The 72,089-nt window shown below is 41.2% G+C and overlaps 3 protein-coding genes and 1 non-coding gene across 4 annotated transcripts in view; all 4 read left to right on the top strand.

The window, feature by feature from the left end:
• The first annotated feature begins 283 nt into the window (after positions 1-283).
• Positions 284-424, top strand: LOC116360676 (U4 spliceosomal RNA). Its single transcript, XR_004207052.1, has one exon. It is a non-coding gene; the product is annotated as a U4 spliceosomal RNA (small nuclear RNA).
• A 4,424-nt stretch (positions 425-4,848) lies between these two features.
• On the top strand, positions 4,849-28,682 carry LOC109876841 (N-acylneuraminate cytidylyltransferase-like). Its single transcript, XM_031815453.1, has 8 exons — positions 4,849-5,631; positions 6,520-6,662; positions 7,266-7,421; positions 8,031-8,164; positions 9,467-9,561; positions 9,918-10,089; positions 13,314-13,479; positions 27,431-28,682. Exons 1-8 carry the CDS (start codon positions 5,411-5,413, stop codon positions 27,643-27,645), a joined length of 1,302 nt encoding a protein of 433 aa, XP_031671313.1. The 5' UTR covers positions 4,849-5,410; the 3' UTR covers positions 27,646-28,682.
• Positions 28,683-32,756: 4,074 nt separating this feature from the next.
• On the top strand, positions 32,757-49,988 carry LOC109877423 (N-acylneuraminate cytidylyltransferase). The gene is made up of 8 exons (XM_031815452.1): positions 32,757-33,335; positions 35,611-35,753; positions 36,638-36,793; positions 39,522-39,652; positions 40,028-40,122; positions 40,853-41,024; positions 43,571-43,736; positions 49,093-49,988. Exons 1-8 carry the CDS (start codon positions 33,115-33,117, stop codon positions 49,305-49,307), a joined length of 1,299 nt encoding a protein of 432 aa, XP_031671312.1. The 5' UTR covers positions 32,757-33,114; the 3' UTR covers positions 49,308-49,988.
• A 21,389-nt stretch (positions 49,989-71,377) lies between these two features.
• LOC116360584 (zinc finger protein 420-like) overlaps positions 71,378-72,089 on the top strand; it is an 8,760-nt gene continuing 8,048 nt past the window's right edge. The window contains exon 1 of the mRNA XM_031815444.1: positions 71,378-71,544. Coding sequence (XP_031671304.1) covers positions 71,517-71,544 — 28 coding nt within the window. The 5' untranslated portion in view covers positions 71,378-71,516. The remainder of the gene's footprint in view (positions 71,545-72,089) is intronic.

Raw genomic sequence — 72,089 nt, 5'->3', positions numbered from 1 at the left:
TCAATGGGGCAGGGACGTCCTAAGGATCTGAAAAGCACGAACCCATGAGAATGGTATGTTTCACATCCCATCATGCATTGCGGTGTGCTGTAGCTACATTATTATTTTTTAAATACAAACTATGCACACCTCGGGTTATTGAAACGTTTTGAACACATTTCAGTCATAATATATTACTATTGCACACAAATTAGCACCACACTGTACCGCGACGTTATTATGAACCGTCTCCGTGAATTGTAATTTCTGTGGTGGCTACCTTGCCTTTTTCAAGATTTAAATCAGCTTTGCGCAGTGGCAGTATCGTAGCCTATGAGGTCTATCCGAGGCGCGATTATTGCTAGTTGAAAACTTTACCCAATACCCCGCCGTGACGACTTGAAACATAGTCGGCATTGGCAATTTTTGACGGTCTCTAAGGAGACTGATATTCTTGTTGATATTAAAGAAGTTAGGAGACATTTCGCAGTAGTGGTCATCTCTGTCTTGAGTTTTTTGAATGTGCCGTTATTTGCAGATGTATAAATAATTGCGTATTTGCAAAATGAGATTAGTGTTATCTCTGTACTTGCATGCAAATACGAATTGAACGTTTGAATTACATGCAGCGTGTAGGTCTAGCATCCCAGTCATGCTACATACATCAGTGATTTGTATCTAGTGGGAGTGCGAGTTTGTAGACAGTTTGTCCATTAGCGAACTCTGCCTCCGACTTTGGAACTAGTTCAAACTGGTATGTTTTCCCATTGATCATATTGTCTGTTTTTCCCCCGCTGTTTACCGGTAGTTGGTTTTATGTTACTACTACTACTATAGATGTACATGTAATTTTCTCAAATATACTTAAGTATCAAAAGTACAACTACAAATCATTTCAAATTACTTATATTATGCAAACCAGATAGCGCCATTTTTTGTATTTACGGAAAGCCAGGTGCACATTCCCAACGCTCAGACATATTTTACAAATGAAGCATGTGTGTTTAGAGAGTCCGCCAGATCAGAGGCAATAGGGTTGACCAGGGATGTTCTCTTTAATAAGCACGTGAATTTGACAATTTTCCTGTCCTGCTAAGCGTTCAAAATGTAACGAGTACTTTTGGGTGTTAAGGAATATATATGTATGGAGTAAAAAGCACAATATTTTCTTATGGAATGTAGTAAAGTAAAAGTAGGCCAAAATATAAATTTTTTATTTATTTATTTATTTTACCTTTATTTAACCAGGTAGGCAAGTTGAGAACAAGTTCTCATTTACAATTGCGACCTGGCCAAGATAAAGCAAAGCAGTTCGACAGATAAAACGACACAGAGTTACACATGGAGTAAAAACAAACATACAGTCAATAATGCAGTATAAACAAGTCTATATACAATGTGAGCAAATGAGGTGAGAAGGGAGGTAAAGGCAAAAAAGGCCATGATGGCAAAGTAAATACAATATAGCAAGTAAAATACTGGAATGGTAGTTTTGCAATGGAAGAATGTGCAAAGTAGAAATAAAAAAATAATGGGGTGCAAAGGAGCAAAATAAATAAATAAATAAAAATTAAATACAGTTGGGAAAGAGGTAGTTGTTTGGGCTAAATTTTAGGTGGGCTATGTACAGGTGCAGTAATCTGTGAGCTGCTCTGACAGTTGGTGCTTAAAGCTAGTGAGGGAGATAAGTGTTTCCAGTTTCAGAGATTTTTGTAGTTCGTTCCAGTCATTGGCAGCAGAGAACTGGAAGGAGAGGCGGCCAAAGAAAGAATTGGTCTTGGGGGTGACTAGAGAGATATACCTGCTGGAGCGTGTGCTACAGGTGGGAGATGCTATGGTGACCAGCGAGCTGAGATAAGGGGGGACTTTACCTAGCAGGGTCTTGTAGATGACATGGAGCCAGTGGGTTTGGCGACGAGTATGAAGCGAGGGCCAGCCAACGAGAGCGTACAGGTCGCAATGGTGGGTAGTATATGGGGCTTTGGTGATAAAACGGATTGCACTGTGATAGACTGCATCCAATTTGTTGAGTAGGGTATTGGAGGCTATTTTGTAAATGACATCGCCAAAGTCGAGGATTGGTAGGATGGTCAGTTTTACAAGGGTATGTTTGGCAGCATGAGTGAAGGATGCTTTGTTGCGAAATAGGAAGCCAATTCTAGATTTAACTTTGGATTGGAGATGTTTGATATGGGTCTGGAAGGAGAGTTTACAGTCTAACCAGACACCTAAGTATTTGTAGTTGTCCACGTATTCTAAGTCAGAGCCGTCCAGAGTAGTGATGTTGGACAGGCGGGTAGGTGCAGGTAGCGATCGGTTGAAGAGCATGCATTTAGTTTTACTTGTATTTAAGAGCAATTGGAGGCCACGGAAGGAGAGTTGTATGGCATTGAAGCTTGCCTGGAGGGTTGTTAACACAGTGTCCAAAGAAGGGCCGGAAGTATACAGAATGGTGTCGTCTGCGTAGAGGTGGATCAGGGACTCACCAGCAGCAAGAGCGACCTCATTGATGTATACAGAGAAGAGAGTCGGTCCAAGAATTGAACCCTGTGGCACCCCCATAGAGACTGCCAGAGGTCCGGACAGCAGACCCTCCGACTTGACACACTGAACTCTATCAGAGAAGTAGTTGGTGAACCAGGCGAGGCAATCATTTGAGAAACCAAGGCTGTCGAGTCTGCCGATGAGGATATGGTGATTGACAGAGTCGAAAGCCTTGGCCAGATCAATGAATACGGCTGCACAGTAATGTTTCTTATCGATGGCGGTTAAGATATCGTTTAGGACCTTGAGCGTGGCTGAGGTGCACCCATGACCAGCTCTGAAACCAGATTGCATAGCAGAGAAGGTATGGTGAGATTCGAAATGGTCGGTAATCTGTTTGTTGACTTGGCTTTCGAAGACCTTAGAAAGGCACGGTAGGATAGATATAGGTCTGTAGCAGTTTGGGTCAAGAGTGTCCCCCCCTTTGAAGAGGGGGATGACCGCAGCTGCTTTCCAATCTTTGGGAATCTCAGACGACACGAAAGAGAGGTTGAACAGGCTAGTAATAGGGGTGGCAACAATTTCGGCAGATAATTTTAGAAAGAAAGGGTCCAGATTGTCTAGCCCGGCTGATTTGTAGGGGTCCAGATTTTGCAGCTCTTTCAGAACATCAGCTGAATGGATTTGGGAGAAGGAGAAATGGGGAAGGTACAGACCCCCCAAAACTACTTAAGTAGTACTTTAAAGTTTTTTGAATGTATTCTACGGTGGTAGATTAAAACACTGTAGAATAATGAACTAGATATTTCACCGGATGTATAAAACTTAATGTGAAGCATCCGTTTGGCGTTTCCACTCACTACCAAATATGGTGATGCGAGGAAGCTCAGTGCCCTGCAGTGGGTGTAGAATGATTTTTGCCGAAATTCTGCACATTTACTAATCGATGAAGCTAGTGATGGGGAAACGAAGCTTCCTGAAGCATTGAGCATTTCCATACAATTGTGGCGAAAATAGGTTAATTACACGAGGCTTTGATCAACATAGTGTACACTAGTGGCACCTGCTGGTCAAAATAAGCCTTTCCCTATTCTACCGAAACGAATACCAAACCAATCAGGTGGTTATTCGACAAACTTGAAAATAAAAGAGAGCCGCACACTCTAGGAGCTCAGATGCAAAAATTTAATTACCAACGTTTCGACGGTGATTATTCGACAAAACACATCTTTGGAGTTCATTGATAAAACTGACCATCCTACCAATCCTCGACTTTGGCGATGTCATTTACAAAATAGCCTCCAATACCCTACTCAACAAATTGGATGCAGTCTATCACAGTGCAATCCGTTTTATCACCAAAGCCCCATATACTACCCACCATTGCGACCTGTACGCTCTCGTTGGCTGGCCCTCGCTTCATACTCGTCGCCAAACCCACTGGCTCCATGTCATCTACAAGACCCTGCTAGGTAAAGTCCCCCCTTATCTCAGCTCGCTGGTCACCATAGCATCTCCCACCTGTAGCACACGCTCCAGCAGGTATATCTCTCTAGTCACCCCCAAAACCAATTCTTCCTTTGGCCGCCTCTCCTTCCAGTTCTCTGCTGCCAATGACTGGAACGAACTACAAAAATCTCTGAAACTGGAAACACTTATCTCCCTCACTAGCTTTAAGCACCAACTGTCAGAGCAGCTCACAGATTACTGCACCTGTACATAGCCCACCTATAATTTAGCCCAAACAACTACCTCTTTCCCAACTGTATTTAATTTTAATTTATTTATTTATTTTGCTCCTTTGCACCCCATTATTTATTTTTTATTTCTACTTTGCACATTCTTCCATTGCAAAACTACCATTCCAGTATTTTACTTGCTATATTGTATTTACTTTGCCATCATGGCCTTTTTTGCCTTTACCTCCCTTCTCACCTCATTTGCTCACATTGTATATAGACTTGTTTATACTTCATTATTGACTGTATGTTTGTTTTTACTCCATGTGTAACTCTGTGTCGTTTTATCTGTCGAACTGCTTTGCTTTATCTTGGCCAGGTCGCAATTGTAAATGAGAACTTGTTCTCAACTTGCCTACCTGGTTAAATAAATGTAAAATAAATAATAAATAAATAAAAATTGATAACGTGTTTCCGATAAAGCGATACAATATCGGCACACTGCTTAACGATTTTGATGCATGACTCCGAGCTCCCGGTATCAGATGTATCATCTTATCGCCATACATTTTTATGTTTCCAAAACTACAATCAGTAAAATAGTAGACTTTACCCTTTGCCAACGTTTCTAAAAAATAAAAGTTATTTCGGAGTGCAAGGGAGAATTGAGTTATTGCACACGCGCACTGCACAGAGTCGTTCCAGCTAGAAGTAGTACATACTTTACCGTAAGTACTGCTGTTTGGTTGGCTAGCGCAATTGAATTGTTGTCTATGATGAGTACATTTACATTATTTTGTGCAATATTGAAACCTGGAGTTCTGTGATTGAGAAAATAGACATTGGACATGCGTATACCATTTTGCACCTTAGGTATCCTCGTGTCGATAATATTGATAGCCATAATAGTTTTTAACGCATTGACCTCAATCATTACGGTACAATTCTATGGTGACGTTCTTTCTGATTTCGTAGCCACAATGAAATATCATAATACGCCACTTTTTCTGTTTCTAAATGTAATATTTGTAGGATTAATAGGCCGTCCTTCAGTGTATGCTACTGACATTGTAGTCAGTAGTATATATTGTAACCTAAATAACTAGCTAGCTACAGTGAGCTAGAACACAAGACGTAGCTAGCTAGATTCATCAGCCGACTGCTACACATAGCTATCGCAAACGTTACTGGTTAGTTAGCTTGCTAAGTTACAGTGATACCGCCACGTCTTCTTAACCTCCCACTGGGCTACTGAGTGACCCTTTACAATGGCTGCTACAAGAAAACGAACGCGAAGAGGCATCGAAGATGTGAGCGACAGAAAAGCAAAGGTTATTAAATCCAGCGGTGAGAAGAGACACATCGCAGCCCTTATCCTGGCGAGGGGAGGCAGTAAGGGGATCCCCCTGAAGAATATCAAAATGCTCGCCGGTGTCCCCCTCATCGGATGGGTTCTGAGAGCTGCAGTGGACTCCAAACAGTTTGACAGGTAATTCAGTTCAATCTAATAGTCAAATGTCTTTCAATCTAACTACTGTATACAGAGTTGCTTTGATAGAAGCTTGGTAGACTAGCTACATTACAACCCACATACAAAAATGCTAGTATACTATGATATTAATACCATAGTATTCACTGTAGTGTATTATTTACAGTTAACTATAGTATACATATTGTAGTAAAATAACTAGTATATACTATAGTATCATGTAGTGTTTTGCGGACTGTAGTATTTACTATAGTGTTTTTATATCTTTGACATAGAAGTGGAGGTTTTCTCTCCTTACTAGATACATACTAAAATACATTTCCCATAACCTGTAGGTAGATAGGACTGGGGTGTGAACAGATAGGTCAGCACTTTACTCTTTTCTAACTGTAGGGAACACAATACGTGGGCTGTACTTGGCATGTGGGTTTCTCACTTATGGGGTTATGGTGGAGGAGAATGGGCAGGGTATATGCAAATTACTGTAGGATTTACTATTGTTAAAAAGGGTAGTGTTTTTGGGGACATTACTGTAGCATTTACTAGTGTTTTTTGCAGATACTACTGTAGTATTTATTATAGTATTCTACAGTATACTACAACATTCTCTACTAAGTACTACACATGAGCAAGGGATATACTACAGTTTATTACAGAATTTAATTTCAAGTACTGTAGTATTCTATACTAAACTAGTATTTTTAAATGTGAGAAAGCATGTTGACATTCTTGTTTTGGGTGCATGGATAATATTGTTATTTGAAAGTTAGTGTACAGTCTCTGAATGAACTCCCTGGTTTGGGCTTGGCCACACAAGACTGGATTACACTGATGTAGCCTACTTGTTACAAAGCCTGAGGAATCAACTTGTTCCGTTCTTTCTCCCAGTGTGTGGGTATCAACTGACCATGACGACATTGAGAAGGTAGCCAAGGCATGGGGAGCTCAGGTTCACCGCAGGAGCCCAGAGGTGTCCAAAGACTCCTCCAGCTCTCTTGACACCATCCAGGAATTCGCCCGATTAAACCCAGGTAGGGGGTGAATGTCAAGTGTATTTCCTTGATTCCTCATGTCCTCTCTCTTTGTCTCCTTTTCAAAACTCATTTCTGGAGGAGATCTGAGTGGAGGATCTGAGGTTCCTCCACTTAGATCTAATGCGTTTTGAGATCAGATCTTCTGCTCCAATGTGCTGTGAGAAGGAGACAAGGAGGGAGGCGAGAGGAAGATTCTCTGTGGCAACAGTGTCAACGTTGGTTATATTTTATTGTGACAGAACCACACCCTTTGTGACACTTCAACTATCTTTGTAATGACTGTTTGGCAGCGCTTTGTTATAGATGTCAGCTGTTAATGTAATATATGCTAAACTTGTTTAACCACTAGCTTGACTAAGGCTCTGGGACGGCAGAGCATCTCCGAGTAGGAATACTGATCTAGGATCATGTCCCCCCCGTCCATGTAGTCTTATTCATTGTGATCTATGAGGCAACATTTGGGTTTATCCCAATAAAGTGGGACCCACTCCATAGCTTCAATTGACAACAGTGGCAGCATATATAAAATTATTCAAATCTCATACTGTTTCTCATATTCTTCTGGTATCTCATAGTCTGCTGTGTGTTGTCCTCCTCCAGAGGTGGATGTGATCTGTCACATCCAGGCCACGTCTCCCTGCCTGCACCCCTTCCACCTGAAGGAGGCCCTGGAGATGATCACCAAGCAGGGCTTCACGTCCGTCTTCTCCGTGGTCCGACGACACCACTTCCGCTGGCAGGAGGTGAAGAAAGGAGGTACAGGACAGCCATGTGTTATGTTTAGGACCTTACACTTATTATCAGTTAACTGGAGAGGTTCCAACCAACTTAATGTTCAGGTCTGTCAGGAGGTGAAGAAAGGAGGTACAGGACAGCCATGTGTTATGGTTAGGACCTTACAGTTAGACATGGTTTCCAGGATACAGATTAACCCTAATGCTGGATTAAAAAGCAAGATCAATGGAGAATCTCCATAGAAAATGATTTGTAGTCCAGGATTAGGCTTAATCTCTGTGGGGGAAAAACACCCCTAGGCTACTTTATAATTCCATCCCTCTAGAGTTGTGTGTATAAGGTAGTTGTTGTGGAATTGTTAGATTACTTGTTAGATATTACTCCACTGCCGGAACTAGAAGCACAAGCATTTCACTACACTCGCATTAACATCTGCTAACCATGTGTATGTGACCAATACAATTTGATTTGAAGTAGGGTCAGGAGTTTTTCCTGTCCACGTGACTGTATCACAATAGAGAGATGGGGGTGTGATTAAACAAGTGAGTTTGTCTCCTGACCAGGTTATAACCAGAAACCAGACTATTTCCTATCAACTCATAATGATGATGTGTTCTCTCTCCTGTTCAGGTAGTGTAGCCACCCAGCCTCTCAACCTGGATCCATCCAACAGGCCCCGGAGACAGGACTGGGATGGAGAGCTGTGTGAGAACGGATCTTTCTATTTTTCCACCAGAGCCCTTATAGAGGAAGGTGTTTTGCAGGTAACTTTCACCAGGCCCCTAAAGGGACCCATATTCACAAAGCGCCTCAGGAAGGAGTGCTGGTCTCGGATCAGTTTTCCCTTTTCGATTGAAGGAATAGTGAGGAGACCATCTGAACTTCAACTTCTTTAATACCATGATGTACGCAGGACAATACACACAGGGATGATAATGAGAGAATTATAAACCTGTTTATTTAATATAATAACTTATGCCATTTAGCAGATATGTCATTCTATCCACAGCGACGTAGTCATGCTTGGTATGGGTGGTCCCAGGAGTAGAACCCACTACCCTGTCGTTACAAGCACCATGTCCTACCAACTGAGCTGCCGAGGACCACAGGAGAGTTCCTCCTTTAATTGTCACACAATACTGCTACTTGATTGGTTAATATACACTGTGGGTAGGCTGTATGTAAAATATAAGTGGCGTTTGTACATACAGGAGAAGATGAATCATATCTAGAAAAGGTATTATAAAAACAGTGGTCTAGTAATAGGCAGGGTAAACCATGGGGTTTGTCGAATAAGTCCCAAACTAGTGTTCAGCTGCTTGATGAGGAACGAGTGTTCTACATGATCTTCAACACCAGTCTGTAGGCTCTGGAAGTATATGTGAAGGGATACATTCTCTGTAAGCAAATTGCATTTGAGTAATTGGTCGTCAGGTTTATATTGCAGTCTGGCCAGTCCAGCCAGCTCTTCTGTCTCGACATACATGTTGCTTTGGCCACTAAGGGTTTTCACTATTCTGCTGTTTTTAAAGTTTAAACAAGGATCGGTTCTTAAGGCCTCATCAGCCTGGTTATTAGTTGGTCATAGGTCACAATCAATAGTTATTCAATTCATTTTTGCAGGTTCAGCATAGGAGAGCCTGTAGTGTGTGTGTGTGTGTGTGTGTGTCTAGTCCATCCAACCTTAATCCTTGTGTGTGTGTGTGTGTGTGTGTAAGATAAATTCCTCTTCATTAGTTTATTAGTAACATTCCCCAACAATAACACTCTGTATGCAGTAGTGGCTATGAGATCAACAAATATCCACTTCTAACACAACCACAATGACTAAGATGATGTGGACAGGCAGGACCTGATCCTAGATACAGACCCAGATGTTTATCTCTGCTGCTGCTGACAAAGCATATTTCCTTCCTGGGATCAATAACGTATTTATTCATTCAGCCTGACTAGAAACAACATACACACTGAGAGATGGACTGATCTGTGATACTACTAGATATTCTATTGTGAACTGGTGTTTTGAATGCTAATAGAAATACACTTTGTGTTGTTGTCTTTCTCAGGGGGGGAAGTGGGCTTACTATGAGATGCTGCCAGAGTACAGTGTGGATATTGATGTGGATATCGACTGGCCCGTGGCAGAACAGAGAGTACTGAGGTAGTCTGAAATCAATGACCTAGAATTTCATGTTCCCTCTCTGTTGAAGTCATTCACTCCGAACCACCTCTGTCTGTCTGTCTGTCTCTGTCTCTCTCTCTGTCTCTGTCTCCCTCTCTGTCTCTCTCTCTGTCTGTCTCTCTCTCTGTCTGTCTCTGTCTCTCTCTGTCTGTCTCTCTCTCTGTCTGTCTCCCTGTCTGTCTCTGTCTCCCTGTCTGTCTCTCTCTCTGAAAGTGTTTATTTGAATGCATTTTAAATATAATTAGATTTTGTGGTAAAGCAACACAATGAATAATGCTGTAACACAGAGGAGTGGTTGTCCAAATGTTGTCCCTGTGTGTGTTGTTCCTGTCCAGGTTTGGTTACTTTGGCCTGGACAAGCCTGAGGTGGTGCGTCTGCTGCTGTGTAACGTCTCCGGCTGTCTGACTGACGGCCGCGTCCTCATCTCTGTCTCTGGAGAGGAGATGGTCTCAGTCAACACCAGAGATACTATGGGTATCCGCATGCTGCAGAGAGAGGGGGTGGAGGTACAGATACAGAACATGTAGAACAAACACACTGCAGAGAGAGGGGGTGGAGGTACAGATACAGAACATATAGAACACACACACTGTAGAGAGAGGGAGTGGAGGTACAGATACAGAACATGTAGAACACACACACTGTAGAGAGAGGGGGTGGAGGTACAGATACAGAACATATAGAACACACACACTGTAGAGAGAGGGAGTGGAGGTACAGATACAGAACATGTAGAACACACACACTGCAGAGAGAGGGAGTGGAGGTACAGATACTGTACATATAGAACATATAGAACACACACACTGCAGAGAGAGGGAGTGGAGGTACAGATACAGAACATATAGAACACACACACTGCAGAGAGAGGGAGTGGAGGTACAGATACAGAACATATAGAACACACACACTGCAGAGAGAGGGAGTGGAGGTACAGATACTGTACATATAGAACATATAGAACACACACACTGCAGAGAGAGGGAGTGGAGGTACAGATACAGAACATATAGAACACACACTACAGAGAGAGGGAGTGGAGGTACAGATACAGAACATATAGAACACACACACTGCAGAGAGAGGGAGTGGAGGTACAGATATAGAACATATAGAACACACACTACAGAGAGAGGGAGTGGAGGTACAGATACTGTACATATAGAACACACACACTGCAGAGAGAGGGAGTGGAGATGCAAAGATAATGCGATGAATACTGGTGATTCATTCATTGTGTTTTAAAAGATCACATATGATCACACAACAATTGAATGGTTTATTTCATAAATTTGACATTGCAAAGTATCAATGGCAACCAATGCTGAATTGTTTGACACATTTCACATAAATACACTATGCACAATGAGAAAAAAACAACTTTAAAATGCATATACAGTGCCTTGCGAAAGTATTCGGCCCCCTTGAACTTTGCGACCTTTTGCCACATTTCAGGCTTCAAACATAAAGATATAAAACTGTATTTTTTTGTGAAGAATCAACAACAAGTGGGACACAATCATGAAGTGAACGACATTTATTGGATATTTCAAACTTTTTTAACAAATCAAAAACTGAAAAATTGGGCGTGCAAAATTATTCAGCCCCTTTACTTTCAGTGCAGCAAACTCTCTCCAGAAGTTCAGTGAGGATCTCTGAATGATCCAATGTTGACCTAAATGACTAATGATGATAAATACAATCCACCTGTGTGTAATCAAGTCTCCGTATAAATGCACCTGCACTGTGATAGTCTCAGAGGTCCGTTAAAAGCGCAGAGAGCATCATGAAGAACAAGGAACACACCAGGCAGGTCCGAGATACTGTTGTGAAGAAGTTTAAAGCCAGATTTGGATACAAAAAGATTTCCCAAGCTTTAAACATCCCAAGGAGCACTGTGCAAGCGATAATATTGAAATGGAAGGAGTATCAGACCACTGCAAATCTACCAAGACCTGGCCGTCCCTCTAAACTTTCTGCTCATACAAGGAGAAGACTGATCAGAGATGCAGCCAAGAGGCCCGTGATCACTCTGGATGAACTGCAGAGATCTACAGCTGAGTTGGGAGACTCTGTCCATAGGACAACAATCAGTCGTATATTGCACAAATCTGGCCCTTTATGGAAGAGTGGCAAGAAGAAAGCCATTTCTTAAAGATATCCATAAAAAGTGTTGTTTAAAGTTTGCCACAAGCCACCTGGGAGACACACCAAACATGTGGAAGAAGGTGCTCTGGTCAGATGAAACCAAAATTGAACTTTTTGGCAACAATGCAAAATGTTATGTTTGGCGTAAAAGCAACACAGCCCATCACCCTGAACACAACATCCCCACTGTCAAACATGGTGGTGGCAGCATCATGGTTTGGGCCTGCTTTTCTTCAGCAGGGACAGGGAAGATGGTTAAAATTGATGGGAAGATGGATGGAGCCAAATACAGGACCATTCTGGAAGAAAACCTGATGGAGTCTGCAAAAGACCTGAGACTGGGACGGAGATTTGTCTTCCAACAAGATTTTTCAGTTTTTGATTTGTTAAAAAAGTTTGAAATATCCAATAAATGTCGTTCCACTTCATGATTGTGTCCCACTTGTTATTGATTCTTCACAAAAAAATACAGTTTTATATCTTTATGTTTGAAGCCTGAAATGTGGCAAAAGGTCGCAAAGTTCAAGTGGCTCGAATACTTTCGCAAGGCACTGTATTTTGGAAAACCATCAGTTCTAAGGGTAAGACAGAGGTGGTAGTCCGTAGCTCACTGGTTGAGCAGCCTAGTCATGTATGAGTCTGGTTGAGCAGCCTAGTCATGTATGAGTCTGGTTGAGCAGCCTAGTCATGTATGAGTCTGGTTGAGCAGCCTAGTCATGTATGAGTCTGGTTGAGCAGCCTAGTCATGTATGAGTCTGGTTGAGCAGCCTAGTCATGTATGAGTCTGGTTGAGCAGCCTAGTCATGAATGCTTTCTGAATGCCTGTAAATCCACTCCACCTACTACTGGTTTAATAACCAAAAGAAAACCAATCTAATTCAAGGTGTCTTGTCATAGCTGACATCATTCTTTCTGGGCAGTGACAGTTAACCTCTCTTAACATGTTCAACTTGAAGCAGCATTAAGCTACTATAAAATAAACAAAAAACAATCCTATCATTTTACATTTTAGTCATTTAGCTGACAATCAACCAGAGCGACTTACATGAGCAAGTAGGGTTAAGTGACTTGGTCAAGGGCACATTGACAGATTTTTCACCTAGTAATCTCGGGTTCGGTTACTGGCCCAACGATGTAACCCGCTAGGCTACCCGGTGTCCCTCGTTTGGCTTTGTGGCAGTATTAAGGATACAGGAAGTTAGGTGAAACCAGTTGTGTTTGCTTTGCTAAGCTCTTACCAGAACAGGATGTTTCACACTGGCTGCTCCTGCTCCTAGATTTAGGCCACAGTTTATCACTGAAACCTCCGCCCATTAAACACACACTTAGGATACTATTTACTCCGTCATGTGACTTTATTAGTTTGAGTTTCATCACACCCTCTAAGAGAACACTTCTCAAATGACATCCTTCTATACATTATTGGCCCAACCGTGCTGTGATGGCCAGGCTGTTTTCTTCTCCCACTGTCCTTTCCAACACGCTTCCTGAAACTATGGTGGATGTGTAACCAGCCAATCCCAGAACAGATCGGTTTGTCTCAGTATGAAAATGTTTTCTACTATTATTGTCTTTCTTCCAGGTGATCTTGATCTCGTCCGGTGAGGACCCTGTGACCAAGGCCCTGGCTGACAATCTATCCCAGAGGACAGGCTGCGAGGTCAGGCAGCTGGGCAAGGACATCCAGGGTGAGGTCAAAGCCATGATGGATGACAAGGATCTGGACTGGAAGGAGGTCGCCTATATGGGTAAACTCACTGTTATTTTCAATTAACAATTTACTACTACTACTGCTATTACTACTGCTACTACTGCTACTACGACTACTACTGCTACTACGACTACTACTAGTAGTTAGTTATATAGCACAGTTTGAAAGATAGTGGAATCTCAAGGTTCTTAACCTTCTAATTTGAGTAATAGTTGTGCGTTCATGTCAATCAAACGTATGAAGATCTTTATTTGGAGCCCTTCTGAGATGGAAAGGTAGAACAGGCTACATATCTCTCAGGAATGTGACCGTAGCAGGGGTGTTTGATAACCACGTATCAATGAAACTCTCAGACAGTAAATGTCAACAGCAAAGTTTGAGCCAGTTGAACCTGATTGTGTTTGTCATGGTGACCACACTGTTATGGAACAGTATCTCCTCATTCCGTGTTTCACTCCTCCTTATTTCTCTCTCTATCTTCTCAACCCTTCATCTCTCTCCTCTCATCCCTCTGTTCTCTCTTGCCAGGAAGTGATTGTAAGTTCTTCACTCATAAATAACTGTCTGATTAAATAGAGTATCTATTAGTAAGGGGAGACAGGGGGAAACTGTCTGATTAAATAGAGTATCTATTAGTAAGGAGAGACAGGGGGAAACTGTCTGATTAAATAGAGTATATATTAGTAAGGAGAGACAGGGAGAAACTGTCTGATTAAATAGAGTATCTATTAGTAAGGGGAGACAGGGAGAAACTGTCTGATTAAATAGAGTATCTATTAGTAAGGAGAGACAGGGAGAAACTGTCTGATTAAATAGAGTATCTATTAGTAAGGGGAGACAGGGGGAAACTGTCTGATTAAATAGAGTATCTATTAGTAAGGGGAGACAGGGGGAAACTGTCTGATTAAATAGAGTATCTATTAGTAAGGGGAGACAGGGGGAAACTGTCTGATTAAATAGAGTATCTATTAGTAAGGGGAGACAGGGGGAAACTGTCTGATTAAATAGAGTATCTATTAGTAAGGGGAGACAGGGGGAAACTGTCTGATTAAATAGAGTATCTATTAGTAAGGAGAGACAGGGAGAAACTGTCTGATTAAATAGAGTATCTATTAGTAAGGGGAGACAGGGAGAAACTGTCTGATTAAATAGAGTATCTATTAGTAAGGGGAGACAGGGAGAAACTATCTAGTAAGGGGAGACAGGGAGAAACTGTCTGATTAAATAGAGTATCTATTAGTAAGGGGAGACAGGGAGAAACTGTCTGATTAAATAGAGTATCTATTAGTAAGGGGAGACAGGGAGAAACTGTCTGATTAAATAGAGTATCTATTAGTAAGGGGAGACAGGGAGAAACTGTCTGATTAAATAGAGTATCTATTAGTAAGGAGAGACAGGGGGAAACTGTCTGATTAAATAGAGTATCTATTAGTAAGGAGAGACAGGGGGAAACTGTCTGATTAAATAGAGTATCTATTAGTAAGGGGAGACAGGGGGAAACTGTCTGATTAAATAGAGTATCTATTAGTAAGGGGAGACAGGGGGAAACTGTCTGATTAAATAGAGTATCTATTAGTAAGGGGAGACAGGGGGAAACTGTCTGATTAAATAGAGTATCTATTAGTAAGGGGAGACAGGGGGAAACTGTCTGATTAAATAGAGTATCTATTAGTAAGGGGAGACAGGGGGAAACTGTCTGATTAAATAGAGTATCTATTAGTAAGGAGAGACAGGGAGAAACTGTCTGATTAAATAGAGTATCTATTAGTAAGGGGAGACAGGGGGAAACTGTCTGATTAAATAGAGTATCTATTAGTAAGGGGAGACAGGGAGAAACTGTCTGATTAAATAGAGTATCTATTAGTAAGGGGAGACAGGGAGAAACTATCTAGTAAGGGGAGACAGGGAGAAACTGTCTGATTAAATAGAGTATCTATTAGTAAGGGGAGACAGGGAGAAACTGTCTGATTAAATAGAGTATCTATTAGTAAGGGGAGACAGGGAGAAACTGTCTGATTAAATAGAGTATCTATTAGTAAGGGGAGACAGGGAGAAACTGTCTGATTAAATAGAGTATCTATTAGTAAGGAGAGACAGGGGGAAACTGTCTGATTAAATAGAGTATCTATTAGTAAGGAGAGACAGGGGGAAACTGTCTGATTAAATAGAGTATCTATTAGTAAGGGGAGACAGGGGGAAACTGTCTGATTAAATAGAGTATCTATTAGTAAGGGGAGACAGGGGGAAACTGTCTGATTAAATAGAGTATCTATTAGTAAGGGGAGACAGGGGGAAACTGTCTGATTAAATAGAGTATCTATTAGTAAGGGGAGACAGGGGGAAACTGTCTGATTAAATAGAGTATCTATTAGTAAGGGGAGACAGGGGGAAACTGTCTGATTAAATAGAGTATCTATTAGTAAGGGGAGACAGGGGGAAACTGTCTGATTAAATAGAGTATCTATTAGTAAGGGGAGACAGGGGGAAACTGTCTGATTAAATAGAGTATCTATTAGTAAGGGGAGACAGGGGGAAACTGTCTGATTAAATAGAGTATCTATTAGTAAGGAGAGACAGGGAGAAACTGTCTGATTAAATAGAGTATCTATTAGTAAGGGGAGACAGGGGGAAACTGTCTGATTAAATAGAGTATCTATTAGTAAGGAGAGACAGGGAGAAACTGTCTGATTAAATAGAGTATCTATTAGTAAGGGGAGACAGGGGGAAACTGTCTGATTAAATAGAGTATCTATTAGTAAGGGGAGACAGGGGGAAACTGTCTGATTAAATAGAGTATCTATTAGTAAGGGGAGACAGGGAGAAACTGTCTGATTAAATAGAGTATCTATTAGTAAGGGGAGACAGGGGGAAACTGTCTGATTAAATAGAGTATCTATTAGTAAGGGGAGACAGGGGGAAACTGTCTGATTAAATAGAGTATCTATTAGTAAGGGGAGACAGGGGGAAACTGTCTGATTAAATAGAGTATCTATTAGTAAGGAGAGACAGGGGGAAACTGTCTGATTAAATAGAGTATCTATTAGTAAGGGGAGACAGGGGGAAACTGTCTGATTAAATAGAGTATCTATTAGTAAGGGGAGACAGGGAGAAACTGTCTGATTAAATAGAGTATCTATTAGTAAGGGGAGACAGGGGGAAACTGTCTGATTAAATAGAGTATCTATTAGTAAGGGGAGACAGGGAGAAACTGTCTGATTAAATAGAGTATCTATTAGTAAGGGGAGACAGGGAGAAACTGTCTGATTAAATAGAGTATCTATTAGTAAGGGGAGACAGGGGGAAACTGTCTGATTAAATAGAGTATCTATTAGTAAGGGGAGACAGGGGGAAACTGTCTGATTAAATAGAGTATCTATTAGTAAGGGGAGACAGGGGGAAACTGTCTGATTAAATAGAGTATCTATTAGTAAGGAGAGACAGGGGGAAACTGTCTGATTAAATAGAGTATCTATTAGTAAGGGGAGACAGGGGGAAACTGTCTGATTAAATAGAGTATCTATTAGTAAGGGGAGACAGGGGGAAACTGTCTGATTAAATAGAGTATCTATTAGTAAGGAGAGACAGGGGGAAACTGTCTGATTAAATAGAGTATCTATTAGTAAGGAGAGACAGGGGGAAACTGTCTGATTAAATAGAGTATCTATTAGTAAGGGGAGACAGGGGGAAACTGTCTGATTAAATAGAGTATCTATTAGTAAGGGGAGACAGGGGGAAACTGTCTGATTAAATAGAGTATCTATTAGTAAGGGGAGACAGGGAGAAACTGTCTGATTAAATAGAGTATCTATTAGTAAGGGGAGACAGGGGGAAACTGTCTGATTAAATAGAGTATCTATTAGTAAGGAGAGACAGGGAGAAACTGTCTGATTAAATAGAGTATCTATTAGTAAGGGGAGACAGGGGGAAACTGTCTGATTAAATAGAGTATCTATTAGTAAGGGGAGACAGGGGGAAACTGTCTGATTAAATAGAGTATCTATTAGTAAGGGGAGACAGGGAGAAACTGTCTGATTAAATAGAGTATCTATTAGTAAGGAGAGACAGGGAGAAACTGTCTGATTAAATAGAGTATCTATTAGTAAGGGGAGACAGGGGGAAACTGTCTGATTAAATAGAGTATCTATTAGTAAGGGGAGACAGGGAGAAACTGTCTGATTAAATAGAGTATCTATTAGTAAGGGGAGACAGGGGGAAACTGTCTGATTAAATAGAGTATCTATTAGTAAGGGGAGACAGGGGGAAACTGTCTGATTAAATAGAGTATCTATTAGTAAGGAGAGACAGGGGTAAACTGTCTGATTAAATAGAGTATCTATTAGTAAGGGGAGACAGGGGGAAACTGTCTGATTAAATAGAGTATCTATTAGTAAGGGGAGACAGGGAGAAACTGTCTGATTAAATAGAGTATATATTAGTAAGGGGAGACAGGGAGAAACTGTCTGATTAAATAGAGTATATATTAGTAAGGGGAGACAGGGGGAAACTGTCTGATTAAATAGAGTATCTATTAGTAAGGGGAGACAGGGGGAAACTGTCTGATTAAATAGAGTATATATTAGTAAGGGGAGACAGGGAGAAACTGTCTGATTAAATAGAGTATCTATTAGTAAGGGGAGACAGGGGGAAACTGTCTGATTAAATAGAGTATATATTAGTAAGGGGAGACAGGGGGAAACTGTCTGATTAAATAGAGTATCTATTAGTAAGGGGAGACAGGGGGAAACTGTCTGATTAAATAGAGTATCTATTAGTAAGGGGAGACAGGGGGAAACTGTCTGATTAAATAGAGTATATATTAGTAAGGGGAGACAGGGAGAAACTGTCTGATTAAATAGAGTATCTATTAGTAAGGGGAGACAGGGAGAAACTGTCTGATTAAATAGAGTATCTATTAGTAAGGGGAGACAGGGGGAAACTGTCTGATTAAATAGAGTATCTATTAGTAAGGAGAGACAGGGGGAAACTGTCTGATTAAATAGAGTATCTATTAGTAAGGGGAGACAGGGGGAAACTGTCTGATTAAATAGAGTATCTATTAGTAAGGGGAGACAGGGGGAAACTGTCTGATTAAATAGAGTATCTATTAGTAAGGGGAGACAGGGGGAAACTGTCTGATTAAATAGAGTATCTATTAGTAAGGGGAGACAGGGGGAAACTGTCTGATTAAATAGAGTATCTATTAGTAAGGAGAGACAGGGAGAAACTGTCTGATTAAATAGAGTATCTATTAGTAAGGGGAGACAGGGAGAAACTGTCTGATTAAATAGAGTATCTATTAGTAAGGGGAGACAGGGGGAAACTGTCTGATTAAATAGAGTATCTATTAGTAAGGGGAGACAGGGAGAAACTGTCTGATTAAATAGAGTATCTATTAGTAAGGGGAGACAGGGGGAAACTGTCTGATTAAATAGAGTATCTATTAGTAAGGGGAGACAGGGAGAAACTGTCTGATTAAATAGAGTATCTATTAGTAAGGGGAGACAGGGGGAAACTGTCTGATTAAATAGAGTATCTATTAGTAAGGGGAGACAGGGAGAAACTGTCTGATTAAATAGAGTATCTATTAGTAAGGGGAGACAGGGAGAAACTGTCTGATTAAATAGAGTATCTATTAGTAAGGGGAGACAGGGAGAAACTGTCTGATTAAATAGAGTATCTATTAGTAAGGGGAGACAGGGAGAAACTGTCTGATTAAATAGAGTATCTATTAGTAAGGGGAGACAGGGGGAAACTGTCTGATTAAATAGAGTATCTATTAGTAAGGGGAGACAGGGAGAAACTGTCTGATTAAATAGAGTATCTATTAGTAAGGGGAGACAGGGGGAAACTGTCTGATTAAATAGAGTATCTATTAGTAAGGGGAGACAGGGGGAAACTGTCTGATTAAATAGAGTATCTATTAGTAAGGGGAGACAGGGAGAAACTGTCTGATTAAATAGAGTATCTATTAGTAAGGAGAGACAGGGAGAAACTGTCTGATTAAATAGAGTATCTATTAGTAAGGGGAGACAGGGAGAAACTGTCTGATTAAATAGAGTATCTATTAGTAAGGGGAGACAGGGGGAAACTGTCTGATTAAATAGAGTATCTATTAGTAAGGAGAGACAGGGAGAAACTATCTGATTAAATAGAGTATCTATTAGTAAGGGGAGACAGGGAGAAACTGTCTGATTAAATAGAGTATCTATTAGTAAGGGGAGACAGGGAGAAACTGTCTGATTAAATAGAGTATCTATTAGTAAGGGGAGACAGGGGGAAACTGTCTGATTAAATAGAGTATCTATTAGTAAGGGGAGACAGGGGGAAACTGTCTGATTAAATAGAGTATCTATTAGTAAGGGGAGACAGGGAGAAACTGTCTGATTAAATAGAGTATCTATTAGTAAGGGGAGACAGGGGGAAACTGTCTGATTAAATAGAGTATCTATTAGTAAGGGGAGACAGGGAGAAACTGTCTGATTAAATAGAGTATCTATTAGTAAGGGGAGACAGGGGGAAACTGTCTGATTAAATAGAGTATCTATTAGTAAGGGGAGACAGGGGGAAACTGTCTGATTAAATAGAGTATCTATTAGTAAGGGGAGACAGGGGGAAACTGTCTGATTAAATAGAGTATCTATTAGTAAGGGGAGACAGGGGGAAACTGTCTGATTAAATAGAGTATCTATTAGTAAGGGGAGACAGGGGGAAACTGTCTGATTAAATAGAGTATCTATTAGTAAGGGGAGACAGGGGGAAACTGTCTGATTAAATAGAGTATCTATTAGTAAGGGGAGACAGGGGGAAACTGTCTGATTAAATAGAGTATCTATTAGTAAGGAGAGACAGGGAGAAACTGTCTGATTAAATAGAGTATCTATTAGTAAGGGGAGACAGGGAGAAACTGTCTGATTAAATAGAGTATCTATTAGTAAGGGGAGACAGGGAGAAACTGTCTGATTAAATAGAGTATCTATTAGTAAGGGGAGACAGGGGGAAACTGTCTGATTAAATAGAGTATCTATTAGTAAGGGGAGACAGGGAGAAAACTGTCTGATTAAATAGAGTATCTATTAGTAAGGAGAGACAGGGAGAAACTGTCTGATTAAATAGAGTATCTATTAGTAAGGGGAGACAGGGGGAAACTGTCTGATTAAATAGAGTATCTATTAGTAAGGGGAGACAGGGGGAAACTGTCTGATTAAATAGAGTATCTATTAGTAAGGGGAGACAGGGGGAAACTGTCTGATTAAATAGAGTATCTATTAGTAAGGGGAGACAGGGGGAAACTGTCTGATTAAATAGAGTATCTATTAGTAAGGAGAGACAGGGAGAAACTGTCTGATTAAATAGAGTATCTATTAGTAAGGGGAGACAGGGGGAAACTGTCTGATTAAATAGAGTATCTATTAGTAAGGGGAGACAGGGGGAAACTGTCTGATTAAATAGAGTATATATTAGTAAGGGGAGACAGGGGGAAACTGTCTGATTAAATAGAGTATCTATTAGTAAGGGGAGACAGGGAGAAACTGTCTGATTAAATAGAGTATCTATTAGTAAGGGGAGACAGGGAGAAACTGTCTGATTAAATAGAGTATCTATTAGTAAGGGGAGACAGGGGGAAACTGTCTGATTAAATAGAGTATCTATTAGTAAGGAGAGACAGGGGGAAACTGTCTGATTAAATAGAGTATCTATTAGTAAGGAGAGACAGGGGGAAACTGTCTGATTAAATAGAGTATCTATTAGTAAGGGGAGACAGGGGGAAACTGTCTGATTAAATAGAGTATCTATTAGTAAGGGGAGACAGGGGGAAACTGTCTGATTAAATAGAGTATCTATTAGTAAGGGGAGACAGGGGGAAACTGTCTGATTAAATAGAGTATCTATTAGTAAGGGGAGACAGGGAGAAACTGTCTGATTAAATAGAGTATCTATTAGTAAGGGGAGACAGGGGGAAACTGTCTGATTAAATAGAGTATCTATTAGTAAGGAGAGACAGGGGGAAACTGTCTGATTAAATAGAGTATCTATTAGTAAGGAGAGACAGGGAGAAACTGTCTGATTAAATAGAGTATCTATTAGTAAGGAGAGACAGGGGGAAACTGTCTGATTAAATAGAGTATCTATTAGTAAGGAGAGACAGGGGGAAACTGTCTGATTAAATAGAGTATCTATTAGTAAGGGGAGACAGGGGGGAAACTGTCTGATTAAATAGAGTATCTATTAGTAAGGGGAGACAGGGGGAAACTGTCTGATTAAATAGAGTATCTATTAGTAAGGAGAGACAGGGGGAAACTGTCTGATTAAATAGAGTATCTATTAGTAAGGGGAGACAGGGGGAAACTGTCTGATTAAATAGAGTATCTATTAGTAAGGGGAGACAGGGGGAAACTGTCTGATTAAATAGAGTATCTATTAGTAAGGGGAGACAGGGAGAAACTGTCTGATTAAATAGAGTATCTATTAGTAAGGAGAGACAGGGAGAAACTGTCTGATTAAATAGAGTATCTATTAGTAAGGAGAGACAGGGGGAAACTGTCTGATTAAATAGAGTATCTATTAGTAAGGAGAGACAGGGGGAAACTGTCTGATTAAATAGAGTATCTATTAGTAAGGGGAGACAGGGGGAAACTGTCTGATTAAATAGAGTATCTATTAGTAAGGGGAGACAGGGGGAAACTGTCTGATTAAATAGAGTATCTATTAGTAAGGAGAGACATGGGGAAACTGTCTGATTAAATAGAGTATATATTAGTAAGGAGAGACAGGGGGAAACTGTCTGATTAAATAGAGTATCTATTAGTAAGGGGAGACAGGGGGAAACTGTCTGATTAAATAGAGTATCTATTAGTAAGGAGAGACAGGGAGAAACTGTCTGATTAAATAGAGTATCTATTAGTAAGGAGAGACAGGGAGAAACTGTCTGATTAAATAGAGTATCTATTAGTAAGGGGAGACAGGGGGAAACTGTCTGATTAAATAGAGTATCTATTAGTAAGGGGAGACAGGGAGAAACTGTCTGATTAAATAGAGTATCTATTAGTAAGGGGAGACAGGGGGAAACTGTCTGATTAAATAGAGTATCTATTAGTAAGGGGAGACAGGGGGAAACTGTCTGATTAAATAGAGTATCTATTAGTAAGGGGAGACAGGGAGAAACTGTCTGATTAAATAGAGTATCTATTAGTAAGGGGAGACAGGGGGAAACTGTCTGATTAAATAGAGTATCTATTAGTAAGGAGAGACAGGGAGAAACTGTCTGATTAAATAGAGTATCTATTAGTAAGGAGAGACAGGGAGAAACTGTCTGATTAAATAGAGTATCTATTAGTAAGGGGAGACAGGGAGAAACTGTCTGATTAAATAGAGTATCTATTAGTAAGGGGAGACAGGGGGAAACTGTCTGATTAAATAGAGTATCTATTAGTAAGGGGAGACAGGGGGAAACTGTCTGATTAAATAGAGTATCTATTAGTAAGGAGAGACAGGGAGAAACTGTCTGATTAAATAGAGTATCTATTAGTAAGGGGAGACAGGGGGAAACTGTCTGATTAAATAGAGTATCTATTAGTAAGGAGAGACAGGGAGAAACTGTCTGATTAAATAGAGTATCTATTAGTAAGGAGAGACAGGGAGAAACTGTCTGATTAAATAGAGTATCTATTAGTAAGGGGAGACAGGGGGAAACTGTCTGATTAAATAGAGTATCTATTAGTAAGGGGAGACAGGGGGAAACTGTCTGATTAAATAGAGTATCTATTAGTAAGGAGAGACAGGGGGAAACTGTCTGATTAAATAGAGTATCTATTAGTAAGGGGAGACAGGGAGAAACTGTCTGATTAAATAGAGTATCTATTAGTAAGGGAGACAGGGAGAAACTGTCTGATTAAATAGAGTATCTATTAGTAAGGGGAGACAGGGGGAAACTGTCTGATTAAATAGAGTATCTATTAGTAAGGGGAGACAGGGGGAAACTATCTGATTAAATAGAGTATCTATTAGTAAGGGGAGACAGGGGGAAACTGTCTGATTAAATAGAGTATCTATTAGTAAGGAGAGACAGGGGGAAACTGTCTGATTAAATAGAGTATCTATTAGTAAGGGGAGACAGGGAGAAACTGTCTGATTAAATAGAGTATCTATTAGTAAGGGGAGACAGGGGGAAACTGTCTGATTAAATAGAGTATCTATTAGTAAGGGGAGACAGGGGGAAACTGTCTGATTAAATAGAGTATCTATTAGTAAGGAGAGACAGGGAGAACTGTCTGATTAAATAGAGTATCTATTAGTAAGGGGAGACAGGGAGAAACTGTCTGATTAAATAGAGTATCTATTAGTAAGGGGAGACAGGGAGAAACTGTCTGATTAAATAGAGTATCTATTAGTAAGGGGAGACAGGGAGAAACTGTCTGATTAAATAGAGTATCTATTAGTAAGGGGAGACAGGGAGAAACTGTCTGATTAAATAGAGTATCTATTAGTAAGGGGAGACAGGGAGAAACTGTCTGATTAAATAGAGTATCTATTAGTAAGGGGAGACAGGGGGAAACTGTCTGATTAAATAGAGTATCTATTAGTAAGGGGAGACAGGGGGAAACTGTCTGATTAAATAGAGTATCTATTAGTAAGGAGAGACAGGGAGAAACTGTCTGATTAAATAGAGTATATATTAGTAAGGGGAGACAGGGAGAAACTGTCTGATTAAATAGAGTATCTATTAGTAAGGGGAGACAGGGAGAAACTGTCTGATTAAATAGAGTATCTATTAGTAAGGGGAGACAGGGGGAAACTGTCTGATTAAATAGAGTATCTATTAGTAAGGGGAGACAGGGGGAAACTGTCTGATTAAATAGAGTATCTATTAGTAAGGAGAGACAGGGAGAAACTGTCTGATTAAATAGAGTATATATTAGTAAGGGGAGACAGGGAGAAACTGTCTGATTAAATAGAGTATCTATTAGTAAGGGGAGACAGGGGGAAACTGTCTGATTAAATAGAGTATCTATTAGTAAGGGGAGACAGGGGGAAACTGTCTGATTAAATAGAGTATCTATTAGTAAGGGGAGACAGGGAGAAACTGTCTGATTAAATAGAGTATCTATTAGTAAGGGGAGACAGGGGGAAACTGTCTGATTAAATAGAGTATCTATTAGTAAGGGGAGACAGGGAGAAACTGTCTGATTAAATAGAGTATCTATTAGTAAGGGGAGACAGGGAGAAACTGTCTGATTAAATAGAGTATCTATTAGTAAGGGGAGACAGGGAGAAACTGTCTGATTAAATAGAGTATCTATTAGTAAGGGGAGACAGGGGGAAACTGTCTGATTAAATAGAGTATCTATTAGTAAGGGGAGACAGGGAGAAACTGTCTGATTAAATAGAGTATCTATTAGTAAGGGGAGACAGGGAGAAACTGTCTGATTAAATAGAGTATCTATTAGTAAGGGGAGACAGGGGGAAACTGTCTGATTAAATAGAGTATCTATTAGTAAGGGGAGACAGGGGGAAACTGTCTGATTAAATAGAGTATCTATTAGTAAGGGGAGACAGGGGGAAACTGTCTGATTAAATAGAGTATCTATTAGTAAGGGGAGACAGGGAGAAACTGTCTGATTAAATAGAGTATCTATTAGTAAGGGGAGACAGGGGGAAACTGTCTGATTAAATAGAGTATCTATTAGTAAGGGGAGACAGGGGGAAACTGTCTGATTAAATAGAGTATCTATTAGTAAGGGGAGACAGGGGGAAACTGTCTGATTAAATAGAGTATCTATTAGTAAGGGGAGACAGGGGGAAACTGTCTGATTAAATAGAGTATCTATTAGTAAGGGGAGACAGGGAGAAACTGTCTGATTAAATAGAGTATCTATTAGTAAGGAGAGACAGGGGGAAACTGTCTGATTAAATAGAGTATCTATTAGTAAGGGGAGACAGGGGGAAACTGTCTGATTAAATAGAGTATCTATTAGTAAGGGGAGACAGGGGGAAACTGTCTGATTAAATAGAGTATCTATTAGTAAGGGGAGACAGGGGGAAACTGTCTGATTAAATAGAGTATCTATTAGTAAGGGGAGACAGGGGGAAACTGTCTGATTAAATAGAGTATCTATTAGTAAGGAGAGACAGGGAGAAACTGTCTGATTAAATAGAGTATCTATTAGTAAGGGGAGACAGGGGGAAACTGTCTGATTAAATAGAGTATCTATTAGTAAGGGGAGACAGGGGGAAACTGTCTGATTAAATAGAGTATCTATTAGTAAGGGGAGACAGGGGGAAACTGTCTGATTAAATAGAGTATCTATTAGTAAGGGGAGACAGGGAGAAACTGTCTGATTAAATAGAGTATCTATTAGTAAGGGGAGACAGGGAGAAACTGTCTGATTAAATAGAGTATCTATTAGTAAGGGGAGACAGGGGGAAACTGTCTGATTAAATAGAGTATCTATTAGTAAGGGGAGACAGGGAGAAACTGTCTGATTAAATAGAGTATCTATTAGTAAGGAGAGACAGGGGGAAACTGTCTGATTAAATAGAGTATCTATTAGTAAGGGGAGACAGGGAGAAACTGTCTGATTAAATAGAGTATCTATTAGTAAGGGGAGACAGGGGGAAACTGTCTGATTAAATAGAGTATCTATTAGTAAGGGGAGACAGGGGGAAACTGTCTGATTAAATAGAGTATCTATTAGTAAGGGGAGACAGGGGGAAACTGTCTGATTAAATAGAGTATCTATTAGTAAGGGGAGACAGGGGAAACTGTCTGATTAAATAGAGTATCTATTAGTAAGGGGAGACAGGGAGAAACTGTCTGATTAAATAGAGTATCTATTAGTAAGGGGAGACAGGGGGAAACTGTCTGATTAAATAGAGTATCTATTAGTAAGGGGAGACAGGGGGAAACTGTCTGATTAAATAGAGTATCTATTAGTAAGGGGAGACAGGGGGAAACTGTCTGATTAAATAGAGTATCTATTAGTAAGGAGAGACAGGGGGAAACTGTCTGATTAAATAGAGTATCTATTAGTAAGGGGAGACAGGGAGAAACTGTCTGATTAAATAGAGTATCTATTAGTAAGGGGAGACAGGGGGAAACTGTCTGATTAAATAGAGTATCTATTAGTAAGGAGAGACAGGGGGAAACTGTCTGATTAAATAGAGTATCTATTAGTAAGGGGAGACAGGGAGAAACTGTCTGATTAAATAGAGTATCTATTAGTAAGGGGAGACAGGGGGAAACTGTCTGATTAAATAGAGTATCTATTAGTAAGGGGAGACAGGGGGAAACTGTCTGATTAAATAGAGTATCTATTAGTAAGGGGAGACAGGGGGAAACTGTCTGATTAAATAGAGTATCTATTAGTAAGGGGAGACAGGGAGAAACTGTCTGATTAAATAGAGTATCTATTAGTAAGGGGAGACAGGGGGAAACTGTCTGATTAAATAGAGTATCTATTAGTAAGGGGAGACAGGGGGAAACTGTCTGATTAAATAGAGTATCTATTAGTAAGGGGAGACGGGGAGAAACTATTTTGTATATTTTATTCAGAGTCCAGTTTTGGTTAAGTGATCATTTGTATTTCCCCTCTGCGTGTATGCTAGGCTACAACCCGGGTATGGGCGAGGGGACGGTCTAAAGTTATACTGTTACATATGCTAGGCTACCACTGCAGAAAACTTCATTTGCATGCCACTGCCAGTCACTGAATAGAAGGGAGGTGCCAGCAGTCAAATCCTGGAGAATTTGGGATTCACTTTCAATTGAATCCAGTTTAGTTGATTTCTGTAATTCAAATTCTATGATATCCCGAAGCCCAAAATCAGAAACTATATCAAAATAAATATGATTATCTTAAATCATGTCATATTTTTGCATGTTTTTGTTATGTTTTTGCAACATACTAATGAATCATCCTAAGAATACTTCAAGAACCACCTTATGGACACTTAATAGAAACATTTCATCCCTCCATCTCTCCCTCCTACAGGTAATGATGCACCAGATGTTGACTGTCTGATCCTGGCTGGGCTGAGTGCAGTACCCCGGGACGCCCCAGTGGTGGCGATCAACGCTGCTAAATACTCCTGCCACAGTGCTGCAGGCCTGGGGGCTGTGAGGGAGTTTTCTGAACACATCCTGCTGCTCAAGAAGAAGGCCAAGTCTCAGATGGAACAGGACCGCATCCACAGAAATACATTCTAAACTCTAGAATGTGTTCTAAAGTCACAGAGATCCATTCTAAACTCTCGAATGTGTTCTAAAGTCACAGAGATCCATTCTAAACTCTAGAATGTGTTCTAACGTCACAGAAATACATTCTAAAGTAGGGATAGGCATTAGAAATAATATCATGACATTTTATCGGATATCCAGATAGTTTTAATCATGGACACTTGTTTGCTGCGCAGCCTGCAGGACTCGGGAGATACTGTGGGGACAGGGACCAGGGGTGTGCGACAAAGGAGGGAGAGAAAAAGTAGCCTCTGACTCGCGCTAGTTAGACACTTGTAAATGCCATAGGTTATCTATCATCCAATATGGCAGTGCATGTCTTTACTGTCCTGATCTACAACAACCCTGTTCAGAGTAAACAGCCTATACTGAAGGTTGCTCATTGTAGGCTACTCCTCATTTAGTTTACTTAATTCTGTCATTTTAATTCAACTTTTCTTTCATTGCTTAGAGATCTCCCACTTCACGTTGCTACACATGGAGCCTCTGACTGTAGTGTCAACAACAGCAGGCTAAGTGAAATCTGTGTAGGCTAATACCGTATGTATTTTTAAAATATATTCACATTTGTGATATTTTATTAAATGAAGAATTCCAAATGTCATGAGTGTAGAAATGTCCCATAGATAATTTTATTCCGTTAAGATGAAGCCTTGTCATTGTTGAAATAGGCATGTGTATACGAATACTAATGTCTGTTTGAATAACTGTGCTCATTGCTAGTTTTTACAGGTTGTCAGATCAAGGTAGTTTGGGTTTTATTTCGCTACAGGTTGTGTTGACAAAAATGAATGTCTTTATTTTAAATGAAGTAGTATACAGGAGGCCTTTAATTTACTTGAGATTGATTGTTTTTCTCTCCACTTTTTCATGTTCTGTCTTAATTTGGGGGGGAAAGTATTAGGACATTAACATGGAGTTGCACTGAGATTTGGGGTGTTTACTTTTGTATTTTGCCTGCAATTTGTTTGTCAAATTATAAATGATCATAAACGTAAGAAACACTTTCTTATTCCCCTGCTTTAATCTGAACTATTCTAGAAATGACTTTAGCCTTATAACTCCATACCACAATCTTGAAGGTGCATCTGATGGGGTGGTTCACATACATCTTGCCACCAGATGGCAGTGTAGCGCCTCATCAAACCTCAGTTGGGAGGAAAGAACTGGATGACAACATTAACCTTGTACAACCATCAAGAAGTTTCACATGCTTTCCTGTTCAGGCTTTCACTCAGTTGTAGCAAGATCCAACCAAATACTTGTAAAACAACACACGTGATCATACAGTATAAGAGATCTTCATTTATAGCATTGTGTGACGATTTCCATCTATCCATGTTGCAGAGATCAGGACAACCAGCAAACGGTGTGGCGAGTTGGCATTTGTCCAAGAACTATTGATTTGGTTACATAGATTAGTGAGAAAATTGACAGGGCTACTCAGTGCTTGGAGAGGAAACATCCAAGTGGATGAAAAGGCATATGAAACATGGCTTCAGTTCATCAGAAGAGTTGACACTGGTAGTGGAGTGGTCATCCCCTCTTAATCAGGGAACAGGGGGGGACTTGGCTGTAAATACAAATAGCAGATACATTCCATTACAGCAGCTCCATCATAGGTTTGGGAAACAAGTTTCTCCATGAAGTTAAACTCTGACATCTCAGAATTCACAACGTGAAACACGGGCTGCGCATCTCGCCCACTTGACTCATCAAAGTAGGCCAAGAAACATTCCTGAATAAAGCCCTGATCATCAATGTACCTGACAATAACTAACAACTGTGAGTCACAGTTTGTCTGTGGTTTCATCCATTTACCATGCAAAACAATGTGGCGTATCAACCTATTTTAATGGATGATGCGATGGAAGCTATGAAATGATTCTGAATGGCTCAGCAAGTAAAGCATCGTACAGTGTAATTACCTCTGCTAGCTCAATGAAGCTCACTGGATGTATAAATATGAAGCTTGGCGTTTAAACTCAATACCAAATATGGTAGTGAGAGGAAGACCACTAGTGGGCAGTGGGAGAAGATGGAACGAGGTGGATTTTGGCCTACATTCTGAAAAATGTCTCATCAGCAGGACCGTCACCAGAGTTTCATAAAATTCGGGTTTGTGGGTCCGAGAAAAAAACTAGCCTTTTCTAAAATCCTTTCCTGCAATTCTACATGACTGGAGACATTACAATAATATTTCTTTATAACACACAAATAATCGAAATGACAAGCTACTCTGACATTTACAGACTGAGATCAACAAAACGAACGACTCATGTCTTAAATGCAACCAATAGCATAGGCCAATGAAAAGAGTGGATAGACAGATTTTACACCTATAATATGAGTAGGAAATTATAGTCCACCAACGTTCCAGTGGCACTCACCTATTCAAACAGATTTTTCCCGCGATTGTATTTTGAAATATTGCGAAATACCTTCTAGCTGCTGCATGCTGTTCATTGACAGCCACAACTCAACAATCAGCTGTTTTATATTTTCCGAGCGAGATGCCCAATTGCAGGATTCCTGACTGTAAACTCGGCCTATGCGCTCATAATGTGACAAACAAAACACAATCTAAAGCAATAAGCTTTTGATCCTCTGTGGCTAAATTATGATGGTGTAGTATTTGCAATGATTTAATTTATTTATAGAGGAGTAATTATTTAATTTGGCAAATGTATTTCAATTTATCTGCAGCACCTCCAGCATCCCTTCCTGCAGCGCTATATTTTCTTCCAGCCTTTCTTCCAAGGCCAAATAAATTAATCAACCCTTCTTATTATTCATTCAATTGATTGTGGTCACTAACCCCATATGAGATTATTGTGTGTTAGGCCTACTGTTAAAATAATATTTACGATAATAATCTATCAACAAGTAGCCTACAATTACGATAATAAATTCAGTAAAGTCAATGAAGCCAATAGCTATATTGTTATTGAAACGTTGTAGGCCGTATGAGCTTTTAAAACAATAAAAACATACGTCAAATGACTCGAATAGCCTATGGGAAAAGTGTACAAATGTCTATTCGCATCAGTAGCCTAAGTGACATCAGGGAAGCTTATCAGGAAGGCTATGGGCCTAATGTGTGTGTAGAGATCTGCATTGCTTTAAATTGCGAGACTAATGATCATGAGCACTCACATCAACTTAGCTAACATTTCCAAGCCTAATTATAACCACATATCCAAACGGAGATTCAGTGAAAACTCAAATCTGACATGATTTATTTATCAAGATGAGTTCCCATGCTTGTCTCAAAGCAGCGAAATGACTGTCCCAATCAAAACGGTGCTGGAACGATCAGTTGACCACACGTCTTGACATTTATTACAACCAGAGGTGTAGTGGTGTTTTGTTAGGCGCCCTATTAAGCCATCATTTCTGAATGAAAGTTTGTACCGTAATTAAGCCTATTGGTTAATTAGAATATACATACAATGCATCATCCAAATTGCATGATTGCCTATGCCTACACATACTGTAAGTGGCGAAAGGAACATTTTATATATTTTCAATCCTAAAACACTAAATTAGGCCTACCTTATCATAAATTAGGCCATCATCAGTGTCAATCGTGAATCATAATTCTTCACATTTTACAGGTGAAACGGCCATGCTGCATGCAGCCAACCATTTGATCCCAATCAGTTTAATGGGTATATGCATTTAGAATTTCTGAATGATGTAAGGGTGGCTAACCTGCCTAACTAATTGAATTTTAGAGCAGATGGAGTTAAACACAACCACAGCATCAGAAGAAAAAAAAACATTTCAGCACAATCATCCTACATTGTCATAAGACATGACATGGTGTTTTTTTTTATAACAGTAGCCTGACATTATCCTGCTATTATATTCGGTTTGTTATGTAAAATACTAATTAATCATTAAGTGATCTTGAAAAATATGTGCACCAGCACCCCTGATTATAATGGTTGGATGACTTCGGAAGCTTCACCTAATCAAAGCTCTATGAACTAAGTGGTACAATTTATTTTACACCACTGCAACAGCAGAGTAAAATATTTGGGACTGACCCAAATCATTCTGGGCTAAAGCCCAGAAAGCCATGTCCTGGTGATGTCCATGGTTAACAGAATTGTCAATTTAAAGATATTTAGCCAATTTATTCATCACTACATTTAGCTAACATTAGATAGTTAATTGATTTGGCAGTCTCATCCAGATCATCATGGTATTTGTAGTTCTTTATGATTAGCCACATTCCCAGCTAGTATTACCATTTCATTTTGGGGAGGTAAATACAGGTGAATATATTGATCAAAGTCACCTTGTCCTAGAGAGATTTACACGGTTATCAAAATGTCATGCCAGGGTAAGCCTACATGAAACACAGCCCTTATTTTAAGTGTTTCTTAAATCCCCTATGGGAAAGATGAATGGGGGAAAAACAATTGGAACCGTTTCCTTGTTTGACCGCTAGGTTTTATAGGTACTATGACTCATACTGTGGTACTCTATTGATCCCCTAGTCACTCTCTGGGAGTTTAGTCAGCAACACGTGACAGTGGAGTGCCCACTGAGAGAGTTGTTCGGGGGAGGGCATGGTTTGGGATTCAAATGCACATCAAAGGCATGTCAACAAGGTAGCATGATGCATCTTCCAGAAACATACATCTCTTTTCCATAAAATATATGTTCCAATTTTCGAACCAGTTTTCATTGGGAAGGCAGATAAAGCATTTTTTTTAAATGTATGTTTAATAAAAAAGCAATGACTTTTACATGTAAAAACACAGAATCATACTCATTCCCACCGGTGCTTTATCTAGCCTGTCACTGATTTTGAGCGGATTTTGCCGCATTCACATACTAATCGGAACAAGGAAACTCTGACATTTCAGACTTGCTATCTGGTTGTAGTTATACACCTGCCACGTTCAACCATTTTGCAAGTCGGACATTTCAGAGTTTCAGAGTTCCGACTGGCACATGAACACGGCATTTGAACCTGGCTCACGCCCGGGAGGTAGCCCGGTTCCAAAATGAATGCAATCACGTTTTACCCGATATACCTCCTCCGACCCGGGATACCCGGATCAGATAATCGAATCCCCTCATTGAAGCGCGATCATCGTTTTCTTGACTTTGCCAGTTAACCCGTTACCAGAGTAAATTCTGTAAATAGTTCAACTGAAATTGTTACTATGGCATGAAAATGAATCGTTGTTGAAATTACCTCCGAGTAAAGCTAGCAGGTCTACGCCTCTTTTTTACTGTGCACATGTAACATTTGTAGGATTTCCTTCACACAGTTTAAGCCGTAGTAGGTCATGTAAACTAAGTACGTAGCTAGCTAGTTACAGTGAGTTAGAAAGCAAGGTGCTAGATACTTCAGACGACTGCTATCCATCGCTACCGCTACAAGACTATTGTCTGCCCACCCGGCTACTGATCCTTTCAATGGCTGCTGCAAACAAACGTACGCTATCGGGCATCGAAGATGTGAGAGACAGAAAAGCAAAGGTTATTAAAGACAGCGGTGAGAAGAGACACATCGCAGCCCTGATCCTGGCGAGGGGAGGCAGTAAGGGGATCCCCTTGAAGAATATCAAAATGCTCGCCGGTGTCCCCCTCATCGGATGGGTTCTGAGAGCTGCAGTGGACTCCAAACAGTTTGACAGGTAATTCAGTTCAATCTAATAGTCAAATGTATTTCTAATCTGGCTACGGTATATGGACTTGCTCTGACGCCTTTGTTAATAGTAACGTTAGTTAGCTGCACCAAATGCATGCAATTATTGTTTATTAGTGATAGTCGATGCTGTTTATGATGCATCTGTCATAACCAAGGGAGAAAGTTCAGTAAGACTTGCCAAATGTCAATACACTTGTTGGTGTTTTGTGTAACAGATGTCTCTCTTTCCATTCACCACTGTTTGGAGGTTGGAAATATGTTGCGGGTGGATGAACGTGCGCAGGTAGCCTTGTAAAGGAGCCATTTGAATATGATTGTTTGACAATCAGATGAAAACATCATGACTGGTTGTGTTTATGCCACAATAAAAGGTAATAGATTTTAAAAGTCAAATGACAAATCTTTATGACTAGGCCCACAGAGATGTTATTGAATTAATAGGGATTCTGAGTAGAACTATATGATTAGGACCCACGGCCGATGTTGTGCCGAAAATCTCCCCCCTGTCAGAATCCCCCCACCCTTCTAATGTCCTTACTTTTGTGGATAGAGTCAAATACTTTCTGTGGTACACATCAGAGTCAAATACTTTCTGTGGTACACATCAGAGTCAAATACTTTCTGTGGTACACATCAGAGTCAAATACTTTCTGTGGTACACATCAGAGTCAAATACTTTCTGTGGTACACATCAGAGTCAAATACTATCTGTGGTACACATCAGAGTCAAATACTATCTGTGGTACACATCAGAGTCAAATATTTTCTGTAGAATGCACATCACATCAGGATAGGCAACCGAAATGAATAATGAATGTGTGTGTGTTATATTAAACATGGAGGGAGTCTAATGTTGGCAAGCAATAAACATTTCAGAACAACTATGGCTGAATTATTATCCTTACACTTTCAAACATACTAGTAGAATAAGACATGGGAGAGATGACGAATTTTGACAAAGAGATTTATTTATAGACTAATACAAAATAAACTGCAGACAAAAATGATTTCTGCTACTAAAATCAGTGAAATGTAGGCTAAACTGACAACGGGGTGAAGAGCAAAAATCTCAACTAGCAAGTAAGTCGCAGGGGGGGGAGAATTCTGTCATAGGGGAGATTTTCGGTACAACACCGGCACACCTAGAGCGGTGTTTTGACCTGGACGGCATTTCCCGAACCAAACTGACCAAGACGTACATCCAACAAAACCTAACACCTCACATTATTCTGCCCCAAAACAATGATACTTGGCTAATCTATCCCTATTAATTGAGCTTTTCACTTTCTGAAAAGAGTTTATGTTTAAACCCAGGCAGCTTTTAGGGAAGCAATTACGTTGTTGAGTTAAGCAACGGATGAGTAGCCAGCAGTTAAAGATGACATTTTTCTACTTCGTGGGGTCTCTGTCTGGGTGGAAAGGTAACTTTTGAAACTACCATGCTTAGATTCATAATGTCTAATATTTAATGATTTGCAAACAGTAACCGTTTCGTTGCAAACATTACACTCTGGTTTGATATTGGAGAAATATGGTAAGAAAACCTATTCCTCTGTCCATTCTTCCCTGACACGTCTATTTGCATTTCCACCTTTCTTTTGAAACTTTTTCTGAGTGACATTTTGTCTTGACTGCAAGCTGTTTTAGCCCAATCAAGGCACAAAGGAAAATAACAAAATAATTTAATAGAGACATTAGTGATTTTAGCAGTGTAATCAGATTGAAAATATTAGGATATGTTATTGACATTATATAGCCTAGTAACCAGATGTGTTAAAATGTGTTTAATTTGTAGTTTAATCATGAATGGGACCTCTATAATGTTCTGTTCTACAACTATTAGCTGAGAAAAAAACTGGCCTAAGGCCAAACCTATTGCCAACCCCTGCATTACACTATTCTAGGTTAGGGGGATAGTGGCCATTGTTTTTGTCTTGCCTAGGGCAGCAGAACGTCCAGAACCGGTCCTGTTAGGCCCATGCATTGTTTTAGTACACGCATGTTCACACATAGGAGGTTCCATACTGAGAAGAAATAACATCTACTTTAACTCCTGGTCATAACTATACATTAGTAACTGTTTGGTGTATAAATATGTATACCCATGTCAGATTCTTATTGAGAGAGTTTGTCTGAAAGTTAGTGTACAGTCTCTGAATGGACTCCCTGGTTTGGGCTCGGCCACACAAGACTGGATTACACTGATGCAGCCTACTTGTTACAAAGCCTGAGGAATCAACTTGTTCCGTTCTTTCTCCCAGTGTGTGGGTATCAACTGACCATGATGACATTGAGAAGGTAGCCAAGGCATGGGGAGCTCAGGTTCACCGCAGGAGCCCAGAGGTGTCCAAAGACTCCTCCAGCTCTCTTGACACCATCCAGGAATTCGCCCGATTAAACCCAGGTAGGGGGTGAATGTCAAGTGTATTTCCTTGATTCCTTGTGTCCTCTCTCCTTTTCTCCTCAAGATGCAGTAGAGGAGGAGATCTGAGTGGAGGAACCTCAGATCTTCTGCTCCAATGTGCTTTGAGAAGGAGCCAAGAAGGGAGGCGTGAGGAATCAAGCTAGCTTGGCTAAGGCTCTGGGACGGCATGGATCAAGCATCTCAGAATAGGAATACTGATCTGGGATCAGGTCCCCCCTGTCCATGTAGTCTTATTTGTTGTGATCTATGAGCTAAATCAGCACTCCAACTCCGAGACACTTGAAACATACGACCTTCAGGGCCGCAGAGCCTGCTGCTGTTTTTCCTTCCTGCTTTTTAATCAGAACCTGAGAACACCAGTCTGGGAAACCAGGTGTGTAGTCTGACTCACCCCTCTCCAGCCAATCAGTGACAGTTATTGTGCCCCCTGCACAGTTGCTCACATGATAATGCTCTCATGCTGTTTTCTTTTAAGTCAATTTCTAATAACATAACCCTAATCCCAACCCTAGGAAAGTGTTGCATATCAATCAATCAATCAATCACATTTCTTTATAAAGCCCTTTTTAGTCCGCAGAAGTCACAAAGTGCTTATCCAGAAACCCAGCCTAAAACCCAAAAGACTAAGCAATGCAGATGTAGAAGCACGTCTGGTATTAAGAGTTTCAGGTGGTAGATTGTTGATAGTGTGAGAGCGGCTATAGACAACCCATGAATAGGGTGCTATCCAAAGGAAGTGGGTCCTACTCCATGGATACAGATGTCAACAGTAACCATGTAGATGTATTCATGTGTCATATCATCTGTGGCTACCTGATTAAATAATGGATAAATCAAATATCTGTTGTGTTGTCCTCCTCCAGAGGTGGATGTGATCTGTCACATCCAGGCCACGTCTCCCTGCCTGCACCCCTTCCACCTGAAGGAGGCCCTGGAGATGATCACCAAGCAGGGCTTCACGTCCGTCTTATCCGTGGTCCGACTACACCACTTCCGCTGGCAGGAGGTGAAGAAAGGAGGTACAGGACAGCCATGTGTTATGTTTAGGACCTTACACTTATTATCAGTTAACTGGAGAGGTTCCAACAAACTTAATGTTCAGGTCTGTCAGGAGATCTGAAGGGTCAGTCCCTTCACTTGTCCTTTATACCGCTGCACAAACAAGTCTCCTCAGCATGACTAAGCAGACACAGATACAAGGAATGAGTATCAGGGTGGGAGAGTGAGGGAGGTTATCTTGTATCTAGGTCCTCTTCTGCTTAACTCACACCCTGTGAACAAACCATAAGCACATCGCAACTTAATAACACAAAACAACAATTCTCATTGTCAGACAGTTTACAGAACATGCCAACCTTGAGAAAGAACACAATGTGTACAGCATATAACATTTTCCACTACACTGTGCCTGAGGAAAAACTGTCCCTCACTTTAGGGTCAGGAGTTTGTCCTGACCATGTGACCAGAGCCAGGAAAAACTCTAGTGCCCTAGATATTGTGTGTTTGAAAACACCTACCCATCATATCTTGATGTAAGATGCTAATGCTCAATGATAATGGATTGTGTTTATAAGAGCGTCTGCTAAATGACTGACATGTTGTCACGCCCTGACCTTAGAGACGTTTTATTTCTCTATTTGGTTAGGTCAGGGTGTGACGTGGGGTGTGTATTCTATGTTTTGTTTTCTATGTTTTGGCCAGGTATGGTTCTCAATCAGGGACAGCTGTCTATTGTTGTCTCTCATTGGGAATGATACTTAGGTAGCCCTTTTTCCCTCCTTTCAGTGTGGGTAGTTAACTTTGTTAGAGGCATCGTAGCCCTGTAAGCTTCACAGTTGTTTTGTTGGTTGACATTTTAAATAAAAAGGAAAATGTACGCGCTCCACACTGCACTTTGGTTCACTTCTTTCGACGGCCGTGACATATGTACAGTTGAAGTCGGAAGTTTACACACACTTAGGTTGGAGTCATTAAAACTCGTTTTTCAACCACTCCACAAATTTCTTGTTAATAAACTATAGTTTTGGCAAGTCGGTTTTGGCAAGTAATTTTTCCAACAATTGTTTACACACAGAGTGAATTATAAGTGAAATAATCTATCACAATTCCACTGGGTCAGAAGTTTACATACACTAAGTTGACTGTGCCTTTAAATAACTTGTAAAACTCCAGAAAAGGATGTCATGGCTTTAGAAGCTTCTGATAGGCTAATTGAAATCATTTGAGTCAATTGGAGGTGTACCTGTGGATGTATTTCAAGGAACTTCCTTCAAACTAGTGCCTCTTTGCTTGACATCATGGGAAAATCTAAAGAAATCAGCCATGACCTCAGAAAAGAAGTTGTAGACCTCCACAAGTCTGGTTCATCCTTGGGAGCAATTTCCAAAATGCCTGAAGGTACCACGTTCATCTGTACAAACAATAGTACACAAGTATAAACACCATGGGACCACCCAGCTGTCATACCGCTCAGGAAGGAGACGCGTTCTGTCTCCTAGAGATGAACATACTATGGTGCGAAAAGTACAAATCAATCCCAGAACAACAGCAAAGGACCTTGTGAAGATGCTGGAGGAAACAGGTACAAAAGTATCTATATTCACAGTAAAACGAGTCCTATATCGCCATAACCTGAAAGGCCGCTCAGCAAGGAGGAATCCACAGGTACACCTCCAATTGACTCAAAGGAGGAAGCCACTGCTCCAAAACCGCCAAAAGCCAGACTATGGTTTGCAACTGCACATGGGGACAAAGCTCGTATTTTTTGGAGAAATGTCCTCCGGTCTGATGAAACAAAAATAGGACTGTATGGTCATAATGACCATCATTATGTTTGGAGGAAAAAGGGGAGGCTTGCAAGCCGAAGAACACCATCCCAACCGTGAATCACGGGGGTGGCAGCATCATGTTGTGGGGGTTGCTTTGCTGCAGGAGGGACTGGTGCACTTCACAAAATAGATGGCATCATGAGGGAGGAAAATTATGTGGATATTTTGAAGCAACATCTCAAGACATCAGTCAAGTTAAAGCTTGGTCGTAAATGGGTCTTCCAAATGGACAATGACTCCAAAGCATACTTCCAAAGTTGTGGCAAAATGGCTTAAGGACAACAAAGTCAAGGTATTGGAGTGGCCACCACAAAGCCCTGACCTCAATCCCATGGGCAGAACTGAAAAAGCTTGTGTGAGCAAGGAGGCCTACAAACCTGACTCAGTTACACCAGCTCTGTCAGGAGGAATGGGCCAAAATTCACCCAATTTATTGTGGGAAGCTTGTGGAAGGCTACCCAAAACGTTTGACCCAAGTTAAAGCATTGAAAAGGCAATGCTACCAAATACTAATTGAGTGTATGTAAACTTCTGACCCACTGGGAATGTGATGAAAGAAATTAAAGCTGAAATAAATAATTCTCTCTATTATTCTGACATTTCACATTCTTAAAATAAAGTGGTGATCCTAACTGACCTAAAACAGTGAATTTTTACTAGGATTAAATGTCAGGAATTGTGAAAAACTGAGTTTAAATGTATTTGGCTGAGGTGTATGTAAACTTCCGACTTCAACTGTAAATATAGTATCTTTCACAAGCACATTACATTGAAGTAACTCCATCCACCACTAATCACTGTGTATCACAATAGAGAGATGAGGGGTGTTTAGACAAATGAGTTTTTCTCCTGACCAGGAAGTAGTCTAGTTTCTAGTTAAAACCTATAACATTGACTATGTGTTCTCTCTCCTGTTCAGGTAGTGTAGCCACCCAGCCTCTGAACTTAGACCCGTGTAACAGGCCCCGGAGACAGGACTGGGATGGAGAGCTGTGTGAGAACGGATCTTTCTACATTTATACCAGAGCGACGATAGAGAGAGGCCTGCAGGTAACTGGCACTATACCCCATCAGGGCCCATAGTCACAAAGCATTTCAGGATAGGAGTGCTGGTCTAGGATCAGTTTTCTTTTTTCAATCATTATGAATACGTCTATATGGACAGGGAGGACCTGATCCTAGATCAGCAGCCCTACTCTGAGATGCTTTATGAATACAGGCCCTGATGTGTATGTCTGTTGCTGGTGGTGAACCCTATTCCCCTCAGGGGATCAAGAACGTTTATTCATTCAGTGGATGTGAGCCTGACTAGAAACAACATACACACTGAGAGATGGACTGATCTGTGATACTACTAGATATTCTATTGTTAACTGGTGTTTTGAATGCTAATAGAAATACACTTTGTGTTGTTGTCTTTCTCAGGGGGGGAAGTGGGCTTACTATGAGATGCTGCCAGAGTACAGTGTGGATATTGATGTGGATATCGACTGGCCCGTGGCAGAACAGAGAGTACTGAGGTAGTCTGAAATCACTGACCTACAATTTCAAGTTCACTCTCTGTTCAAGTCATTCACTCCGATCTACCTCTGTCTCCCTGTCTGTCTCTGTCTCTCTCTCGGTCTGTCTCTGTCTCTCCCTGTCTGTCTCTCTCTGTCTCTGTCTGTCTCTGTCTCTCTCTCTGTCTGTCTCTGTCTCTCTCTCTGTCTCTGTCTGTCTCTGTCTCTCTGTCTGTCTCTGTCTCTCTCTCTGTCTCTGTCTGTCTCTCTGTCTCTGTCTCGGTCTCTCTCTCTGTCTCTGTCTGTCTCTCTGTCTCTGTCTCGGTCTCTCTCTCTGTCTCTGTCTGTCTCTCTGTCTCTGTCTCGGTCTCTCTCTCTGTCTCTGTCTGTCTCTCTGTCTCCATGTCTGTCTCTGTCTCGGTCTGTCTCTGTCTCTCCCTGTCTGTCTCTCTCTGTCTCTGTCTCTCTGTCTGTCTCTCTGTCTCCCTGTCTCTCTCTGTCTCCCTGTCTCTGTCTCCCTGTCTCTCTCTGTCTCCCTGTCTCTCTCTGTCTCTGTCTGTCTCTCTGTCTCCCTGTCTGTCTCTGTCTGTCTCTCTATCTCCCTGTCTGTCTCTCTCTCTCTCTGAAAGTGTTTATTTGAATGCACTTTAAATATAATTCGATTTTGTGGTAAAGCAACACAATGAACAATGCTGTAACACAGAGGAGTGGTTGTCCAAATGTTGTCCCTGTGTGTGTTGTTCCTGTCCAGGTTTGGTTACTTTGGCCTGGACAAGCCTGAGGTGGTGCGCCTGCTGCTGTGTAACGTCTCCGGCTGTCTGACTGACGGCCGCGTCCTCATCTCTGTCTCTGGAGAGGAGATGGTCTCAGTCAACACCAGAGATACTATGGGTATCCGCATGCTGCAGAGAGAGCGGGTGGAGGTACAGATACAGAACATGTAGAACAAACACACTGCAGAGAGAGGGGGTGGAGGTACAGATACAGAACATGTAGAACACACACACTGTAGAGAGAGGGGGTGGAGGTACAGATACAGAACATATAGAACACACACACTGCAGAGAGAGGGAGTGGAGGTACAGATACTGTACATATAGAACATATAGAACACACACACTGCAGAGAGAGGGGGTGGAGGTACAGATACTGTACATATAGAACATATAGAACACACACACTGCAGAGAGAGGGAGTGGAGGTACAGATACTGTACATATAGAACACACACTGCAGAGAGAGGGAGTGGAGGTACAGATACTGTACATATAGAACATATAGAACACACACACTGCAGAGAGAGGGAGTGGAGGTACAGATACTGTACATATAGAACACACACTGCAGAGAGAGGGGAGTGGAGGTACAGATACTGTACATATAGAACATATAGAACACACACACTGCAGAGAGAGGGAGTGGAGGTACAGATACTGTACATATAGAACATATAGAACACACACACTGTAGAGAGAGGGGGTGGAGGTACAGATACTGTACATATAGAACACACACTGCAGAGAGAGGGAGTGGAGGTACAGATACTGTACATATAGAACAAACACACTGCAGAGAGAGGGAGTGGAGGTACAGATACTGTACATATAGAACACACACTGCAGAAAGAGGGAGTGGAGATACAAAGATAATGAGATGACTACTGGTGATTCATTCATTGTGTTTTAAAAGATCAAACAGTGACAGACAGGTGTTACTTTATTTTTTACAATGACTGCTACCACAAATTAATGTATTGTCTATGTTGTAATGTCTATGTTGTAATGTCTATGTTGTATTGTCTATGGTGTATTGTCTATGTTGTATTGTCTGTTGTAATGTCTATGTTGTAATGTCTATGTTGTAATGTCTATGTTGTAATGTCTATGTTGTAATGTCTATGTTGTAATGTCTATGTTGTAATGTCTATGGTGTAATGTCTATGGTGTAATGTCTATGGTGTAATGTCTATGGTGTAATGTCTATGTTGTAATGTCTATGGTGTAATGTCTATGTTGTAATGTCTATGTTGTAATATGAATTTCCAGGTGAACAAAAAGGAGAGCAGTCAATCAAAAATCATTCTGATTTATTACAAGTTGCAACAGGGAGACAGACCTTTTATATCCTAATCAGACAGCACCAAATGTTCTGTAAACACCAGCCTCTTGGAGACAGGCCCTTTATATCCTAATCAGACAGCACCAAATGTTCTGTAAACACCAGCCTCTTGGAGACAGGCCCTTTATATCCTAATCAGACAGCACCAAATGTTGTGTAAAAACCAGCCTCTTAGAGACGGGCCCTTTATATCCTAATCAGACAGCACCAAATGTTCTGTAAACACCAGCCTCTTGGAGACAGGCCCTTTATATCCTAATCAGACAGCACCAAATGTTCTGTAAACACCAGCCTCTTGGAGACAGGCCCTTTATATCCTAATCAGACAGCACCAAATGTTCTGTAAACACCAGCCTCTTGGAGACGGGCCCTTTATATCCTAATCAGACAGCACCAAATGTTCTGTAAACACCAGCCTCTTGGAGACAGACCCTTTATATCCTAATCAGACAGCACCAAATGTTCTGTAAACACCAGCCTCTTGGAGACAGACCCTTTATATCCTAATCAGACAGCACCAAATGTTCTGTAAACACCAGCCTCTTGGAGACAGGCCCTTTATATCCTAATCAGACAGCACCAAATGTTCTGTAAACACCAGCCTCTTGGAGACAGACCCTTTATATCCTAATCAGACAGCACCAAATGTTCTGTAAACACCAGCCTCTTGGAGACGGACCCTTTATATCCTAATCAGACAGCACCAAATGTTCTGTAAACACCAGCCTCTTGGAGACGGACCCTTTATATCCTAATCAGACAGCACCAAATGTTCTGTAAACACCAGCCTCTTGGAGACAGACCCTTTATATCCTAATCAGACAGCACCAAATGTTCTGTAAACACCAGCCTCTTGGAGACAGGCCCTTTATATCCTAATCAGACAGCACCAGATAAACACCAGGCCAGAGGCTTGTAGGAAGACAAAACAAAAGGCAGTGACATGTCCAGCTGCTACAGAATCAACCGAGTTCACACACAATGTCAATACAATACAACAGTGAATAATCAGTGTGTCCTCAGACCTTGTACATCCAGTCTGGTGTCAATCACTATCAACAGATAAGACAATAATCCATAACATTCACTATCAAGTCTAGTGACCATCAACCTGCACCTTGAATGTCACAAACAGAACACTGGGAATTATTTGTATTACAGAACTCTAAATACTGTATGTTAAACATTGTGTTAATCACTCTATACTGAATATGAACTGATATTTCCTCCTTACACTCAGTCTGTACAAATCATAGAACAGAGCTTCCATACAAAACAGAGCTTCCATACAAAACAGAGCTTCCATACAAAACAGAGAGCATAGACATTTGTTTTATTCTGTCTCCTCCAGGTGATCCTGATCTCATCCAGTGAGGACCTCCTGACCAAGGCCCTGGCTGACAATCTATCCCAGAGGACAGGCTGCGAGGTCAGGCAGCTGGGCAAGGACATCCAGGGTGAGGTCAAAGCCATGATGGATGACAAGGATCTGGACTGGAAGGAGGTCGCCTATATGGGTAAACTCACTGTTCTTTTCATTTAACAATTTACTACGACTACTACTACTACTACTACTACTACTACTACTGCTGCTGCTGCTACAACTGCTACTACTACAAATAGTACTACTATTACTAATTCATTTGAGTTTTATAGTACAGTTTGTAATATAGTGGAATCTTAACATTCTATTTTGAGTAATACTTTTGCGTTCATGTCAATCAAAACGTATGAAGGTAGGTGAAACAAGTTCTTCCTCAATAGTTCTCCAAGAGACTGATGTAGACTGATCAAACCATGATCTAAGTGGGCGTAACTGGAAAGACTGATGTAGACTGATCAAACCATGATCTAAGTGGGCGTAACTGGAAAGACTGATGTAGACTGATCAAACCATGATCTAAGTGGGCGTAACTGGAAAGACTGATGTAGACTGATCAAACCATGATCTAAGTGGGCGTAACTGGAAAGACTGATGTAGACTGATCAAACCATGATCTAAGTGGGCGTAACTGGAAAGACTGATGTAGACTGATCAAACCATGATCTAAGTGGGCGTAACTGGAAAGACTGATGTAGACTGATCAAACCATGATCTAAGTGGGCGTAACTGGAAAGACTGATGTAGACTGATCAAACCATGATCTAAGTGGGCGTAACTGGAAAGACTGATGTAGACTGATCAAACCATGATCTAAGTGGGCGTAACTGGAAAGACTGGTGGTAAATACAAACATTTGGTAATGCAAGTCCACCATGACACTTCTGTCATTGTTACACCTAATCTTTGGATGTTTTCCATTCCAAAGGTATGTATGTATATGTTTATCAATCCTTCCCCAATAGTCTACTGGTGGAGGGAGTGGGATCATCATGCTCAGGAAACTAATACGTAGAAACACATTCATCTTTATGGAAGCTGCCCCTAGTTTGTAAAGAAGCAGATAACTTCTCCCAAACTGTTAAATCCCGTTCAACTTCCTTCCTTCCTTCCTTTTCGTTCATCTTGTCATAATTAAACTTCACCAGACCATGCAGAGATGTTTGTATACTAATACCCAAACACATGAGCTGTGTTTTCACAGGAATTGTTGAGGGAAGTGAAACTTTTTTGGCCGCTTCATTCAGTGACATTAATGCTGATTTTATCAAATTTATTTCATACCCGGACAGCAATTTGAATTCTTCAAATGTGGATAATAAAGAGGAGATTTAATTTTTGATAGAGAATATTGTCTGCATATAGTGATATGGTATGAGAGGAGGATGTAATCAGTATAGGAGAAGCCCCACTACATTCTGCCTTAGATGTTGGGCTAAAGGCTCTAGTGACTAAATGAATAACGTTGGGGATAGGACATCTCCTTGTCTACATCCCTGAAAAATAGGGAATGGACTTGAGTGTACGCCATTAGTAGAAACCATAGCAACAGTGTTAGTATATAACACACAAACCATATCAATAAAATTATTTCCCAAACCAAATTTCTCTAAAACAGCCCACAAGTACTGCCAATCAAGCCTGTCAAAGCCTTCTCAGCATCTAGAGACAGCACAGCACATGGCGTGTCCAGCTGTTGTGCTTCATGTATTACATGCATTCATGGTCTGACATTGTCAGCTGCAAGGAGACCTTTCATAAAACCTGACTGGTCCATGTGAATCAACTTATCCAAATACTTTTAATACTTTTCAATACAATTTTTGGTCCGAATTAATTAAATATATCGGACGATAATTTGCAGTCTGTGTGATCGTTCCCTTTCTTTGGCAGTAGAGAGATTAATGCAGAGTTAATATACTCATGAAAAAAAAACCTGTCGATGGCCAAATGAATTTACTCCAATAATACTGGTCCTAAAATTCCCCCAAAATGTAGTAACAGTTCAGTTGGAATGCCATCCGGGCCAGGTGGTTTGTGGTAACAGCTCAGGTGGAATGCCATCCGGGCCAGGTGGTTTGTAGTAACAGCTCAGGTGGAATGCCATCCAGGACAGGTGATTTGTAGTTACAGCTCAGGTGGAATGCCATCCGGGACAGGTGGTTTGTAGTAACAGCTCAGGTGGAATGCCATCCAGGACAGGTGATTTGTAGTTACAGCTCAGGTGGAATGCCATCCAGGACAGGTGTTTGTAGTAACAGCTCAGGTGGAATGCCATCCGGGACAGGCGATTTGTAGTAACAGCTCAGGTGGAATGCCATCTGGAAAAGGTGATTTGTAGTAACAGCTCAGGGGGAATGCCATCCGGGGCAGGTGATTTGTAGTTACAGCTCAGGGGGAATGCCATCCGGGACAGGCGATTTGTAGTAACAGCTCAGGGGGAATGCCATCCGGAAAAGGTGATTTGTAGTAACAGCTCAGGGGGAATGCCATCCGGGACAGGTCATTTGTAGTGACAGCTCAGGGGGAATGCCATCCGGGACAGGTGATTTGTAGTAACAGCTCAGGGGGAATGCCATCCGGGCAAGTTAATTTGTAGTAACAGCTCAGGTGGAATGCCATCCAGGACAGGTGATTTGTAGTTACAGCTCAGGTGGAATGCCATCCAGGACAGGTGTTTGTAGTAACAGCTCAGGTGGAATGCCATCCGGGACAGGCGATTTGTAGTAACAGCTCAGGTGGAATGCCATCTGGAAAAGGTGATTTGTAGTAACAGCTCAGGGGGAATGCCATCCGGGACAGGTGATTTGTAGTTACAGCTCAGGGGGAATGCCATCCGGGACAGGTGATATGTAGTAACAGCTCAGGGGGAATGCCATCCGGAAAAGGTGATTTGTAGTAACAGCTCAGGGGGAATGCCATCCAGGACAGGTGATTTGTAGTAACAGCTCAGGGGGAATGCCATCCAGGACAGGTGATTTGTAGTAACAGCTCAGGGGGAATGCCATCCAGGACAGGTGATTTGTAGTAACAGTTCAGGGGGAATGCCATCCGGGACAGGTGATCTTTCCCCTTTTTAGCACCTTTCAGTGCTGACTCCAGTTCCTCTAATGAGATGGGTCGGCCCAGATCCACAGATTGCTTCTCCTCCAATACGAGCAAATCAAGATGATCTAAAAACTGCATTTGTCTGGTTCAACCTGGATAGAATATGTATATCACTCCTGGTAAAAAGACTGAAATGTTGCATTACTTTTCTGTGGATCAGAAAGTAAGCCTTTAAAAACAGGGATTGTACAAGATTCACTTTGTTTCAATTTTAATGCTAGAAGCCTGCTTGGTTTGCTCCCATTAAAATGATAGTTCTGCCTCACTCTATGCATGAACTCAGCTCTCCTCCTTAATAAACCATTCAGTTCCAGTTTAACCACCCTCAAATCATTGCTGACATTATTTGAGTATTTCCTTTTCAGGGTTTGTTGAAATTATTGACATTTTTCCTCCAATAACTTGATTCTAGGATTCCTGGCTTTATTGAGGTCAGATGCATAAGATGTAAAGTCTGTGATAAACCCTTTAGTAGCCATCCATGTAAACCTGGGGTCCTCTACAGAGTCCTTGTGTTTTTTTCTAAGAATGCAAATTGAAATTCAGCCACGAACAATTCGTTTTGACGAAGGGTCATATTAAAATGCCAACGTTTTGTTTTATTTACCTTAAAGCTCATATCCACTTGGGTAACCAGGGGATCATGATCTGAAAGCATCGCAGGCAATATTTATATTGGCATGACGCACATACTTAGAGTGCGTGAGAATAGAAAACAATCAATTCTAGAGTATGATTTGTGATATGCAGAAGAACAGGTATAATCTTTGATGCCCGGATTCTGAACTCGCCACACAGAGGTACTGAGATGTTCCGTCATTCCATTCAACACTAATGATGCTTTAGTCATCCACACTAATGTGTGGATCTATCAAGGTTGAGATCGAAAGCTGCATTCATATCTGCCCCTATGACCAATTCGTACTCTGAAAGTGATAACAATTTATTGGTAAGCCCAGCAAAAAAGCTGTCCTCGAAAACAGCGGGTGCATAGATAGACACAAATGCTACTTTCTTGCCATAGACGTGTAAATGGAAGCTAAGCAGCCAGAAGTATCCTCGCTAGTCTTTTCGATAACTAAAGTTATATTCCTTTTAATCAAAATAACAACGCCTTTGGACTTAGAGGCTCCACTAGTCGAAGCAGCAACGTTATACACCTTATCCTGATGGATATCTCCTACTCGCAAATGAGATTCCTGGATAAATGCAATATCAATATTTTTATGATGCATTAAGTCTAAACATTGAATTCTCTTAATTTTTGCGTACATTCAGGCATAAAAGAGTTGAACTGAAAGTGGTTCAGATTTACCTTCGATAAGTACTGTCCCCCACCCGCCGCCAGACCCCCCCTCTGTTACTGAGATGTGTGACATCCACACCATGCAGCTCTGTAGGTCTCTAGAACTCAGGCCTATTCCTCCTAAATAAAATGTATTCCAATCAGGTTATCAAAAAAAGAAAAGTTGAAAGTAGACAAATTCATTGCGAAATGACAAAATCTTGTGAAACAAAACCTGGCTACAGTGGTCATTTCTCTCTCTTCTCAACCCTTCATCTCTCTCCATCTATCTCCTCTCATCCCTGCATTATCTCTTGCCAGGAAGTGAATGTAAGTTCTTCACTGATTAAATAACTTGCCTGCTCCCGCTCTCCCTCTCGGGCGCCAGACTGCCTTCATTAAGCACACCTGTCACCATGTTACACACACCTGCGCTTCATCACCGGTCACCATCATGCGCAGCAGCGCATCATTGGACTCACCTGGACTCCTTTCATTTGTTGATTGCCTTCCCTATTTCTGTCTACTTCCCTGTGTGTTTCCTGTATCAGTATTGATGTTGTTTGGGGTGTCAATGTAAATAGATTAATTGTTCATCAGTCTTATTGCTTTGGGGTGGAAGCTGTTAAGGAGCCTTTTGGTCCTAGACTTGGCGCTCTGGTACCGCTTGCAGTGCGGTAGCAGAGAGAACAGTCTATGACTTGGGTAACTGGAGTCATTGACAACTTTTTGGCCTTTCCTCTTTCCTCTAGTATATAGGTCCTGGATGGCAGGAAGCTTGGGCCCAGTGATGTACTGGGCCGTACGCACTACCCTCTGTAGCACTTTACGTTCAGATGCCGAGCAGGTGCCATACCAGGCAGTGATTAACCGGTCACGATGCTCTCGATGGTGCAGCTGTAGAACTTTTTGAGGATCTGGGGACCCATGCTAAATCTTCTTAATGGGGGCCTGTTTGGCCCGCCTTTTCCTGTAGTCCAAGATCAGCTCATTCTTAAAATACTTCCATAACCACCGTATGGACACTTAAATAGATGTAAAATAAAATACAAATGAATCTCACACCTCCATTTCATCCCTCCATCTCTCCCTTCTACAGGTAATGATGCACCAGATGTTGACTGTCTGAACCTTGCTGGGTTGAGTGCAGTACCCCGGGACGCCCCAGTGGTGGCGATCAACGCTGCTAAATACTCCTGCCACAGTGCTGCAGGCCTGGGGGCTGTGAGGGAGTTTTCTGAACACATCCTGCTGCTCAAGAAAAAGGCCAAGTCTCAGATGGAACAGGACCGCATCCACAGAAATACATTCTAAATGCTAGAATGTGTTCTAAAGTCACAGATTTCCATTTTAAACTCTAGAATGTGTTCTAAAGTCACAGAGATCCATTCTGAACTCTAGAATGTATTCTAAAGTCACAGAGATCCATTCTGAACTCTAGAATGTGTTCTAAAGCAGGCATGGGCAAACTTTTCTGCTTGAGGGCCAAACAGATTTTTGGGGGATTGATTTGTTTGTCCAAATCACTTTCTGGGCCAGAAAAAGTGCAGATATTTTAAAATGTATAGATCCATTATAGGATATCTACTATCTAGTTTTAGACATTCATGACCTGGAGTGTTGTTTTACCAAGAATAATAATTTCCCGCCAAAAAAACACTCATTCTAAACTTCACATGTAAACTGGAAGAGTTGCCTTCTCAATTGCATACTCCTCGCACCCACTCTCCCTGTCTCCTTCTCTTCCCTCTGACCTTCTCCTTCAATGGTTTTTGAGAAGGAGACAAGGACTCGAGGAATATGCAATTGAGAACATCCCCTTGTCATTCATTGTCATGTAAAAAAAGGAGCTGACAAGAAAGCAGTAACAGACTGACACTCAGGACACTTGTATTCTAAACTGCATTCTATCAATCAGACAAACCCTCTGAACTCATGCCTGGGCCAAACATTAGGCAAAGTGACAATAAAGGTTATTGACATCTCTCTACTTTATCTGGAGTTCTAGAAAGAAGTATATTTACTCACTTTCATGCACTTAGCTCAGACTGAAATGTTTTTTACAGGTTGTCAGGTCAGTGTAGTTTGGGTTTTTATATTACTACAGGTTGTGTTGACAGTCAGTACTTTTTAATTGTCTTAGTTTTAATGAAATGAAGTATATACACTGAGTGTACAAAACATTATGAACACCTGCTCTCTCTTTGACATAGACTGACCAGGTGAAAGCTATGATCCCTTATTGATGTCACGTTAAATCCATCAGTGTAGATGAAGGGGAGGAAACAGGTTTAAAAGTGTTTAAGCCTTGAGACATGGATTGTGTGTGTGTGTGCCTTTCAGAGAGTGAATGGGTAAGATAAAATATTTACGTGCCCTTGAACAGGCTCTGGTAGTAGCTGCCAAGAGGACCGGTTTGTATTGAGAACTGCAACGCTGCTGGGTTTTTTACGCTCAACCATGTCCTGTGTGTATCAAGAATGGTCCATGAACACAACTGTAGGAAGCATTAGAGTCAAAATGGGCCAGCACCCCTGTGGAACGCCTTTGACTCCTTGTAGAGTCCATGTCCTGACAAATTGAGGGTAAGGGGTTTTATACACTCAGTATATATGAGGTCTTTAAGTATTCTCAGCCTCCAGTATTTATGCTGCAGTAGTTTATGTGTCGGGGGGCTGGGGTCAGTTTGTTATATCTGGAGTACTTCTCCTGTCCTATTCGGTGTCCTGTGTGAATCTAAGTGTGCGTTCTCTAATTCTCTCCTTCTCTCTTTCTTTCTCTCTCTCGGAGGACCTGAGCCCTAGGACCATGCCCCAGGACTACCTGACATGATGACTCCTTGCTGTCCCCAGTCCACCTGGCCATGCTGCTGTTCCAGTTTCAACTGACCTGAGCCCTAGGACCATGCCCCAGGACTACCTGACATGATGACTCCTTGCTGTCCCCAGTCCACCTGGCCATGCTGCTGCTCCAGTTTCAACTTCCACCTGACTGTGCTGCTGCTCCAGTTTTACAACTGTTCTGCCTTATTATTATTCGACCATGCTGGTCATTTATGAACATTTGAACATCTTGGCCATGTTCTGTTATAATCTCCACCCGGCACAGCCAGAAGAGGACTGGCCACCCCACATAGCCTGGTTCCTCTCTAGGTTTCTTCCTAGGTATTGGCCTTTCTAGGGAGTTTTTCCTAGCCACCGTGCTTCTACACCTGCATTGCTTGCTGTTTGGGGTTTTAGGCTGGGTTTCTGTACAGCACTTTGAGATATCAGCTGATGTACGAAGGGCTTTATAAATGAATTTGATTTGATTTGATTTAATCAGATCGTTTTTTAATGTATGTTCTTTATCTGTCTTAGAATGAAGGAGGACATATTGGTTTGAGTTGGTTTTATTGTTTACTATTGTACTGTATTTTCCTGCAGTTTGTTTGTTAAATGTTATATGATCTCATAAATTAAAATAACTAGATTTAATATATTGTGTCATGGAGTCATTATCTAATGGGACAGTTGACATATACCTTTTTTACCACCAGAGGGTAGCCTAACACCTCAGTTGAAGGCAACCCATTAGACAGCCTAACGCCTCAGTTGAAGGCAACCCATTAGACAGCCTAACGCCTCAGTTGAAAGAAACACATTAGACAGCCTAACGTCTCAGTTGAAAGAAACACATTAGACAGCCTAACGTCTCAGTTGAAAGAAACCCATTAGACAGCCTAACGCCTCAGTTGAAAGAAACACATTAGACAGCCTAACGTCTCAGTTGAAGGAAACCCATTAGACAGCCTAACGTCTCAGTTGAAGGAAACGCATTAGACAGCCTAACGCCTCAGTGGAAAGAAACCCATTAGACAGCCTAACGCCTCAGTTGAAGGAAACCCATTAGACAGCCTAACGTCTCAGTTGAAGGAAACCCATTAGACAGCCTAACGCCTCAGTTGAAAGAAACCCATTAGACAGCCTAACGCCTCAGTTGAAGGAAACCCATTAGACAGCCTAACGCCTCAGTTGAAAGAAACCCATTAGACAGCCTAACGTCTCAGTTGAAGGAAACCCATTAGACAGCCTAACGCCTCAGTTGAAAGAAACCCATTAGACAGCCTAACGCCTCAGTTGAAGGAAACCCATTAGACAGCCTAACGCCTCAGTTGAAGGAAACCCATTAGACAGCCTAACGCCTCAGTTGAAGGAAACCCATTAGACAGCCTAACGCCTCAGTTGAAGGAAACCCATTAGACAGCCTAACGCCTCAGTTGAAGGAAACCCATTAGACAGCCTAACGCCTCAGTTGAAGGAAACCCATTAGACAGCCTAACGCCTCAGTTGAAGGAAACCCATTAGACAGCCTAACGCCTCAGTTGAAAGAAACCCATTAGACAGCCTAACGCCTCAGTTGAAGTAAACCCATTAGACAGCCTACCGTCTCAGTTGAAAGAAACCCATTAGACAGCCTAACGCCTCAGTTGAAGGAAACCCATTAGACAGCCTAACGCCTCAGTTGAAGGAAACCCATTAGACAGCCTAACGCCTCAGTTGAAGGAAACCCATTAGACAGCCTACCGTCTCAGTTGAAGGAAACCCATTAGACAGCCTAACGCCTCAGTTGAAGGAAACCCATTAGACAGCCTAACGCCTCAGTTGAAGGAAACCCATTAGACAGCCTAACGCCTCAGTTGAAGGAAACCCATTAGACAGCCTAACGCCTCAGTTGAAGGAAACCCATTAGACAGCCTAACGCCTCAGTTGAAAGAAACGCATTGGACAGCCTAACGCCTCAGTTGAAAGAAACGCATTGGACAGCCTAACGCCTCAGTTGAAAGAAACGCATTGGACAGCCTAACGCCATAAAGATATGTTTAAGTTTGACTTTGGGGTCCTTAGCGATAATTCCCACGACATAGCCTACCTGGCTGGCATGAAAATGGACCACGGAAAAGCGTCCTCCAGTCGCTAATTAAGTGGAATAGTATATTTTCCCACTGTCCCTGTTTCGATACAGGTGTATGATAATTGTTCCATTCTAAATCAATAACAAATTTCACACAAATTATTTAGCATATGTATCACATCCACTCCCTGCTCCTGCGCTCAATGTCACGGGTCTACTAGCCACCGGTCCTGCCCACCCATCTTTACGCACACCTGTGTGTGACATCAGTCATACCTGGACTGCATTACTCCCTTGATTACCTACCCTTTATATACCACTGTTTTGTTGTCAGTCATCAGGTAGTAGTTTATGTTTCCATGTCAGAAGCTGCTCTTGTTTTGTATCGTTCCATGTTCGACGTTATTAAACTCACTAACTGCATCCTGACTCCCTACGTTACAATATGTTAAGACAAGATTAAATCAAGAATAGTGTGATGGATGACAATATTAGAATATCACTTGTGAAGTACATATTATCACTTGCAGTGGTATAAATGATTTAAGTAAAAATACTTTAAAGCACCTAAGTAGTTTTTTGGGGTATCTGTATTTAAATTACTATTTATATTTAACTTTTACTTCACTACATTCCTAAAGAAAATAATGTACTTTTTACTCCTTACATTTGCCCTGACACCCAAAAGTAGTCGTTACATTTTGAATGCTTAACAGGACACGAAAATGGTTCAAATCACGCACTTATCAAGAGAACATCCCTGGTCATCCCTACTGCCTCTGACCTGGCAGACTCACTAAACACACATGCTTCGTTTGTAAAGATGTCTGAGTGTTGGAGTGTGCCCCTGGCTGAAAAACAAGAAAATGGTGCAGTTTGGTTTGCTTTATATAAGAAATTTGATATAGGTATATTTTAGCAATTACATTTACTTTTGATACTTGAGTAAATTTAAAACCAAATACTTTTAGACTTTTACTCAAGTAGTAATTTACTGTGTGACTTTCACTTTTTCTTGAGTAAATTTCTATTAAGGTATCTTTACTTTTACTCAAGTATGACACTTGGGTATTTTATTCAACACTGATCCCTTGGGATTGATGCCCAGCTTCATGCAAACAGCGCATGCTTTTCCTGCGACCATTTCAAATCATATGTAGCCTAGCCCATAGGCCTATATGTTTTGATAAGGTTTAAATACACAAAACATGTCATTTTAAATTATTATTTTTTAACCTTTATTTAACTAGGCAAGTCAGTTCAGAACAAATTCTTATTTTCAATGACGGCCTAGGAACAGTGGGTTAACTGCCTGTTCAGGGGCAGAACGACAGATTTGTACCTTGTCAGCTCGGGGATTTGAACTTCCAACCTTCTGTGTCACCCTTTCACACACAGGGCTTTGCTATGATGGTGTGGTTGATGGACCATATCGTAAACTGGCATTAACTTATTTAGAACCCCTATAATGGCTTATCAGTGCAAAATCTACAGCTAGTAGTTTGTTGTATTGTATCGTAATGTGGTGTTCACATGTTATATTCAGGGTAAACATACCTTTTTTGAGGGTTTTGTTTTGAGTAACCAATCATCACTGACATATAGGCTATTGTCAAAAAATGCATTAAGACTGAAATGCTTGAATATTAATGACGCGCATTTTTCTCTCTTCAGTTAACCCTCCCGGGTTATATTTATTGACCCTGAATCCGAATGCCTGTGGATATAACCACAGCGACTGCAGGATATGAGTCAACCTGCGCGTCATTAATATTCAAGCATTTCAGTCTTAATGCATTTTTTGACAATAGCCTATATGTCAGTGATGATTGGTTACTCAAAACAAAACCCTCAAAAAAGGTATGTTTACCCTGAACTACTAGCTGTAGATTTTGCACTGATAAGCCATTATAGGGGTTCTAAATAAGTTAATGCCAGTTTACGATATGGTCCATCAACCACACCATCATAGCAAAGCCCTGTGTGTGAAAGGGTGACACAGAAGGTTGGAAGTTCAAATCCCCGAGCTGACAAGGTACAAATCTGTCGTTCTGCCCCTGAACAGGCAGTTAACCCACTGTTCCTAGGCTGTCATTGAAAATAAGAATTTGTTCTGAACTGACTTGCCTGGTTAAATAAAGGTTAAAAAATAATAATTTAAAATGACATGTTTTGTTGAAGGAATGCTATTGTAGAATCAGTTGTAACGGCATAAAATTAAATATCTCGTAAACAGATTTCAAATAGCATATATTCCAAAAATCCTTCTCCCAAAGAACCTTTCTATGGATTTTATTTCAGGAAAACCCTCTCCAAAAAAATAGGCCTATATAATTATTTTAAGGCCAAATTCACCAGGAATCCCCCTTAAGTCGCTTTATATTTGATGTTATATGAAGACCATCTCAAGCTATTATTTTCTATTTTACCTTTATTTAACTAGGAAAGTCAGTTAAGAACACATTTTTATTTTCAATTATTTTTACTAGGATTAAATGTCAGGAATTGTGAAAAACTGAGTTTAAATCAAATCAAAATCAAATCAAATTTTATTTGTCACATACACATGGTTAGCAGATGTTAATGCGAGTGTAGCGAAATGCTTGTGCTTCTAGTTCCGACAATGCAGTAATAACCAACAAGTAATCTAACTAACAATTCCAAAACTACTGTCTTATACACAGTGTAAGGGGATAAAGAATATGTACATAAGGATATATGAATGAGGGATGGTACAGAGCAGCATAGGCAAGATACAGTAGATGGTATCGAGTACAGTATATACATATGAGATGAGTATGTAAACAAAGTGGCATAGTTAAAGTGGCTAGTGATACATGTATTACATAAGGATGCAGTCGATGATATAGAGTACAGTATATACGTATGCATATGAGATGAATAATGTAGGGTAAGTAACATTATATAAGGTAGCATTGTTTAAAGTGGCTAGTGATATATTTACATCATTTCCCATCAATTCCCATTATTAAAGTGGCTGGAGTTGAGTCAGTGTCATTGTCAGTGTGTTGGCAGCAGCCACTCAATGTTAGTGGTGGCTGTTTAACAGTCTGATGGCCTTGAGATAGAAGCTGTTTTTCAGTCTCTCGGTCCCAGCTTTGATGCACCTGTACTGACCTCGCCTTCTGGATGATAGCGGGGTGAACAGGCAGTGGCTCGGGTGGTTGATGTCCTTGATGATCTTTATGGCCTTCCTGTAACATCGGGTGGTGTAGGTGTCCTGGAGGGCAGGTAGTTTGCCCCCGGTGATGCGTTGTGTAGACCTCACTACCCTCTGGAGAGCCTTACGGTTGAGGGCGGAGCAGTTGCCGTACCAGGCGGTGATACAGCCCGCCAGGATGCTCTCGATTGTGCATCTGTAGAAGTTTGTGAGTGCTTTTGGTGACAAGCCGAATTTCTTCAGCCTCCTGAGGTTGAAGAGGCGCTGCTGCGCCTTCTTCACGATGCTGTCTGTGTGAGTGGACCAATTCAGTTTGTCTGTGATGTGTATGCCGAGGAACTTAAAACTTGCTACCCTCTCCACTACTGTTCCATCGATGTGGATGGGGGGGTGTTCCCTCTGCTGTTTCCTGAAGTCCACAATCATCTCCTTAGTTTTGTTGACGTTGAGTGTGAGGTTATTTTCCTGACACCACACTCCGAGGGCCCTCACCTCCTCCCTGTAGGCCGCCTCGTCGTTGTTGTTTGTTTAAATGTATTTGACTAAGATGTCTGTAAACTTCCGACTTCAACTATGTGCCCTCTGTTCACCATTGTCTTGTCGATTTTTGTTCCATTGTCCGTTGGTCGTGTGAGTACATGTGTTGTGTTTGTTTTGGCTATCGTGCTGCGTGTTGTGCGCATGTGTTTTCGGGTTTATACCAACGTGACACTTAGACTATACAGTATACTGTCAATCTATATAGAACTGCGAGAACTCTTGACAGACTGTTGAATATATGACAGTACAAGAACATGTAAATAAGTATTGTTCAATCTTAGACATATCAATTACTATCAATCTTCTGTTTGTGACTCCATATACTCAGAGGAGTAAAGCAATGGTTATGTGGGAAAGTATGACGTTAACATGAAATTCTAAACCAGCCTCCACTAGGTAAATGGGAATTTGAATTGGATTCCACCATTGTCAGGTCAGTACTTATAGTCTGTTTGCTTAAAACAATACGTTCTCATCAGCTCCTCACTTAATAATATTTTATTGTCAAAGCTTTCAAATGATGTGCGTTTATTGACTGACCAACCACAAGTACAATAGTAATGCGAACACTTCCTGTATTTTAATCAGTCAACTTGCAATCATTTAGAAAAATTGTATTGACAGAAATTTTACGTAGTTATTTACGTTTTGTAATGCTGATTTAATGGTATTATCTTATGTTAATCAAGCATTTTTATAACATAACAAATATTCTCTGTACAAAATACACTACATTTACATTTCAGTATTTCAAACTACAACCAAAGTTATACAAACAAGTAATGACCTTCTCATACTGGTTTGTATTTTATATGTATATTTAACACCAACATTTTCCACTTACATTTGTTGTTAATCAGTTTTTAAATGGATATTGGTGCTACATACCAAAAAGTGACAGTACAGATACTATAACACTCTGACATAAAGAAATATGATATACAAATTATACAGTTAGTTATTCAACTTATAACAGTTATTCATATACGACTGTTTCCTTTAACCTAGTTGTTCACATTGTATTCACAATCTCATGTCAATATTTTGAAACAAAGCAATCCTTGTCACAAGATGGGTTGTAACGTAAAGTGTTCAAAATAATAGATTTCATTGAATTGTTTAATTAATGCTAATAATGTCATACAAATGAATGACAGCTCATTCAACATCCACAAAGAGAGGATTGTTTTTAGTTGTACTCTCATGATATAAGGCTGTTTGGTAGGTTGGGGGTGCTTTCCAACATTCACAAGTGCTTTCCAACATTTCATAGATATTGTATTGTATACTTTCCCTTGGTTTTTGAAGAATACGACTTAAATGTACTGTAACTAGGCTTACCATTTCTGCTATGTTCAGGGTTAGAGCTGGGATTGTCCTCCAGTAACCTTTGGTCAGAATGTCCACGACACTCTGAAGTTTACAATCAATGAGAAATAATATCTTTAGTTCCCCAACAATACTCTCTTTGTGGATGTTGAATGAGCTGTCATTCATTTGTATGACATTATTAGCATTAATTAAACAATTCAATGAAATCTATTATTTTGAACACTTTACGCTACAACCCATCTTGTAAACTATGTTGCATGTTTATAAACATTATATTGATCATAGTATATAGCTTGAAAGGGCTTTTGCTACAATAAAAAAAATAAGTCAGAAGTGATGTTCCGTCTGCAGTATATTGCACCTCACCAGTAAACAGCAATCAATATGGTATATGCCATGTGCCCAACATTTCACGTGTTCCTCTTATTGTTCCATCAGGTCCAGGACATCACAATCCAGTGAACCATCAAATCAATCCCTGCAACGTTGTGAACATCGTGCTACTGGGTCAGAAAGGCACTGGAAAGAGTGCTAGTGGCAACACAATCCTGGGAAAATGTATTTTTCAATCAGAAACAAGTTTTGAAGCAGTTACTAAAGAGTGTCAAGTACAGGAGAGGCAGACATCAAATACATTGGTTAAGATCATTGATACCCCTGACTTCTTTGATGAAGATGTTGATGAATCAATTAGGAAGGAACAGATTGACTTCTGCAGAGACCTCTGTCAGGCAGGGTCTAGTGTGTACTTACTGGTGATTCAGGTTGGTCGATTCACAGACGGTGAAAGAAATATATTAGATCATTTAGAAAAGAGTTTTGGCAGAGACATCCTAGAGAAAATGATCGTTCTCTTTACTCATGGATGTCTATGGGGTCAAATTGCACTTCCTAAGGCTTCCACTAGATGTCAACAATCTTTAGAACCTTGTTTGATGCTTCTACTGTGAGGTGGGGGCTCATAAGGGCTCTTTAAGTCAGTGGTCTGGCAGAGTGCCACGAGCTCGTGACGCTCATTCACGTGAGAGCGAGCTCTGTTCCATTGCATTTCTACAGACAAAGGAATTCTCTGGTTGGAACATTATTGAAGATTTATGTTAAAAACATCCTAAAGATTGATTCTATACTTCGTTTGACATGTTTCTACGGACTGTAATGGAACTTTTTTACTTTTCGTCTGCTCGTGCGTCATGAAGTTGGATTACTGGGCTGAACGCGCTAACAACAAGGAGGAATTTGTAATAATGAAATTTATCGAACAAATCAAACATTTATTGTGGAACTGAGATTCCTGGGAGAGCATTTTGATGAAGATCATCAAAGGTAAGTGAATATTTATAATGTTATTTCTGACTTCTGTTGACTCCAACATGGAGGATATCTCTTTGGCTTGATTTGTCGTCTGAGTGCCGTACTCCGATTATTGCATGGTTTGCTTTTTCCGTAAAGTTTTTTTGAAATCTGATACAGCGGTTGCATTAAGGAGAAGTATATCATTAATTCTGTGAATAAAAGTTGTATCTTTTATCAATGTTTATTATGAGTATTTCTGTAAATAATATGGCTCTGCAAAATCACTGGATGTTTTGGAAGCAAAACATTACTGAACATAATGCATCAATGTAAACTGAGATTTTTGGATATAAATATGCACATTATTGAACAAAACAAAACGTACATGTATTGTGTAACATGATGTCCTATGAGTGTCATCTGATGAAGATCATCAAAGGTTAGTGATTCCTTTTATACATATTCCTGCTTTTTGTGACTCCTCTTTTTGGCTGGAAAAATGGCTGTGTGTGTTTTTGTGACCTGGCTCTGACCTAACATAATCATATGTTGTGCTTTCGCTGTAAAGCCTTTTTTGAAATCGGACACGATGGGTAGATTAACAAGAAGTTTATATTGTGTTCATTTGGTGTATTGCACTTGTTAATGTGTGAAAGTTACATATTTCCCAAAAATATTTTTGGAATTTCGCGCGCTGCCTTTTCAGCGGGATGTTGAGCGGAACCCCTAGCCATAAGAAGTTTTAAAGAAGGGTTGTAAATCCTTGAGGCAATTGAGACATGGATTGTGTGTGTGCCATTCAGAGGGTGATATTAGGATGGTGTGCAGTACCAGGTTGGACCCCCCCCCTTTGCCCAGGTTGCCCCCCCCCCCCCTTTGTCTTGAGAACAGCCTGAATTATCTGGGGTATGGCGTTCAATCATTGCTCAATTGGTATCAAAATTGTGCCAGGAAAACATTCCCCACACCATTACACCACCGCCACTTGACACCAGGCAGGAAGGGTCCATGGACTCGTGCTGTTTACACCGAATGCTGACTCTGCCATTAGCTTGACACAACAGGGTGCTGGAGGCGCTTCTTCTTGTTTTTAGCTGATAGGAGTGGAACCTGGTGTGGTCGCCTGCTGCAACAGCCCAGCCGTGACAAGGATAGACAAGTTTTTCCGAATGGCATCTCTGAATGCACAACTCATCAATCGTTCTCACGGCTGTTGTACAGCACCGTTATTTGTCTGTTTGTGGCCGCCTGTTAATTTGCACTATTCTTGCCATTCTCCTTCGACCTCTCTCATCAACAAGTTGTTTCTGCCCACAGTACTGCCGCTGCCTGGATGTGTTTTTGTTTGTCGCACCATTCTCAATAAACCCTAGACACTGATGTGTATGAAAAGCCTGTGAGGTGGACGTTTCTAAGATACTGGATCGACGATCATACCATGCTCAAAGTCGCTTAGGTCACTCGTTTTGCCCTTTGTAACAGGATGATGGGCTCCTGTCTGTTTTTTTTAAATGTGGTGAAGCCAAATAACATTTACTAATTCTAATTAGAGGCAATATTTTCTCTATGAAAATGCAGTGCACCATGATAGATTTACAGGGCAGGGAAAGCAGACCTTGATGAATGTATTTATTAATAGAAAATGGAGAACCATTGTGTTCAATGAAGACTTTATAAGCAAAGGTGACTCCCGCTAGTGGTGGTTTTGTAGACTGGTTGATAGGACAGCTCAATAACAGAGCTATAGACTGAAATTGTTGCATGTTGCGTTTATATTTTTGTTCAGTATGAAATATTTTCCTGAGTTACAGTTCATATAAGGTAATCAGTCAATTGGCATACATTCATTAGGCCCCAATCTATGGAGTTCACATCTGGGCAGGGGTGCAGCTCCCAGGCCCAGTCAATCAGAATGAGTCTTTCCCCACAAAAGGGATTTATTACAGACATAAATACTCCTCAGTACCCCCCCCCCCCCTGTAGAGACAACAAAGTAAAGTTAGAGGAGGAGAAGGATGAGAGGGAGAGGCAGGTCAGGATACCATAGCTTTACCCACACTCAGAGAAGAACTGAATCAAACATGATAGAGAGAGCTGATTCTGGATTTTCTCCTTTAATTTTAATTTTTTATTTTACCCTTATTTTACCAGGTTAGTTGACCTAGAACACATTCTCCTTTACAGCAACAACCTGGGGAATAGTTACAGTGGAGAGGAGAAGGGATCAATGAGACAATTGGAAGATGTTTTAGTCTGTTGACAAAGATGAATCTTGTGTCAAACATTCAAAGTCAAAGATCCTTTGGGTTTATTACATGCTGTCTGACATCATGTATATAATTGACTGGCACCGGAGGAGATGGCTGCCGTTTTAAGGGTCCCTAACCAATTGTGCTATTGTGTGTGTTTCTTCACATTATTTGTAACTTATTTTGTACATAATGTTTCTGCCACTGTCTCTTATGACCAAGATTTTCTGGATATCAAGACAGAGATTACTCACGTCGTAATGGACAAAGATTTTTACTTTAATGAGACGGACAACAAAGGATATTCTTTAGACACCCGACAAGGCTCAAATCCCTGTTGTTTGCATGAGAAAGAGATGGAGATATCGGGGATGTAGGTCGTGGTGCCTTGTAAGGATCCGACAGCGAGTAAGTAATCTGCCTTTACCATCAGTCCTATTAGCCAACGTGCAATCATTGGATAATAAATTAGACGAAGTACGATCAAGAATATCCTAACACCGGGACATTAATCGTGGCTGAACGGTGACATGGATAACATACAGCTGGCAGGGTATACGCTGCACTGGAAGGATAGAACAGAGGACTCTGGTAAGACAAGGGGGTGGCGGTATGTGTATATTTGTAAACAACAGCTTGTGCATGAAATATAATATAATAGTATATTATTTTGGTCGCCTGAGGTAGAGTATCTCATCATACGCTGTAGACCATACTATTTATCTAGAGAGTTTCAACTATATTTTTCAAAGCTGTCTATTTACCGCCACAAACCGATGCTGGCACTAATAACGCACTCAATGAGCTGTATAAGGCCATAAGCAAACAAAAAACGCTTATCCAGAGGTGGCACTCCTAGCGGCCGGGACTTTAATGCAGGGAAACTTAAATCCGTTTTACCTCATTTCTACCAGCATGTTAAATGTGCTACCAGAGGAAAAAAATCTCTAGACCACCTTTACTCCACACACAGAGACGCGTACAAAGCTTAAGGTAACAAATTAAAGCAGGAAGCACCAGTAACTTGGTCAATAAAGAAGTGGTCAGATGATGTTGATGCTAAGCTACAGGACTGTTTTCCTAGCACAGACTGTAATATGTTCCTGGATTCTTCTGATGGCATTGAGGAGTACCCCCCCCCCCCCCCCCAGTCACTGGCTTCATCAATAAGTGCATCGATGACATCGTCCCTACAGTGACTGTACGTACATACCCCAACCAGAAGCCATGGATTACAGGTAGAGCTGCCGCTTTCAAGGAGCGGGACCCAAACCCGGACGCTTATAAGAAATCCCGCCATGCCCTCCGAGGAACCATCAAACAGGCAAAGCATCAGTACAGGACTAAGATTGAATCGTACTACACCGGCTCCGACCCTTGTCGGATGTGGCAAGGCTTGCAAACTATTACAGACTACAAAGGGAAGCACGGCCGCGAGCTTCCCAGTAACACAAGCCTATCAGATGAGCTAAATTACTTCTATGCTTGCTTTGAGGCAAGCAACACTGAAGCATGCATGAGAGCAACAATGAAGCATGCATGAGAGCATCAGCTGTTCCGGATGACTGTGTGATCACGCTCTCCGTAGAGGATGTGAGTAAGACCTTTAAACAGGTCAACATTCATAAGGCCGCAGGGCCAGACAGATTACCAGGACGTGTACTCTGAGCATGCACTGACCAACTGGCAAGTGTCTTCACTGACATTTTCAACCTGTCCCTGACTGAGTCTGTAATACCAACATGTTTCAAGCAGACCTCCATAATCCCTGTGCCCAAAAGCACTAAGGTAACCTGCCTAAACGACTACTGATCGTAGCACTCATGTCTGTAGCCATGAAGTGCTTTGAAAGGCTGGTTATGGCTCACATCAACACCATTATCCCAGAAACCCTAGACCCACTCCAATGTGCATACTACCCCAACAGATCCACACATGATGCAATCTCTATTGCACTCCACACTGTCCTTTCTCACCTGGACAAAAGGAATACCTACGTGAGAATGCTATTCTATGACTACAGCTCAGCGTTCAACACCATAGTGCCCTCAAAGCTCATCACTAAGCTAAGGACCCTGGGACTAAACACCTTCCTCTGCAACTGGATCCTGGACTTCCTGACGGCTGCCCCCAGGTGGTAAGGGTAGGTAACAACACATCTGCCATGCTGATCCTCAACACGGGGGCACCTCAGGGAAGCGTGCTCAGTCCCCTCCTGTATTCTTTGTTAACCCATGACTGAATGGCCAGGCACGACTCCAACACCATCATTAAGTTTGCAGATGACACAACAGTGGTAGGTCAAGGGAAAGTATACCATTTGTATAAAATGTGGAAAGCACTTTTAACCTTCCAACCTATCAAACAACAGCCTTTTATCATGAGAGTATCAAAATAACTGTCATATGATTGTGGATGTTGAATGACCTAACATTAATTTGTATTAGATTGTTTGTATTCATTATGCAATGAAATTGAACTTATTAAAGGTGAACATACAGTATTTTAGGATTCATAGTGACAGAGAGGTATTCGATCAATTGAGAAATACTTTTGGCAGTGACATCCTAGAGAAAATTATTGAGGACAGGAACATACCTCAAACAGGCCGCTCGTTCTCTTCAACAGATAATTATGCTTTGTGAGAACAGATACATTGTGTTTAACTACACTAGCACAGACCGTCAGCACGTGATAGAGCTGATGGAGAAAAATCTGCTTAATTCCAGGTTATAATTGAACGTTCCCTGATTTACAGGAGATGGAACAAAAGAAGGTTCAAGATGGTCATCTGTTTTTCAGAGCTGGTCTAAATGGAACTAGCAATGATAGGGTTGTGGGTTTTAATCCCGCTGGGGCCACCAAAATGAAATTGTATGCACTCACTATTGCAAGTCACTTTGGGTAAGTGTTTGCTAAATGGCAAAATCGTAATGTATACAAAGATGAATTAAGCATCCCCAATGGTTGTTTTTAAATTCACATGATTATTAGGTCCTTAAAACCATGAAGGATTATTGCCTGCGATAATATATCTAAAATGTAAACCCTACTGGGCTAGCTCAATTTGTTACAGAACAACATTTTATGTTGAAATGAATTGTAAATATGTGCTAAGGCTGGTTTATACTAAGTCAATCGACATGTCTGTAGAACATTGTTGCAGTGACATCATTAACATTCTATTGTCAGCCGACATCCAACTTGTCGTTGTCGCTATGAAAAAGTATAAACACAATGGGACATCATGAGCATTCTATTGTAACACGACAGTGAATGACATTCACATTCTATCGTTGGCAAAAACTATACTGTAAAATTATGAATTCTAAAATTCATAATTTCATAAATTCATAATTCTAAAAGGTATGAAAAATGTTTGTAAAATAAAAGGTGTGGACCAAGTCTGGCCCACATACTGCACAAAGATACGGCTGAGTTTCCGCCTAAATCCCTGGTCCAGAGGTGGGCCAGATGCAGGCTGCCACATGGACCTTATATGGGGCTACATTAAACCAGCTAAACCAGGATTAAAGCAGCTATACTCCCCATATTACATTGAGATCATTAGCTATTAAGTTCTGCATTTAAACAAAAGAGAATAATAAACAAAAGAGAAGAGCAGTTGCAGATAAATTAAATCAAAACATCTGGATTATCACAAGGTGCAACAGAGAACATAGATCCTAGATATTTGGGTGAACTATCGATTTAATGTTTCCCCTTCCCATTGGAAGCCCACTGGTGTTGATTTTTGCACTGTTCTATTGTATAAACTATGTGTGAGTCCAGTGTAAGTAGGACCATTGACTTTGAAACGTGTCTGTTATTCAGAACATTCTATTTCCACATTTTAACAGAGCACACCATTAGCTAAACAAATAACAATTCATAAATTATAACAGTTCCTGAGAATTCTACCTGGTGTTGATAGGGTCAGTGTATATTTCCTGAGCTGCTGGAAGGAGAGACAGGGAAGACGTGTCTATAATAGGCGGCGGACGAACATATCCTCAATATCTCTCCCTTCACCAGCTGGTACTGAAGCATGAGTGAGTGACGTATTGCTGCCTACCAGGAGAAGGAGGAGAGACAGGGAAGATCTGTCTATCCTCGATGTCAGATGAACACATCCTCCCCATCTGTCCCTCCACCAGCTGGCACATACCATCCTCTCACATTCGTCTCCTCACTTGACATACACTACTTGACCAAAGGTATGTGGACACCTGCTCGTCAAACATCTCATTCCAAAATCATGGGCGTTAATATGGAGTTGGTCCCCCTTTGCTGCTATAACAGCCTCCCCTCACCTGGGAAAGCTTTCCACTAGATGTTGAAAAATTACTGCAGGGACTTGTTTTTATTCAGCCACAAGAGCATTAGTTAGGTCGGGCACTGATATTGGGCGATTAGGCCCAGCTCGCAGTCGGCGTTCCAATTCATCCCAAAGGTGTTCGATGGGGTTGAGGTCAGGGCTCTGTGCAGGCCAGTCAAGTTGTTTCACACTGATCTCGACAAACCATTTCCATATGGACCTCGCTATGTGTGTGGGGGCATTGTCATGCTGAAACAGGAAAGTGCCTTCCCCAAACTGTTGCCACTAAGGTGGAAGCACAGAATCATCTAGGATGTCATTGTATGCTGTCGTGTTAATATTTCCCTTCACTGGAACTAAGAGGCCTAGCCTGAACCATGAAAAACAGCCCCAGACCATTATTCCTCCTCCACCAAACATTACAGTTGGCACTATGCATTGGGGCAGGTAGCATTCTCCTGGCATCCGCCAAACCCAGATTCGTCTGTCGGACTGCCAGATGGTGAAGCGTGATTCATCACTCCAGATAGCACGTTTCCACTGCTCCAGAGTCCAATGACGGCGAGCTTTACACCCCTTCAGCCGACGCTTGGCATTGCGCATGGTGATCTTAGGCTTGTGTGTGGCTGCTCGGCCATGAAAATCCATTTAATGAAGCCCCCGATGAACAGTTTTTGTGCTGACATTGCTTCCAGAGGCAGTTTGGAAGTCAGTTCTTGCTCCTAGGCGTATCCACTTGACAATAACAGCACTTACAGTTGACCGGGGCAGCTCTAGAAGGGCAGACATTTGAAGAACTGACTTGTTGGAAAGGTGGCATCCTATGATGGTGCCACATTGAAAGTTACTGAGCTCTTCAGTAAGGCCATTCTCAGTGGCGATTTTAGTATGTAAATCTTGTTGGGGCAAACTACCCAAACAAAATTTAGATGCATGCCAGCAAAGCCACTACACAACACAACACAACACAACACTAAACAATACATTAATTGGACTATAACGGTGACAAACGGTGCCCACAAACTACATAAAGCTGTCCCAACAGCAGTCCCAACACCTTACCACTGTTACACCTGGCTATTAGCGGAGCCTTGTCTGCCAGCAAAACAGTTAATGCAGCCTCATTTAAAACCATAGATGATATGTCTGACTTGCTTAAACAAATGTGGTTTCTACTGATACTCCTTCCATTTCAATATTATCGCTTGCACAGTGCTCCTTGGGATGTTTAAAGCTTGGGAAATCTTTTTGTATCCAAATCCGGCTTTAAACTTCTTCACAACAGTATCTCGGACCTGCCTGGTGTGTTCCTTGTTCTTCATGATGCTCTCTGCGCTTTTAACAGACCTCTGAGACTATCACAGTGCAGGTGCATTTATACGGAGACTTGATTACACACAGGTGGATTGTATTTATCATCATTAGTCATTTAGGTCAACATTGGATCATTCAGAGATCCTCACTGAACTTCTGGAGAGAGTTTGCTGCACTTCCAGGTTGGTCGAGAAGATCAGGATGTCATTGATGTACACAATCACCTGATGTCCGGGCATGTCCCTGAACACCTCTTTGACAAATGCCTGGAACACTGACGGAGCATTCGCTAAGCCAAAGGGCATAAATAACCAAGTGCTCATAGTGACCAGACATCATGCTGAACACCGTCTTCCACTCATCCCCCTCCCGGATGCGAATGAGAGTGTAAGCACTCCACAGGTCCAGTTTGGTGAAGAACCGGGCCCCACGGAGCTAATGGCTAATGGCACCAGTGGGAGAGGGTACCAATACTTTGTGGTGATGTCATTGAGTCCACAGTAATCGATACAAGGGCGTAATCCTCCCTCCTTCTTGGCCATGAAGAAGAAACCAGCCGACGCAGGGGATGTGGACCTGCGGGTGAAACCCTGTTGGAGCACCTCTTAAATGTAATTCTCCATGGCCTGGGTCTCAGCCACAGACAGAGGGTAGATGCGTCTGTGCGGAGGTGTAGCAACGGAAAACAGATCAGGTCTCAGGGGCGATGAGGAGGGAGACAAGTAGCGCAGTTCTTTGAGAATACCTCCCTTAGATCCTGATATTCCTCCAGGATGTTGGGCTGGAGGGCAACCACAGGACTCTCAACCGACGTGGAACCAGAGGGGACAGGGAAGCAGGTCTTTTGAAGGGGACAGGGAAGCAGGTCACCTGAATGCCTACCTTGGCATTCAGGTGACCAGTCAGTGATTCTCATCCTCGACCATGAGATGGTAGGGTTATGGTGCTGAAGCCAAGGTAGGCTGAGGATGATCACAAATAATCCTGAGAAGTAAGAGTCTGGTGTTTTCTGTAATGACCTTAGTGATCACTGTTTTACAGCCTGGGTTCGTAATGGCTGCTCAGTGAAACAACCTGTCCTGATTTGTCATAGACGCTTGCTAAAAAACTTTTATGAGCAAGCCTTCCTTCATGACCTGGCCTCTGTAAATTGGTATAGAATCAGCTTGAACCCCTCTGTCGAAGACACTTGGACCTTCTTTTTTAAATAATTTTTGCGGTATTGCTAACAAACACACCCCCATTACAGGAAATGAGAATTAATCTGTCTGTGATCTGGCAGAGTTACTCCACCTCAAGAATTGCATTTGGCGAAAGGCTTGGCACACACATACTCAGGCTGACTGGCTCTCATTCAGGCAAATGAGAAATAAGTGCACTCAGGCTATCCAGAAGGCCAAAGTTAGTTACTTTAAGGAGAAGTTCTCTCTCTGTGGGTCTAATGCCAATAAGTTCTGGAAAAGGTTAAAGACCTGGAGAATAAACCCTCCTCACCACAGATGCCCATGTCCCTTAATGTTGATGCTGTGGTTGTTACTGACAAGAAGCACATGGCATCTGGGTCAGATGGTTTAGACCCTTTCTTCTTTAAGGTTGCTCCCCCTATCATCGCCAAGCCTATTTCTGACCTTTTTAACCTCTCTCCTCTCTGGGGAGGTTCCCTTTGCTTTGAAGGCAGCCATGATGCAATCTTTATTTAAAGGGGAGTTCAAGCTGACACTAACTGTTATAGGCCAATTTCTATTTTGCCCTGTTTATCAAAAGTGTTAGAGAAACTTGTGCTAATCAACTGACTGGCTTTCTTGATGTCTATAGTATTCTCTCTGGTATGCAATCTGGTTTCCGCTCAGGTTATGGATGTGTCACTGCAACTTTAAAGGTCCTAAATGATGTCACCATTGCCCTTGATTCTACGCAATGTTGTGCTGCTATTTTTATTGACTTAGCCAAAGCTTTTGATATGGTAGACCATTCCATTCTTGTGGGCTGGCTAAGGAGTATTGGTGTCTTTGGCCTGGTTTGCTAACTACGTCTCTCAAAGAGTGCAGTGTATAAAGTCAAAACATCTGTTGTCCCACTGCCTGTCACCAAGGGAGTACCTCAAGGCTCAATCCTAGGCCCCATGCTCTTCTCAATTTACTTTAACAACATAGCTCAGGCAGTAGGAAGCTCTCTCATCCATTTATATGCAGTTGATACAGTCTTATACTCAGCTGGCCCCTCCCCGGGTTTTGTGTTAAATGCTCTTCAACAAAGCTTTCTTAGTGTCCAACAAGCTTTCTCTACCCTTAACCTTGTTCTGAAGACCTCCAAAACAAAGGTCATGTGGTTTGGTAAGAAGAATTCCCCTCACCCCACAGGTGTGATTACTACCTCTGAGAGTTTAGAGCTTGAGGTAGTCATCGGATAGAAGTACTTGGGAGTATGGCTAGACGGTTACACTGTCCTTCTCTTAGCACATATAAAAGCTGCAGGCTTAGGTTAAATCTAGACTTGGTTTCCTCTATCGTAATCGCTCCTCTTTTACCCCAGCTGCCAAACTAACCCTGATTCAGATGACCATCCTACCCATGCTAGATTACGGAAACGTAATTTATAGATTGGCAGGTAAGGGTGCTCTCGAGCGGTTAGATGTTCTTTGCCATTTGGCCATCAGATTTGCCACCAATGCTCCTTATAGGACACATCACTGCACTCTATACTCCTCTGTAAACTGGTCATCTTTGTATCCCTGTCGCAAGACCCACTTGTTGATGCTTATTGATAAAACCCTCTTAGGCCGCACTCCCCCCTGTCTGAGAAACCTACTGCAGCCCTCATCCTCCACATACACATACACATACACCCGTTCTGCCAGTCACATTCTGTTTAAGGTACCCAAAGCATCCATGGGTCGCTCCTCTTTTCAGTTTGCTGCAGCTAGAGACTGGAACGAGCTGCAAAAAACACTCAAACTGGACAGTTTTATCTCCATCTCTTCATGCAAAGACTCAATCACGGACGCTCTTACTGACAGTTGTGGGTGCTTCACGTGATGTATTGTTGTCTCTACTTTCCTGCCCTTTATGCTGTTGTCTGTGCCCAATAATGTTTGTACCATGTTTTGTGCTGCTACCATGATGTGCTGCTGCCATGTTGTGTTGCTACCATGTTGTTGTCATGTGTTGCTGCCATGTTATGTGGTTGTCTTAGGTCTCTCTTTATGTAGTTCTATCGTGTTGTGTGTTTTGTTCTATATTTTATTTGATTATTTATATATTTTTAATCCCATGCCCCGTTCCTGCAGGAGGCCTTTTGCCTTTTGGTAGGCCGTCATTGTAAATAAGCATTGGTCTTAACTAACCTGCACAGTTAAATAAAGGTTCAATAAAATAGAAAGTGGAGAGAGGTTAAAGAAGGATTTGTAAGCCTCGATACAATTGAGACATGGATTGTGTATGTGTGCAACTCAGTGGGTGAATGACCAAGACAAAATATTGAAGTGCCTTTGAACAGGGTATGGTGGTAGATGCCAGGAGAACCGGTTTGTGTCTAGAACTGCAACGCTGCTGGGTTTTTCATGCTCAACAGTTCCCTGTGTGTATCAAGAATGGTCCACCACCCAAAGGACATCCAGCCAACTTGACACAACTGTGGAAAGCATGTAGGTCTAGGGTTGTCAACATCACACCCCAGCCTTCCCTGTTCCTCTAAAGGTCATTACCCTCTCTCAACCCCAGCCCCCATTTATCTTCTCTGCCTCAGTGGCCAGCTGCCTGTCTCTGGCTCTCTGCCTTACACAACGTCATCCAGCCCTGACCTGCTGCACCGCATTGATGCTCCTATTTACAGTGCACTTACTAGATTTCTACCACCCTGTGCCACCACTGTCAATCGACAATAATAGTAATAGCTTAATACGGACACAGGGTGGAGCTATAATGTCAGAATTAATCGTCATCATCATTATGAGGGCCTTCAAAAGAATTTTATGAAAATTGTATGAAGGATGCAATAATGACAATTTCCATTTACATTACATATAAACATACACACTTGTCCTACTACATATGGGCTTTACATGAGCAATTCTTACACTTTTTCATCAACTTTTTAAATGAATTGTCTAATAAATATAATGTAGCGGTAGTATGAACACGCCCATTAAAATACAGAACAAAGGCATAGCAGTAGGTAGTCGTTTGAGATGTAATAAGTGATTAGGAAAGCCCTATCTGAGTTTTATTTTGAAAATCAAGAAAACCCGGAAACTGATGGAAACAACTTCCGTTTCTCACTGCCTGAATGGTATGTGGAGAGAACGGCAACTCTAGACCGGGAAGTGGGGCATCTAAATCAAATCTAGCTAGCTAACTTTTTTCAAGTATACCTTAGCTTCCTGTTGACTATTGTATGAGGCCGAGATGCAAAGTCAGGATCCATGCGAAAATTGTAAGTTAACGATAGAAATTGTTAACAAATTTGATAACGTAGCTAACGTTAGCTAGGTTTGGTGTGCGTTCGATGTTCAACATGGCGTATGCCGTATCTTGCCCTATGATCCCGCCCTGCCTGAAATGTAGTCCAGGCTAGCTGAAATGGTGGCACTGGCAAGTCCACGTATCTGCAATATCGATATGTCTAGACCGTTTCGAAATCGTCCATGACTTTATTTCACGCTATATCGTTAAATCAGCAGTTGTTTCATCCATTGTTGTACTTATTAATGATATGTACCCATTGTTTCTTGAAAAATACAACTTGTATTTCTCATGAGCTAAGTTCTACTGTCGTACACAATGATGTATATAAACCATTGGTCGTACCCCATTATAACCCAAAATATAAGCTTGTTTTATTACAATGTTTGTCAACAATGTAATTGTAAACAAACACTACATAGCCTCAACATGACTAAAACTATAATTTTGATATCATGGATAGCTATTTCTATTTGAGTGGTTACATTTCTCCAGTCCCGTCCCTTAACTTTCTAC

The sequence above is a fragment of the Oncorhynchus kisutch genome, unplaced genomic scaffold (assembly GCF_002021735.2).
Source record: "Oncorhynchus kisutch isolate 150728-3 unplaced genomic scaffold, Okis_V2 Okis09a-Okis19a_hom, whole genome shotgun sequence".
NCBI lineage: Eukaryota > Metazoa > Chordata > Actinopteri > Salmoniformes > Salmonidae > Oncorhynchus > Oncorhynchus kisutch.
Note: the sequence above shows the minus strand (reverse complement) of the source record. Positions and strands in the feature narration are given on the sequence as shown.

Excerpts from the sequence above, each read along its gene's own strand:
- LOC109876841 (XM_031815453.1), top strand. The coding sequence starts at position 5,411 with ATGGCTGCTACAAGAAAACGAACGCGAAGAGGCATCGAAGATGTGAGC. Across the intron at positions 7,422-8,030 it reads GCAGGAGGTGAAGAAAGGAG|GTAGTGTAGCCACCCAGCCT; the intron begins GTACAGGACAGC and ends TCTCCTGTTCAG. Across the intron at positions 10,090-13,313 it reads TGCAGAGAGAGGGGGTGGAG|GTGATCTTGATCTCGTCCGG; the intron begins GTACAGATACAG and ends TCTTTCTTCCAG.
- LOC109877423 (XM_031815452.1), top strand. The coding sequence starts at position 33,115 with ATGGCTGCTGCAAACAAACGTACGCTATCGGGCATCGAAGATGTGAGA. Across the intron at positions 33,336-35,610 it reads GACTCCAAACAGTTTGACAG|TGTGTGGGTATCAACTGACC; the intron begins GTAATTCAGTTC and ends TCTTTCTCCCAG. Across the intron at positions 41,025-43,570 it reads TGCAGAGAGAGCGGGTGGAG|GTGATCCTGATCTCATCCAG; the intron begins GTACAGATACAG and ends TGTCTCCTCCAG.